Source organism: Melospiza melodia, chromosome 4 (assembly GCF_035770615.1).
Source record: "Melospiza melodia melodia isolate bMelMel2 chromosome 4, bMelMel2.pri, whole genome shotgun sequence".
Taxonomy (NCBI): domain Eukaryota; kingdom Metazoa; phylum Chordata; class Aves; order Passeriformes; family Passerellidae; genus Melospiza; species Melospiza melodia.
The window spans coordinates 20110691-20181079 of record NC_086197.1 but is presented as its reverse complement, the minus strand read 5'-3'; the positions used below and the strand labels follow the sequence as shown (position 1 = coordinate 20181079).

General features: G+C 45.4%; 4 protein-coding genes and 1 long non-coding RNA gene across 5 annotated transcripts in view; 2 read left to right on the top strand and 3 right to left on the bottom strand.

Annotated features, from left to right (window-relative positions):
* The window catches only part of FGF6 (fibroblast growth factor 6), a 7133-nt gene extending 7022 nt beyond the window's left edge, over positions 1-111 (top strand). Inside the window, exon 3 of the mRNA XM_063155833.1 lies at positions 1-111. This exon is cut by the window's left edge and continues 3477 nt beyond it. The gene's annotated coding sequence lies outside the window, so the exon portion shown is untranslated.
* The window catches only part of LOC134417203 (uncharacterized), a 25429-nt gene extending 18112 nt beyond the window's left edge, over positions 1-7317 (bottom strand). The window contains exons 1-2 of the long non-coding RNA XR_010027532.1: positions 7194-7317; positions 6372-6486 (exon numbers count right to left, since the gene is read on the bottom strand). This is a non-coding gene — a long non-coding RNA (uncharacterized LOC134417203). The remainder of the gene's footprint in view (positions 1-6371; positions 6487-7193) is intronic.
* A 2542-nt stretch (positions 7318-9859) lies between these two features.
* FGF23 (fibroblast growth factor 23) lies at positions 9860-13541 on the top strand. Its single transcript, XM_063155832.1, has 3 exons — positions 9860-10103; positions 12382-12485; positions 13104-13541. Exons 1-3 carry the CDS (start codon positions 9875-9877, stop codon positions 13539-13541), a joined length of 771 nt encoding a protein of 256 aa, XP_063011902.1. The 5' UTR covers positions 9860-9874.
* Positions 13542-19892: 6351 nt separating this feature from the next.
* TIGAR (TP53 induced glycolysis regulatory phosphatase) lies at positions 19893-29087 on the bottom strand. The gene is made up of 6 exons (XM_063154150.1): positions 28949-29087; positions 27591-27628; positions 25621-25742; positions 22940-23017; positions 21829-21939; positions 19893-21365 (listed from the first exon to the last, which is right to left on the bottom strand). Exons 1-6 carry the CDS (start codon positions 28978-28980, stop codon positions 20907-20909), a joined length of 840 nt encoding a protein of 279 aa, XP_063010220.1. The 5' UTR covers positions 28981-29087; the 3' UTR covers positions 19893-20906.
* Positions 29088-34846: 5759 nt separating this feature from the next.
* On the bottom strand, positions 34847-64883 carry CCND2 (cyclin D2). The gene is made up of 5 exons (XM_063154149.1): positions 64641-64883; positions 62976-63191; positions 60327-60486; positions 49185-49315; positions 34847-39655 (listed from the first exon to the last, which is right to left on the bottom strand). Exons 1-5 carry the CDS (start codon positions 64833-64835, stop codon positions 39500-39502), a joined length of 858 nt encoding a protein of 285 aa, XP_063010219.1. The 5' UTR covers positions 64836-64883; the 3' UTR covers positions 34847-39499.
* Positions 64884-70389: the final 5506 nt, after the last annotated feature.

Below are 70389 nucleotides of genomic sequence, written 5' to 3'. Positions count from 1 at the left end.
TAATATTTGTATACCTCACTATTTCAATTCCAAGATTTTATTTTGCACAGTAAAATGGTGCCAAAGTTCTCAGATTGCTTTTTTTTCACTAAAATATACCTCATGTTCTGACTCAATATGGACTCACAATTGAGACTGTAAATTTGCAAGAAACATAAAACTGTCCAATCAATTGTTTGTGAAATTGCTTCTATTTTTATATGTATGTGCTGCGCACAATAGTTTAATGTATTCATAAAATAAAATTTTATACATTTTTGGTAGTGTTTTGACTCTAAATCCCTCTTAACACTTGGTTTTTTCCTTGATTCAGAAATGCTGTGTTAACTCTTCCTCCAAATCTAGTTTTTATTCACCTCTAGAACCAGAGTATGCATTGGTACGCTTCAAATTTTTGTAGACCTTTGCGTAATTCAGATTTCTTGCCTGGGAAGTGCCCAGGTGTCCTGGGAGGCATGGGCATTTCCCATGCTGCCTTCCCACTCTGTGCTCTCAGTTTGGGGGATGAAAACTCTCCCAGGAATTTTGGGGACAAGAGATGGTGGATAAGCCTCACACCTCTATGAAGAATAGGAAACATTTTGTTAAGTTTACCTCATTTTCTGCTTCCTCACAGGTAATTTGAAACTTAATAATATCTCTGTTTCTATGGAGACATTTATAAGGGAAAGGACTGTTGGAAGGCTTGAATCCAACCTCTTAGATGAGTGCTGGACCAACTTCAAAGCTAGGGGAAGATGTATCAGGAAGAATCCCATCTACACATCTCCTGCAACAGCCCCTGCAACAGCTTCATGATTCATTAAGCTCTGGTTGAAACTCTGGATAGCAACTCAAAGGGAATCAAATAGAGAAATATCTCAAAAGGGTCACCAGAGCAGCCCATGCTTTGCTGACAGTCTAAGTCTAAAAGGGGCTGGCATCTTCTTTACAGTCTTGACACAAGATACATTAGTCCTGTGCATTGACAGAAAGCGTCTGTTAGCTCCAGCTGGAGCTAACTCTTACCAACACAAATGGCTGCAGAAATCATCTGAAGGATTCAGTACCATGAAGGGAAAGAAAAAAAAAAGGAAAAAGGAGGCTTTCTGGTAACTGGCACGTACAGGATAAGCTCAGCTGCAGGTGCACAAAGCTCAGGTCCATGAACTGTGTGGCTTCTGCTGAGAGCACGTTCAGAGCAAGGGGCAGTGCCAGCACCAGTGCTGGGATCCAGAACCCCCCCCCCCGTGCTGGGCTGAGCCCCCAGTGTGGGCAGCAGGGCAGGGGGGATTCTGCCCCTCTCTGCTGAGCCCCCCTGCAGGGCTGCATCCAGCCCTGGGCCCAGCACAGCAAGGACAGGGAGCTGCTGGAGCCAGGCCAGAGCAGGGACACCAAGGGGATCAGAGGATGGAGCAGCTCTGCTGGGAGGAAAGGCTGAGGGAATTGGTATTGTTCAGCCTGGAGAGGAGAAGGCTTTGGGGTGACCTCACTGTGGCCTTGCAGTGCCTGAAGGGAGCCCACAGAAAGATGGAGAGAGACTCTTGACAAGGGCCTGGAGTGACAGGACAAGAGGCAATGGCTTTCCACTGACAGAGAGCAGGTTTAGATTGGATATGAGGAAGAAATTGTTCCTTGTGATGGTGCTGTTGCCCTGGCACAGGTTGCCCAGAACAGCTGTGGCTGCTCCTGGATCCCTGGCAGTATCCAAGGCCAGGCTGGATGGGGCTCTGAGCAACTTGGGATAAGTATTGGCCATCTAATTAAAGACATGCTTGTAAAAGGAAATAAACAGCCCCACATCCCTTTTGCATTGGTCTTTTGGGGTGTTTTTTATTGTTTGTTTTACTTTTGGCATTTGCTGAAGCCACCTTGCTCTGCATCAATTTGAGCAATGGAGGAGACAATTAGGTCCCAGGTATTTAACTACAGGTGACTTTGTTCCTTCAAAAAATGGTCCAACTGCAAACTCTTGTGCTCCATGTTAGGAATCACAATGACTTGCAGAATCCGAAAGGTCATTTGGTTTCCTTGTCAGAACCCAAGATTAAAGGAGGAAGTAAGAATCTCTTCCAGCTGCTGGACAGCTGAGGAGGAGACTCAGGGTAAGAAAAACCACCGGGAATCTCTAGGTTTAATACATGTAATGCAAACTGGAATTGCAGTGAACTGCAGTGAGGAAGTCTCTGTCATTGGAGAAAAAAATTATAAGAACAAACAACCAAGTATGCAGCCACAAGCAGAGATTTCTTTTTTCTCTCCAGCCAAACTCTGCATCCTGCTCAGTCCAAAAGCATGTTTGTTTTGGAAGCCATACACTGCTGAAAAGTGTTTGGCCAAAATCCAAGGGGCCAATAAGTCCAGATGAGCTCAACGAGCTGTGTCCTTGGATCATGAGATCTGAACATATTATTCAATCCTGGACCTCACAAGCACATATAATTGTTCGCTATTTTTTGTCACAGGGTGTGGACCAAAATGCCTTGATTAGGACTAATTTTTTTCCCCTCACAATTAAGTGTTTACAACTCACAATTTTATTGTGTGCTTTCATGAACCATGGCTGACAGATCTGGAATAGCTTCTCCAAGGACAATGAAACTTACGTCAAACAAGAAATCATTAGGGATGATATCTAAAACAACACAGTTTATAATTATATTTGTTTCAGGGCATTCTTCCTTTCCTTTTTTTTTTAATGAAAAATGATCCATCCTGACTCATTCCTGGTGGCTGGAGCCTTGCTTTCTTCCTGGAGTTACTTTGCCTATGACCTGAGCCCAGGACTCACTGGTCCAACATAAATCTTCTAGCCTATTGAAGAAGCAAAAGAACAAAATTATGCAAAAACCCAAAGAAGGGAATTATGCTAATCAGCATAGGTGTCACTCAGTGACATCAGGAGAACTTTAACTACCTCAGTGATTCAGTGAGGGACAAACCAGTTTACATTTAACCCAGTGTCAAAACACATGTGGAATGGCTTCAAAGTCACAGAGAGTAGGTGTAGATTGGATATTGGGATGAAATTCTTCACTGTGAGGATGGTGAGGCCCTGGCACAGGGTGCCCATAGCAGCTGTGGCTGCCCCTGGATCCCTGGCAGTGTCCAAGACCAGGCTGCATGGGGGTCTGAGCAAGCTGGGATAGTGGAAGGTGTCCCTGCCCACGGCAGGGGGTTGGAATGAGATGGGCTGGGAGGTGCCTTCCAATCCAAACCACTTCATGATTCTGTGATGATGATGATTTTGCAAAGGCAGTAACTACAGAAATAGAAACTGTAGGAAAGTAAATATGTATGGGGTATGTCTGCATGTCACTTTCTGTAACTCTTGAGCAAATCTGCAGATGTGTTTGCACTTTTTAAAGAGAAACTTGCAGATTTCAAAATAAAAAGCTAATTTCCAATGGAATTTTTCCCTACACCCCTATAACAATCAACATGCTGGTCCACAGGCCCTTGTGCATGACATTTCTTATGTATGTTTGCATTCTGCACAACCTCAGTTCATGCTGAGATGGTCATCAGCTGGTCATGAAGGTGGTACCTTGAATTAATTTCCATTCTTCCACCAGAAGTGGAGACTGTGAGAGGAATGGAGCAAAGGGTCAAGAAGGGATACCAGTGTAAAAGAGACACAGCCTTGTTCAGGGTAGGCAGATGGGCTAACCAGCCTCTGGCGTGTAAGAAAGTTCCTTTGGCATAATGGAAAGGATAATAAAGAAGATTTTTTTAAAAAAGTATTAAGTTGTACTTTTAAGTTTTGAAAGAATTGTCAGCAAAGAAATCTCTCAGTTCTCTTTTGGAGAACTGAGCAGGTTGATGAGAGTCAGAACTTCAATAAAGATGATAGTCTGACTTATTTGAAAGAGAAAGCATTTCCCAACCAGCCCTGGCATGGCACCAGCTTGTGACAGCTGTGAAAATGGCCAAAGATCAAAAGGGCCCAGGTGCAGGATCAGTGTCCCAGCAGCTGATGAACCTTTGCACAATGTGACTCTCAAGTTCCTCCTCACCAGCAACGTGGCAGGCTGAGAAAGCAACAAGAAGAACTATTGTGTCTACACTGAAAAAAAATAAAATGTAGCTGCACATCTATCTGAAAAGATATTTTGTGAAGGAAAACCTGAATCAGGGGTAGAGTTCAAGACATATTTTTGCCAGATTTCTGTTCAGTCTCATAAATTCTCCTCAATGTGCTCCCTGTCATGGAAATAGCTCAGAAAACAGAACCCAGCTTCTGAGCAAAGATGAGCTAACAGAGTTTAGTTGAAAAAATGAAGCCACTGTTACTTTTCTTGCTCTGGCCGTTACAAACTTTGATCTCCATGTTTCTTTAAAGGACTCCAGAATCATAGACTGGTCTTCCAGTGGCTTAGGGAATCTTTCTATTTCCCTTTTATTAGAAACCCTGAGTACAAGGACAATGTTCAGTCATGACTGTCTTCATTTATTATTTCGGCTTTTGTGTTAAATAAATTACTCTTAAAACTTATAGAGAGCAAAGATTTCTCCAATGAGGTTTTCATTTTGAAGAGATCCCACATGAAAAGAAGTCCCAGAGCCAAAGAGCAACACCTGCAATTGCACTGATGCAGCTCTTCCCATATCAGTCACATGCTGTGTTATTACTGTCCCACAGTAAAAGTGCCCTTGGCTGATGATGTCTGCATATTTTGTCTTCTTGTTTCACTGCATTCCCCTCTCTCTCTTTTCATTTTCCATTCCTAATTTCTTTAACCTAAGCCTTTTTTATCTCTTCTTAAAGGAGACAGATCTGAGTGAAACATGTGAAGCCAAGAGGTTGGAATAAGTTTAAAATTAAGTTACAACAAAGTTTGTTATCGATCCTTGTCTTCTGCCTAACAAGGGGAAAATGTCCATTTAGTTTATTGGAAACTGACAATGAATGCAGTGGCAGATGTTGTTGAATTTTAGAAATACTTGGATCAGAAGGGACTCCTAGATGTTCCTAGTCCAAGCCTATTTCCAATGTTGGGAAACATGAAACTTTACATAAACCAATGAGTTTTCCCAAAATAAAACCATCAGTCTGCTTTTAGGCACCTTGCAGCATATTACCATAGGAGATGGATGGCTGAAGAGACTTTTTTTTGAGTGTGTGTATCTGTGTCCCCAGGATTTCTTTGCACCTGGAAGCAAGCACACCAGGAGAAAGGAGACACTTTCTCACACTGCCTGGGCAGACATGTCAGCAGGACTGGGTGTGCATAGGGCAGATTTCAGAATCCAGACAAACTTCAGGCCTTCCAAGTCTCAGCATCAAACCAGAACATTTTTCAGCCTTCCAGACCTGAGGGGAGCCCACAGGAAAGGTGGAGAGAGACCCTTGACAAGGGCCTGGAGTGACAGGACAAGGGGGAATGGCTTCACATTGACAGAGATCAGGGTTATATGGGATATCAGGAAGAAATTGTTCCCTGTGAAGGTGCTGAGGCCCTGGCACAGGTTGCCCAGAGAAGATGTGGCTGTGTCCAAGGCCAGGCTGGATGGGGCTCTGAGCAAGCTGGGATAGTAGCAGGTGTCCCTGCCCGTGGCAGAGGGTTGGAATTAAATTATCTTTAAGATCCCTTCCAAACAGGCCATTCTGTGATTCTATGATTGTTTTTGAAATTGAGGGTATCAGCAGCTCTAACCACAAATTGCACCCATTCTCTCTCCCACAACACCTAAGAAAACTCAGACCCCTTAAAATGACAGAAACACTCTCTGTTCAGAAAACAAAACCTTTTAGGGACTTCTTCTGCTTTGCCTGGGAGCTGTGCCAAGGATTTCAGCTGGAGGAGGAATGAGGCCCTTCATTTCAGTTCCTTGGAGCAGGCACACTGCAGAAACTGCTGGTACACGCTGCGGTCCCGAACCCAGTGGGCTGTGCTTACCTCATCTTGTTCACGTAGGTGAGCTGGGCCAGGATGTTTTCTTTAGTCGTGGGCAGTGTGACAAGAATGGGGACTCCAAATAAGGTCACTCAGGATGTGTTTAACAACATTGGGTGAAGTCTGTGGCAAAAGCAACTGCTCACACACACACACAGCATCCACGGTACATTCCCTCGGCTCAGTGCGTCAGTATTCCTAGAATAACTGCTGGAGAGGCACTCCACCCTTGTGCTTCCAGTGCTGGGGGTGTGATCATCTCAGAGCCACTTGTAACAGTGATTTTAAGGAAGCAGAGGCAGAGGGACAGGCCCCTGATTTCCATGACTTCTTTTGAAGAGATGCGGTGCAAAGGAAATTATTGAGAGCAGAGGTAGTTTTGAATCTATCAACCCAAACTCCTGTGTGAGCTGAGCAGCAGAGAGCAAGAGGCTTCCTGAGGCCAGCACAGGCACTCAGATGGCACGGAATGCTGCAAAAGGGCAAGCCACCCACCTGTTTACAGATAAGTCAATATGCTTTATTAGGCAAGAGTGCTACAGGTTCTCCTACGTGATGAAAAGAACTCCAGCACTGGGAAGGGACGTGTAGTTTCACTCGTAGGAGAATCCTGGAAGGCAAATCCACTAGATTGAGTAGAAAACCTATTTTTTTCTGATGGTCCACAAAGCCCTTCCAAAAGATAACTGCAAGTCCCTTATAGTAACTTCAATCTGTTGTAAAAACTTGCCTTTGCCTTGTGAGTCCTCTCTAGGACTGAAGGGAAAAGCAGTAAAAGAAAGCAGTAATGACATTTAGCTGCTGAGGGTTTTACAGAGTTGAGGTGGTAAGTTTGGACTGCAAAATGACCTAAAGCTGAAACTCAAAGCAGTCAAAATGGGAGAAGGCACAGAGCTCCTGTAACCCTCAGTTCCTTCTGTGTCATTTGCAGTTAAATGATGATACCAGGGAGGTCTGAGTGTCACCCGTGTTCCAGCTGAGGCACCTGGCCCAGGTGAGTGCCCAGAATGCTGAGCTGCCTCTGGAGCAAGGAGCAGGCAGCAGGAGCAGGCCTGGGACAAAGACATGGCAGGGAGGGGGGGAGTGAGACTCACTAAGGGCTGGAGCATCAATCACAGAATCACAGAATGATCTGGGGGTTGAAAGGGACCACAAAAATCATCTTGTTTCAACCTCCTGCTATGAGCCTGGACATTTCCCCCTAGACCAGGTTGTTCAATGATTATCTTGAATAAATTTCATCCTGAAAGCTGGGGTCTGTCTTACCCATATTCTCCTTTCATCTTTTGCTCTGGAGTGAGGATTTCCTCATTTTACCTTGGTTCCTGACATTGACAATAGGTGGTAGCTCCTCCAGGCTGTCTCCCAGCTCCCTTTCCAGGATACATCTAAGGAGCATCCTGCACCACTGTGGCACCTGACACTGGCAGTGTAGCACCCCTGCAGTGGGAAGTGGAAAATACGGCAATGTGAAATGGTTGTGATCTTTAAATTCAGTCCCATTTTTTTCCATTTATTTCTCCCTACAACAAGCAATTTCTGTTAATTATCAGCAATTTTTTTAGCTGAGAACTGAGAAAAGCCATCTCAATTCATCAAACACCATAGAGCAATATAAAAATATGAAAAAATCTATACCAGCTTCTGTGGTAAAAGTTGCAGAAATATTGTTATTGCTGATGCATCAGCAAAACATGCAAGACAAGAAAGTTTGTCATCACTTCTATTATAAGAGACTTGGCTGAAGGAGTAAAGCAGCTTTCATACACCTGGCTACCCCATCAACAGCTGAATGAGTAGAGGATAAGAGAAATAGCCACAGAAGGAATAATGGATCAGCCTGAAATAAAAAAGACATGGACTGTAAAAAAAACCCAAAAACCCACAACAAACCATATGTAGTGGGTTTTTGTAGGTTTAAAGCAACAAAGTCTATGAAAAAGCAGAATTTTTATTATCATTTTCACAAGCAGGCACTTAATAAATTCACTTTAGCTCAGCAGATTAAACAGAACTTAGTAAAGTCTGGAGTTCTCTTGACACTGTGGGAAAATTTAGAAAATGCCAAACAATTTAACTTTGTAAAAGTAATCTTTGCTTGTCTGATTATTACAAAAACATAAACAGATGCTCACAATTGGCATGCGCTTAAATGAGGTTGAATGAATTTTTCAAATATCTGAGAGTGTTTTCAGTGCCACCAAGGCACTGGAGAAAGATCAGATCAGTGCATGCTGGCAAGCACAGCAAAATGTCATGGTGAATATGAACATCAAACCAGAAAAACTGCAGTCACAAAAGAATGAAAGAATATTCCAAGAGGGTACAGTGCCTCTGTGAGACACTTCTGCAACTGAGGTATCAATATCCACATTTCCATAGGAGTCCAATCAAGGGGGCAAAGAAAAAAAAAACAGAACAACCAACTAACCAACCAAAAAACCCAAACATTTGTTCTAAGATCAGAGAGAAAAATATGGGTGGATAATTTCAATGGTAAATAGAGATATTTCTTTTTAAAAAATATAAGAAAAATTAACTGTCCTTCTAAGCTACCTTTTCATTTAAAGATTTCAGATGTTATAACCAGTAAAACATCTGAGGCCTGGACTGTCTTTCAGTGCAGCCAGATTTGTCAGCCTGCTCAGTTTAAGATCTGACCCTTATGCACTTTGGCTAAAAAATGCTGTCATTTACACAGGTGAATATACTCTGACGCAAGTCTCTGGATTTACACAGAATTTGTGGCAGCAGAATTTGGCAGGGTTTTACTCATTTTAAACAATAAAAAAACCAAAATCAGATCCACTTTTACAGTGGGTTACAGCTGTATCAGTCCATTAATGTTATCAATCCACTATATGCTGATGGTATAGCTCCAGAGCTTGTTAATGAAACTAAAAATTTTTCATGCTGTGTGCAGCTAGAGAATGAAACGGAAGCTAACACTGCTACAGCTAAAATCCTCCTGGTTTCATTAGGGAAATATTCATTTATTGTTTGGCACTTTTGTCAAGTTTATATTAAATTTTGAAAGGAACCTTAACACAGTCCAGTTTTGGAATCTGTCACTCCTATCATTGACTCACCCATATACAGCATCCCATTAGTACAGCATTTTCATGTAATAAATGGAACCATCTTTTTTGATATCAGAAAATTTGTTTGTAAAGACCCACAACACTGGCAGGACACCTGAGAAGCAGGTCTTGTATCTTGGAACATTTTTTACAAACTACCAGCCAAATGTGCAATGCAGGAGCAAACATCCAGCTTTTAAGTGTTTTACACATTATTTTCAGCTGGTTTTGACCAACTTTAGATTATTTGTGTGACTCAGAAGGAAATAGGAGAAAGAAAAGGGACAGTTTATTTGAAGTAGGCTCTGCTCATATCAAGTTCCCTTCACTTGAACTGAGTGACACAAATATCAGCCCAACAGGCTTGGTGTGGATCTTAGACCATAATGAAGGGGGAACCAGGCTCAGGACAACTTAATACTAACTTTTAGTACATTTGCAACAAAATTTTATCTGTATTTGATGTTTCCTCTAAATCAGAATGCAGCTTGGAAACGGTGAGGGGAGGTGGGAGTCTGAATAAACACATCTGGCAAAAAAGAAAGATAATTCAGGTCCGAAGGGTCATTCCCTTCAGTTCAAGTGCAGTGGATTGCCCTTCCTGGATCCAACAGTAGAGGCGTGGGAAGCTTTCAGATGTCACAGGGTTGTAGATAACATTTGAACATATGATTAGCTTTTGTGAGCTGTCTTTAGAAACCTTACATTTTTCCCCCACACACCTTAGCCAGAGATCCTTCCCTTGAGGTTTCGGGACACTTAAAATGTTGCTTTGCCAAAAATCAAGGATGTGGAGAAGGTTTTCCTGTGTGATGTCATGTTGCTGCCCTTTATAAGCCTCTGCAGAGAAGAAGGGATCCTGTCTGAGGATTCACACTCCAGGCACGAGGGGAGGTGAGGAGCAGACGCTGACCCACCATGGAGCGGCGAGCCATTCCCCAGGGCATTCCCTGCAGCTCCCTGCTCCTGCTGCTCTGCAGCCTGAAGGCTTCCCTTGCCTTTCCCAACTCCTCTCCACTGCTGAGTCCCAGCTGGGGCAGTGGAGACCGCCTGATGCACCTCTACACCGACACCGAGAGGAGCAGCTTCCACCTCCAAATCAACGCCGATGGCTACGTCGACGGCGCTCCTCACCAAACCATCTACAGTAAGTGGCTTCCTTCAGACCTCCATGGGAGCAGGGGAGGGACAAGGAGAATTTTTACTTCCTCACCACCTACAGAAATTTCCCTCTTCTCATTAGGCAGGCAGAGGAGCACAGCCATGGGATGGAAAATACACATAATCATAATTCTCCTTTTGTTTAACAAATAAAATCGTTCCAAAGAAATCTAGTGGATAGGGAATTTCATTCCTAGCCTAGGACAACTAAAGTCCTATGGTTCCTGTAATATCCTGCAAGGAAAAACCACCTGAATTATCCTTCACTTCATGATTTTACCCCCAGTTTCTGGAGGAAGCTCCTATTAGAGGTTGGTAATGATATCCCCCAAATAGCTGCTTCCCAGTGATGGTGCTACCAAAGGAACTGCACTGAGGGAACTCACCAGAGCAGGGCTGGAAAACTGATGGCATCCATAAAATCTGTATTTTGGGGTGGAAGGCTGAGAGCTACTAACAGTTAAGTTTCAGTGTGCACAGAACATGGGCATGCAAAGATCAGTGAAAACGGGGGAAACTATGGAAGACCAGACTGGCATAAAAGAAGTGTTGAGCCTTTGGGGTTCATGAGAAGAAGGTTCTTTCATGAGAAGAAACTATACCCTAGTATCACTAAAAGGTTCTCAAATTGTGTCTTCAGTGTTTATTTAATGATATATTTTATTATTCTATTTCAACACAGAATAGTTTATTCTTCTTCCTTTGCTAAACACTTGGCCCAAACTCTTTAGTAGACAAATGTGGGAGGGCTTTAAGACTTAAGGGTTCTTTTACAGCATTTCAAAAATACTTCTCTCTTAGCAGCATTCAAATCACAAGTAGCTATGCATCATAAAATCAGGTTGTTGTTGTTGTTGTTGTTGTTGTTGTTATTATTATTATTATTATTATTATTATTATTACATCTATTTTATACATTCAGATAATCTAAGCCTAGGTAATGAAGCTTTCACATAACTAAATAAGGATGGTTTTTAAAGTTATAATTTAATTAATGAGGAAAAAGGATCACATTCTGCTATTTTTTAAGGAATTGATAATGAAACACAGAAATGCTGTCACTGTCTTATTATTCTTCCTACATATTAAAAGATTTTATGAAACTCATTTTAGATATGTTGGTCAAGAACTAGTGTGGGATTTTAGAGAACAACAGACAGCAAAATATCACATTTTCCCATATATGCCATGAAACAAGCATAGCAGGATTGGAATGGTGGAGCAGGAAAGATGGAAATCAGACAACAGACGGGATACCAAGAGGGAGGGTGACTGATTTGCTGCCACCAGACAATGGGAAGTGCCAAGTTCTGCACCAGGATGGCATGGCCTGGGTGTGCACAGATCTCCTGGGTGGGACAAGGCAACAGGCACTTGTCAGATGCAAGGAGCAGATCAACCAAAGTTGTTATTCCCACTTTACCTGGTACCAGTGACATTGCTCTTAGAACACTACAGCAACCCCAGGTCATGGTGGATGAGTAGAAGGTGGAGTTGGTCGGCCACAGGGTTTCCAGTGGGCCTTGATCATGATCTGTTGTAGTTTTAGTCCAGCAAAAAGGATGTTAAGGGCAAAGTAATGACAAAATCACAGACTGGTTGAGGTTGGAAGGCACCACAGGGGGTCACCTGGTCCCACCTACCGCTCCAGCAGGGCCATCCCACAGCACAGGGCACAGGATTGTGTCCAGATGGTTCTGGAATATCCCCAGTGAGGAGACTCAGCACCCTCTCTGGACAATCTGTTCAGTGCTCAGTCACTGCCCCGGACAGAAGTTCTGCCTCCTGTCCAGGTGGAACTTCCACCTGAGTATCAGCTCCTGCCCATTCCACTAATGTCACTGCTGGGCACCACTGAAAAAATACCACAGGGCAGTGACAAAGATGAGTGGGACAAGCTCCCCCTGGATGTGGGCAATGGCAGAACTGAGGGCAATGTCCTCAGACCACAATTTGAGACTTCAGAGGGAAATAAAAATGTCTTTGGGAGGTTAGTGCCACATTGGAACAGGACACCCAGAGAGGTGCCCTCCATCTCGGGAGTTTTCCAAAGCCACAGCAAACCTGATTTAGGGTGGGCAACAGTCCCATGGGCATGCAAAGATCAGTTAAAAAGGGAGAAACTATGGAAGACCAGACTGGCATAAAAGAAAGGTCATGTGGGAGATTGGTTTGAACTTCCAGAGGTCACTTCCATCCAGAGCATCCATGGATCTGTAAATGCATTGTTGAAATGGATTTGGTGTTTTTGTTGTTCTGAACAGGTGCCCTAATGATCAGGTCTGAGGGTGCTGGCTCAGTAATAATCACAGGTGTGAAGAGTGGATGTTACCTGTGCATGGACACAAAAGGAAACATATTTGGCTCGGTGAGTGACCTTTCCTAAGCCTTGGGGCTGAATGGCCAGTGCATTCTGCTGCTGTGATGCCCATTTCCCCAGCCAGGGCAAGCCTGGGTAGCTGCAGGTGGAGGGGGAAGTGTTAGAGAAGATCTGACAAAGGTCAAACTTTGCTCTCTCCTTTGATTGTATTAAGTTGTAGAGCTGACAAAAATCATCTGAGATCCTGTCTGGGTAAATGAGGACAAAAAAAACCCAAAAAAACAAAACCACAAAACCAACCAACCAACTAAACAAAAAACCACCATCATCAACAACAAAACCCCAAAAAAACACCCAAAAAACCACCATCACCAACAAAAAAAACCACCATCACCAACTTTCCCATATTACAGAAATTAGATCCAGTGAGGGACCAATCTGTAGCACAAAGCCATGGTTGGGGACCCTCTGGAAGAAAACAGGGTTTTTCATTAAAATTCCTTTGCTGAAAGCGTGGACATGCAACTCTGATCTGCATTTGGGTCAGACACAGACCTGGGAGATTAGAAAAACACCTGCTGCAAGATCTCACCCTTCTTTCCCTCTTTAACCAGTGTTTGCAATTCACCAGATTCTGCTCACAGGTGTCCTATTTCTTCCCCTCAGCATTACTTCAGCCAAGAGGACTGTGTGTTCAACCACAGGACACTGGAAAACGGGTACGATGTGTACCAGTCCCCCAAACACCACTTCTTGGTGAGCTTGGGCAGAGTTAAACAAGCCTTCTCTCCTGGTATGAATCCACCACCATACTCCCAGTTTTTGTCCAGGAAGAATGAGATCCCTCTGTTCCGATTCAACACCCCCGAGCCCCACAGACACACCAGGAGCGCAGACGTTGATCCTGTAGATCCTCACCAGATCCTGGTCCCACAGAGGAAGACCCCAGTGTTTGGCTCCCTGCAGCAGCAGCCAGCAGACTTTCCCCACATGCCCAGAGAGCCCATGAGGATCAACCAGAACGACGTGGTGAACCCCGATGATCCCCACGCTATGATGGAGGCCAGGAGGTTCCCAAGCCCCCGCTTCTACATCACGAGATAACCGCGGCCCCCACGCTCGCCAGAGGCAAAAGGAACTGTCTGTCACACTCAGTCTGAATGCCAAAGTGGCTCTTAGAAACCTGGGAGACATTGGGAAAAGTTCCTTAGCTTCAAATCTTGTTTTCTCAGTAAACTGCTGTCTGTAAGTACAAGTCAGATTTTTCCAGCTTGGGGTCTACTGGAAAAAAGATCCATTTTTGAAAACAATCACACAAACCAAACCTCTTGGGGTCTGAATCACCTTAAGTTTGCATCAATGATGAAAACAAACAAAAAAAGGAATCCCTTGTATGAAATGGGAAATTGTTGTTATGTTACTGATGCAGAGACCTGAGGTATCCAAGATTCCAGCAGAAACAGGGAATCTCTGACTAGCACCATCCTGCCCAAGCACAGCAGACAAACTGCCAGGTGGTGTGTTATTTTATTATTTAAAAAATTACCATGTCATGCATCCAATATCTGAAGGGGCTACCAGGAAGCTGGAGAGGGGCTCTTCATCAGAAATTGCAGGGACAGGACAAGGGAGAATGGCTTCACACTGACAGGAGTAGGTTTAGATTGGATATGAGGAAGAAATTGTTCCCTGTGAGAGTGGGGAGGCCCTGGCACAGGTTGCCCAGAGCAGCTGTGGCTGCCCCATCCCTGGAAGTGTCCAAGGCCAGGCTGGATGGGGCTCTGAGCAACCTGGAATAGTAGCAGGTGTCCCTGTACATGGCAAGGGGGTGGAATGGATGAACCTTAAGGTCCCTCCCAACCTGTGATTCTTTGTTTTTAGCCTTTAAGTTGGAGCTTCATTCTCTCTTCACCCATATGAGTCAAAAAAAGGTATTCTGCTGTTATAGGAGCAGCAAACATGGAAAATTGGAGGAACTGACAGGACAACAGGAGAGGATTAAAGGCCCCTGTGCAAAAAGAGCAATTTCTGACTGAATCTAAACTGAGGTTTTGAAAAAAAGAGGGGAGTCTCACTCTCTCTCAAGTGGTTCTCCATCATAGTTCTACATTTACTAAATTCTAGAATCCCAATATGGAAATGAAGATTATTAATTTTGCATATTTCCAACTCAGAGAGAAGTACCAGGATTAATAATAATCAGTAGTGTGTTACACAAGACAGTTTGTTTATATAATACTGAACTCTACAGGGGAAAAATAAAAAAAAATATGTTTTATAAGGATCAAAGGATTAATACTTAGACTATAATGAAGACTCTCATCTAATGAATGAAAATTAGGTTTGTATTTAGAAAAGGAATGTCCAGTTAGCATCCATGTTTGTATTCAGTTCTGAGCAGGTATCAGATGCTTTACACTTGCAGGAGTGCAATTACTATTAATCAGGAGATCTCTAATGGTGACAAAACCTTTTCCCTAGTTTGGTTTATGCTTTGGGTGAGTTCACTTTGAAAAAGCTATTCTTGATAAACTCTGCAGAAGTCAGGTGCAAGGCACTGATGAGCAGCACAAAATCCAGTGTGGCAGAGATTTGAGAGTTTTATTTTGTAGGGATTTTTTGCATGTCAAAACACAGATTCTTCTGCTCTGTTTATTTAGAGTATTTATCAGCCTGACAACAATTTGAAGTGATACACTGCTCCTCAATATGCTCATAACAACATACAAAAAAAATTAGGTTGGATGCTGTTTTTTCTTTCTCATGAAGTAGTTCACTGAAGCCGCTGGCGTTACATCAGTGCAACAAAAATTAAAATAAGAACCCCTTGTGCTTCTTACTTCCATTTATTTTTTTTCTGGATTTAGCACAGCAGCAGGACTGCTGACAGCTTTTAAAATAATCTCTTTTTTTCCCCCCATATTTGTATATATACACAATATCTTTTTATCTACCACATCCAACTCATTATATTGGAAAAGTCATAGGTCCCTGATTCTGCTCTTAGAATAGTTTTCCTAGATGGAGAGATTCCTAATTAGTATAAATACTTAGGAGCACAGGACAAGCCAAAGGACTAGTCCGAGAGTTCCATCTCCTGGAATTTGTTTTTCTAAAATTATTGGGGTTTTCAATTAATTTCTGAAGGAAAAGAGTGATTCTAAGGAATTAAGGAAATTGCAGGCAGGCAGACAGTTGTGCTTTTTCTTGCTTATTCAAAATACAGCAAGACTTTTTAACTTGCTGTCTATACAATGGAGAGGTGTGATTTTATTTATGTTCTATTTTGATCTTTTTACTTGATTCCCATACCATTATTCTTGGCTTTTGCTCCTTGAGAGCTGTGGACTTCAAGTATCCCAGCAAAGTTTGCATTATGCAATAATTGTTGGAAGTTCCTCTCTAGGACTGAGGCAACTGCCCTACAACAACTGAAACCATTAAAAGCTCTGTCCACATTAAATTTTGATGGGAAATACTGGTGGGGTTAAATCTATAGACCTAAATTCCTACACTAGAACAAAGTAAGAAGGCTTGCTCATTCTATCAATACCCGGGAGGAAAGTAAGCTAAGACTGAATGCAGGGTGGATTTCCATCAAAAAATCATAAATGTAACTATAGGCAACTGTATCAAATCTTAAAAGAATTTATTCTTCAATGGAGATGCTGGCAATCACCAGCCAGTAAGAAAGCATTACTTATTTATGTCACAGTATTTATTTATTTATTTGAGTGGGTCTTAAATCCTGCAGAATATTTATAAGTATTTATAATAATGTATTACAGAGACTATTTCCTTTTTAAAAAGTACCAATAAACTTTTCCATTATCTCCAAATGGTGGATTCTGCATTGTCTGTTCAAGCTCCCTGTTCCAGAAGTAATTGAGTGGTAGTAACAAATAAATAAATGGTAGTAGCAGTGTCTGAAAATTTGTGTGCTGCTGTCCCCTGTGACTTCCAGCTTTACAGGTTTCAGCTTCCTAAGTGTTTCATGCACCCCAAATATAAAAGTTCTGTGAAAGATGATGAGAAAAACAGTGTCCTAGTAGGTCTAGACTGACCATGAAGGGATTTTAACCTCTAAAGGGAAATGTCTTATACAAGCAATGGGAAACCACAGGTCTGTCAGTTCAGTCCTGCTGGGAATTATTTGTGATCAAAGATATTGGGATAAAAGACACTTGGCAAATTAAAAGCCTCTGCAGGAGGGCTCCGAGCAGGGCCCAGGCTCTGCTCCAGGGCCCAGCAATGGCACCAGAGGAACGGGCAGGGACTGAGCCCAGGAGGTTCCACCTGGGCAGGAGGAAGAACTTCTGTCCTGGGCAGTGACTGAGCGCTGAACAGATTGAACAGAGAGGGTGTGGAGTCTCCTCGCTGGGGATATTCCAGAACCATGTGGACACAATCCTGTGCCCTGTGCTCTGGGATGGCCCTGCTGGAGCAGGGAGGTGGCACCATAGGAGCCACTCTCAGGGTCCAGCCCGACCCCTTCTGTGAAGATTCAAGCAGTTGTAAGATTGGAAGTGCATAATTTGCTCCTCTGCACACTATTCTGCCCCACATAGTTATTGATGGTGCCTTCTCACTAATATTTCACATTCCTGTATTTTTATTCAAAGTCATTGCAAAAAAAATTGCCCCTTAAGGGCCTTAAAAAGCAACTTTACTCCAGGTCATGCTTGACCTTGGACATTACTACTTCTATGCCCACTAATTCCTTGCATACCTTCTTCACCATGTTTTTTCTCCTGAGCAACATTTATCCATACCAGCTGAGCTGATGGTTTCCATTGTGGCATTAAGCCTTCAATTAAGATTCACCTAGATCATATTTAATTTGTCCCTTGCCTATACATTAGTTACTTCATGAAAGAACTACCCATTTAGTAGAGTGTGAACTACTTACGGTAAAAACTCATTTAATTAGATTCCAGGTTTCAGTTACCCCTCTTGTCTGCAATTACTTTCTCCTTCAGAATTTGTTGCATTAACCATTATTTAAATTTCTTTGGAGAAGTAGAATTAAGTTGTGTGATTCTTGAGACTGTCCCATGTAGGGCCAGGAGCTGGACTCAGTGATTCTTGTGGATGCCTTTCAACTCAGGATATTTCACCATTCTAAAACTAATTTTGTGATTCCTGCCCTCTGAAATCAAAACTCCTTTCTTCACCTCAGCTTTTAAATTCAGTGAATTCACTTTTCAGTGGCCAGCTGTTCCAAAACACATTCAGGACTTATTACAGTCAAGTGTGCTGCACTACCCTGCTCCCATTCAGCTCTGGCTGGATGACCCAACTGGGCATCAGAAGGAAAGAGTTTTGCCTGGAGCATTCCTTTGGTGACCAGGACCAGACTGCTCAAGATTCCTGGGTTTTATCCCAGTATTCTCCTGTTCCTTATGCTCAGTGCCCTCGGAGCCCTCCTGCCAGGCTCTGCCACACAGGGTCCCTGCACCCCAGGAACCCCAGAGCTGCTTGCAGGTGACAGCAGAGCTGTCTGTCACATGAGACCCTCCTGCATGGCACTGGAGTCACCACACACACACACACACACAGATGCCCCACAGTGGCTCTGCCATATCCATGGACACCAGAGAAGCAGCTCACAGATCACTGTGCAGTTCATTTGTGCCACACAGCTGCCAATTGCCTGGGAATACCAAAATCTAAAAACCTCCAGCTCACAGCCAAAGCCCTCAAAAGCAGGACACATCTGGGGGAAATCTGACATATTTTAAGTCCAGGCATGTGGGTTGTGGATCTGAGGCAGCCAAAAGCTTGGATATAGAATGCATCTATTTAAATTATGTTCTAATTTTTTTTTAAAGGAAAAAACCTCCTTTTGCAAAGGCAGGGATATGTCTGCACTAGTCTTCAACAGAGAACTGTGGGAATAGAGAACATACCTTTGCTTTAGAGGAAGGAAACTGTGGTACTACCAGAGCTCTCTGCCTGACAGCTGCTCAAGGAGAGGCAGACCTGTGAGGAGAAGCCAGCATCCATTGCCACTACTGAGTAGTCCCTCAAATAATTTATGTTCTGTTCCTATTCCTAACAGACCCATCTATTGCTGCAGCTCTCCTTTCCCATGATCCCAATAAACTGTACAGATTTACTGTACATGTGCACAAGAGTTACTTGACCAAAAAAAGATTTAGTCTCAGTGTTGATGTAAAAGCTTAAAAAGAGGAATACTATACACAGACCTAAGGAAAATAGCTTTTAGAATTAGCTTCAGAAGCTTCCAAAATAAGTGACTTTTTAATGCAGAGAGAACCTGACATGTGACATAACAAAGAAGAAATAACAAATGCAACTATTTTAGGGCAGGCCATAAGCCTACCTAGGCTGGCATCCTGCCTCCAGCAAAGTCAGCAACAGATACTGAGGGAAAAAGCACATCTGGGCAACTGTAGGACACTCTTGACTGTTTGTACTCCCCTGGCAGATGTGTTTGCAGCATTTTAGTGTGTTTTACAAAGTCTGAATTGGGAGATTCTGATGCATTTTCATGGAAAAATGTGACTTCATTAAGAGAGGAACTGTTCAGAAAACCTGAGTGGTTTCAGCCTTTGGTATTTTTCCTTGGTGCCAGTTAGGCACCATAGTACCATCTACTTGCCCTGTGAGACTTATCAGAGGAAAGAATTTGGTAACAGCAAGTTAAAAGAAAACAATCACACAGGTTCCTGGATTTAAATTTTAATGACCTCTAAATACAAAAAAAGAAAGTAAAGTGTATTATAGAGGAAGAGCCAAAAATCCCTCTGGGAATAGTGTGACCAAGCAGTGGCAAAGCACTTAACAAAGCAGATGTTCTCCTAAATTATGGGATCATCAACCAGAACAAAATATTAATTACCTGCTTGAGAGAAAGAAAGATAAAGGCAAGAAAGATAAAGAAACCTTTTAAAGTGAGAAGCACCCCAATCCCTAGTGTGTTTTGAATATTTGATGAAATGACAGACTTAGGGAGAAAAATGTGTCACGTCTCCACTCATCCTCTCGCATTTTCAACTCCATTAAGAATTGATGAATGGTTCCAAGAAGAATTGATGGAATGACTGGCAAAATCCAGGATGTGGCAGTTCCAGGGGAGTTTCAGCAGTTTAAAGCACTGGCAGGAGAATTCCCTGCCAGTGGCATGCCTGAAATAAACTGGCACTACCAGGGACAGGCAAATTCAGAATGAACTCCTGCCCCATTCTCCCACCATTAACTCTGTTAGAAGTCATAATTAAAGCTTTGCTATCTTCATTGGCTGTGACCACCAATTTAGTTATGAGGAGCCTTCCAGGAAGATGCATTTCACAAAGAGCTTGAGGAGTCCATGCAAAAGTCATATTCTCGTTTTAGCCAGGAAGGAAAAAGAGTTATGTGATCTGAGCAAAGTTTCACAGGGCAATAATAAGAAAGATTTTTACCTCAAAAGAAATACAGATGAAATGGGAGTTCTATTCAAGAGCCTTTAATTTATTTTTTTAAACAGGCCAAAAATATGCAAATGAAGAAAAAATACGTGAATCTTATAAATAACATAAACCAGATAAGCTCACACTGTAACACCACAAACACCCCAGTGGGGAAAGAATGCAGTATTAACACCAACAGTCACCAAACAATCAAACTTGCCTCATTCTAGGAAAAAATATTCATAAAGTCAAGTGCATGACTGCAGCTGACAGAAGGATTCCAGTCAAGTACAACTCACTCCAGAGAGAAAGTCCCTTTTCCAGAAAAGAGACCACCACTATGTGCACACAAGGTTCCTCATCCTGCTCACAGCTAAAAATAAATACTCTGTGTTTGTGTACGGTGCTCTTCAACAGAGACCTCGAGAACCTGAACAGTTTCTTAGGAAGAACTCCTGGCGAGGTAGGTTTATCATCATTCCCACATTACAAATGGAAAGGAGATTTGCCCAGAGTCCCACAGATATTCAGTGTCAGAGTCACATCCCTTGGCTCTGCACCAAGCCTGTCCCACTGGGCAATGCTCCTTCCTAGGTTCTACTATTGCATTCAAAAATTTATTTTAAGACAACAAGTACATTTCATATTACAATATAGCATTTTGTAATAAAACAAGAATACAGTATAGCTCAGCTTTGAGTTACCACTCCTCTCCTCTCCCCACCCCTTTCACTTGGAGGTAACCAAAATAATTATGGAGTAATGCAACGGAGTTGTTTGAAATATGTGCTGTAGGAGCAGATATGCAAGTGACTGCAAGTATTATGCTTCTGAGAACAGGGAATATTTGTTTTATTTTGCTACTGCCAACTTATTCTGGGCACTAGGACCATGCAAATTGTAGTTTTTAGGATGGCAAGCAGTTGCATGTCTCCCTTTTTGCAGTTTAGTGTCAGCAATTCCAGTCAATCCCAGTAATTACTACAGATACTTTTCCCAAGTTTAGCAAAATTGATCTAAGTGATCTAATCCCACTTTCCCCCCACAGAGACCCTTAAAACACTTTTGAAGCTACACATTCAGCTCCCACATCCACTAAGTGAGAGTCTTGGTTAAGACAGACACACGTGATATTGGGCTTCAACAAATTCCCATTTTCAAGTTTTATAATGAAATGACTGACTCCAGTATTGGGACTGACAGAAGACAGCTGGGACTTGGTTAAATTTGCTGGTAAGGTACAGTTGAGATCTGAAACCATGTAGCCAATCCAGTTCCTCATGTAGGCTCCATGACTCACCACCAAAATATTGGCATCTAATACCGTGGAAGATCCGCTGCCCGCAGAGCTCAGCTCCCCCTCACTGCAGTGGTTTGTCCAAGGGAAAACAAACTGCTCTCCAGATGTTCCTGAGCTCCTGCCTGGGGCACCGGGCTTGCCATGCTCCTTCTGCTCCAACTCAACAGCCAGCTGGCAGAGGAATTCAAAAAAATCCCTCGCACGCTCTCTCACCTGCAGGGAAAGGCCGGAAGGAAACGTTGTGAAGAACGAAGAGATCGTTGTGAAGCAAGCACAGATTTGGCTTTCAGAAATCTGACACAAAACGACTTCAGGTAAAACACAAAGATTTCTCACAGACAAGGCTCAGAAGCCAATGTAAGTTACTGACTGCTGTGCAAACTCCTCTGCCCTCCAGAGAACAATTGCTCTCATCCTCCTGTGAGCCAGAGCTTCATGAGGAGTCAGTTTCAAAACCAATATTTTAGTTATAAAGAGATTCCCCACTTGGCAGCCACTGTTATCAGACCAAGCAGTATTTTTTAGCTTAGAGAATATCTCTGGTTGGGCTGAGCTCTCAGTGGGAAGCTCCCAATACCTGCAATTGCACTGCTAAAAAAGCCCAGAAAGCAGGACAAGAATAGATAAATAAATAAATAAATAAATAAATAAATAAATAAATAAATAAATACCATACTTCATCCAGTGTTTCTCCTCCAGAAGGTGTGAATGAAGGACATTGCTCTCCAGCATCCTTTGCCATAGCCTTGAGGTCAGCCAAAGGCTTTCCTTCTGCAACACCGTATTTCTGTGAGGGAAAAACGGGGTTTGGCAGGATGTGTCAGGTCACCTGTAACCCCTTCCAGAGGCTGCAAACAGCTCTTCCCTTTGTGAAGCTTCAGCTTTGTTTTCTTGGATTCCCAAGGCATAGTTACCTTTTACATTTTATCCCAATTTTGGGTGAGGAAATATCTTTATAGGTACCCTTTTAAACAGCAGATAGATAGATATAGATATAGATGATATATAGATATAGCTAGATACAGATATAGATATATAGACATATAGATGCTCAGTAGACAAATACACTAAGAGCAGCATCTCATTTAAAGCATGGACATCCAACACATGACTCTCAGCCTGATCTTTGTATGGAGATTTTTTTTCTTCCACTGACACTCATCCCCAGCATGCAAAATTCAAGTGTCTTTGTGACTGAGGTCCCCGTGCAAATGCTTCTGTACAAAGCCCTTCACATGAGGATAAACTCAATTTTCCTTTTGCTTGCAAAAAGGCTACAGGAAGTTATTTTGCACTTGTTAGAAACCAGTATTTTCTCTAAAGAGCTGCAACCCTCTCTAAAGACCTTCCTCCTCACAACAGAGGAAGGATCCATCTTCAATTCAGAATTTTTGAAAAAGACATAAAAAAAGGAAACAAAACCGCCCAAGTACCCTTGCAATTAAAAGTAAATAATAAGGCCTTGCTGATTTCAAGTGAAGGACTGGAATTTCTGAGAGAAAAAAAATTCAAACAGGAAATGCTACAATCACATGCTGCTCCTTAAATACTAAACTTTACCATTAAAGCATCATAGTTAAAACATTCATAACTTAATTTTGGCTCTGCTTTGCCCTTCTGCAAACAATTTATTGTCCCTGAGGTGAATTGTTCAGTTTCCAGTGATTAAAAAGACATCAAGTAGTGCTCTCCACTGCTAAATCTACCATTCAATAAGGCAAGACACCCATGAGGAGGAAGCTACATTTTCAAATAGTTCAAAATTTGATAATAATTTTGGCACTTACTCTCTCTCGCAGTCTTGCATCGTACTTGATTTCCAAATCTTTGCAAAACCTGTTTTTTCCTAGAATGGCAGCAGCAGTCTAAAAAGTGAATATACAGTCACATCAACTGGACAGAACACAGACACACCACCTTACACCACCAGAGCCAAGGTGAATCCCATCAGCAGCATCCAACAACCCAAACCAACAAAACAGAAAGTTTTTCAGCTACCAGTCTGGCACATTGCATAGATGGCCCAGGCCAGGCCATAAAAATAGAAAAGCTGCAATCTTCTGGCAGTTCCTTCCCAATTCAAAGTCCAGAACAACTGAAGAAACAGCACCCATGAGCAGGGTTTACTGGGATAAGAGCCACATCTTCTGTTGAACAGAACACAGAGCAACCATGTGGACATTCTTTACATGGAGTACTCACAGCTGGGCCAGACTCACAGCCGTGCTCCCTGAAACTGCTCATTAATCCAACTGAACCAACATCTGACACTGTCTGGCTGCCACAGCCAATCCTGAGGGCTGGAAGGGACCTCTGGAGATCACCCTGCCCAGGCAGGGTCACCTGGAGCAGGTGACACAGGAATGTGTCCTGGTCATGTGTCCTTGGAATGTCTCCAGGGAGGGAGATTCCAGGCCCTCCCTGGGCAGGTTGTTCCAGGGCTCTGCCACCCTCAATGTACAGAAATTCTTCCTCATGTTGGAAGGTGGAACTTTTTGTGTTTTGGTTTGTGTCCATCGCTCCTCATCCTGTCCCTGGACACCACTGGAAAGAGCCTGGCACCATCCTCTGACACTCCTTGGAGATATTTCTATGCATTAATGAGATCCCCTCTCAGTCCTCTCCAGACTAACCAGGCCCAGCTCCCTCAGTCTCCCCTCATAAGAGAGATGTTCCAGACCCCTCATCCTCTCTGTGGCCTCCACTGGGTCCTCTCCTTGTCTTTCTTGGGAACCAGAGGACAGCTGCTCCTGGTTCTTACATGCACCCAAGTGTGAAGGCTGCACTGGCTTCACAGGCAGTTTGAGCTGTGCAAACATCCACACCAAATCAATCTGACACTTAAAGAATTCATTTTGAAAACAACCCTTGGATTCTGACACAAAGTAAGCAGCTTTCTTGTGCTACTGACACATTTAACATATTGCTTAGGACAAATTTGGTCTTGGAACTTTAACCTTCTCTCAAAGAATAAGGCAGAAATAAAGACAGGGTTGAATCCACTTCCTTGTGTATATGCACAGTAGAGTTATTTGTATGATCATATGCAGGAATTTCCTCTTTTGCAACAGAACTTGTACATTCCTCCCATACTCGAACTGTGAAGTGACAGTGTAGTAACAGGCCCTTCACAGAAGTGCAGCTGCCAAGAAAGCTGCACATGGACCACTTGGAAACCTCAGCTTTACACATCTTTGGGAAAGCTTTCCCAACATCTGGACAACTTGTCAAACAAGTGGCAAAACACACTTCCTGTATGCAAAAGAAAATTCAGGTCTTTCCCATTAGCAGAGTGCAGTTCTGAAAGGGCTCTTCATGGAAAAGGCTGTGTCTAATAAAAGAAAAAATATCCCAAACCAATTCCCATAAAGCAGGCACACAGCACAGACAGCTTTATGAAAGTTAGAAAGCACTCTTAGTGTTTTAAAATATCATCACTGCCATTCACACACACAAAGGCAGCTATTCTGCATATTTAAAATATCCAGCTATTGCACTCTCCCCTCCTTGTCTCTTCTGTTTTCTGCTTAGGTTGTGCTGCTACAGCAGTTTCTGGAATTGTGCTGCAAAACTGATGAGCAATGTTGTTGGTGTATGTTTTGAGGGGAAAAAAAGGGAGATTTATCCTACATTAGGTTGATCTGGTTTACAACACAGCTTCACAGACTTCTAGCAGGACAAGACAGTAAAAAGCAAACAAACAAGAATGACTTAGAAGTTTCAACCCCCTACATGTAGCTTGAAAACACAGAATCAGCAACAGAAGAGAGAATTAAAGATAGGGCCTCCACAGGAGACATCACCTTCCTAGAACAGTTGACCTCTAACTTAAAAAGTTTTGCTTCTGTAATTTTGAGTATTTCATAATTCTGCACACAAAGTCACATGTAATCTCATATAGTAACTTTTCCTCTTTATTTAATCTGTATTGTAGATTTACTGCATCAAGGCAAGAGGTGTGAGATGCCTGACAAAGTCCAACATCTCTGCCCATTTAATGATCCTTGTACTGATTTCACAGCAAAACTCGACCTTGCCTACATTGGTCTGCACTCCTCAAAAGAACACAGCACACAGCCACAGTGCCTGGGACACCACAACAATGTCACAGCCAGTCTGGTTTGCTTCTTAGAGAAAAACTCAGTCCTGTCTGTGGTGATGGGGACCACCAAGTCCCCAATACTCCTTCAGCAAGAACAATGCCTATATATAAAACAACAGCAAATCATGGAACCATGGACTGGTTTGGGATAGAAGACAGCTTAGATATCACCCAGTTCCAACCCCCCGCCACAGGCAGGGACACCTTCCACTATCCCAGGCTGCTCATAGCCCCATCCAACCTGGCCTTGGACACTTCCAGGGATCCAGGGGCAGCTTTTGGCTCTGTCACTGCATTATTTTTGCATCACCAACAGCAAATAAATGCCAGATTTGGGAGCCAGCTGTTGCCTCAAGAAGCACTTACCTGCTTTGCTCGAAGGAGGTCACTTGAAAAGACGTGGGTAAACTTCACATTACTGAGAAATAAACCAGCAGCTTCTGCTTGCCTGAAACCAGTTGCAGAGAGTGGCTCATCCACTCCTTGACCTACAACAAAATAAAACCCCACAACATTAAAACATGAAAATTTTAGACCATTTAGCAGCTGACCAGGCATGTCAGCAAAAAAGAAACTGCCCAGCCATAAGAAAATCTTTCTTCTTCAGCAAAGCCAATCATTAGGAAAAGTCACTGCTCTTCTGGTCTTCCATAAACTCAGTCACACATATTTAATGATAAAAAGGAGTAAAGCCTAGGAAGACAGGAGGATCATTATCAATGATAATTATGTTAATCTATACCTTTGACAAATTTAAACATAAAACAGAGACCTACATTTAAAAAATGTGACCATTTTTAGAAGGGTCACTAGTTCCTGCAAGAGGTATCTCACAGCTGAAGCTCCATAAGCAGATTTGTTAAATGTAAATAAGAAAGAGGACAATACTGCTGAGAGAATGAGATGCAAACACAATCCATTGTGCTCTCTTCCTCTCCATCTCACACACTGACAGTAATGCTCATACAAGCTGGAGCAAACCCAGCTGCAAAGCAGCAAACCTCCCAAAAATTGTTTCCAGCCAGGAAGTCTGCGAGAATAACTGGCCACAGAGCTCTAGGACAGTGCTGAGAGAAGAAGCACTTTGGAAATCCAGCCTGAGTTGGACAGGTGTGCTCCTGTCACAGCTCAGAGTCTGCAGGAGAACCCAGAACTGTGGTGGGGGGACAAACGTGTAACAGATTGCTACATCCACACCTTTTACCCATTCTAGCTCTGCAGGAAGCCAGAGCAGAGTGTGAAATTCCCATCAGATTCAGAACAAAGAACACAAACTCCTTTCACCCAGAAAATGCACAATCCAACAGCAAAAAACAGGACACCAGAAGTCCAGAAGTTGAGTTCTGAGCACCTCATCTGTAATTCAGACATGTGAGACGTGTGACCCCAGTGTGCTGGTAAAGGCTTACACCTCTCAATTCAGAAGAGGCTTGCTCAAAACCAGAAGCTATGTTCTCTCCACACTGGAGAGGAGTCCTATACACATCATTTTACCCAAGGAGCTAGGAAATCAAAAGACATCATCAATATTTTTAAGCAATTAAAGCAAGGGAATATTCTTTACTCATTTTATTATGATCACAAATCCATGTTGCAAGAACGGTCAATGGCAATGCCAGAGGGAGGAAAATCTGGAAGCACAATTCTCCTTCACAACATGAAGTATTGTAGAAAGCTCATTTATGCAGAGTAAACCCCAGCCGTGATTTTCCTACAGCAGACATCCAGGCAGCTCAGTGTGCTCAGTTCCGGGCGTGCAAGCCAGCAGCCACAAAGGTGAAATCTAGTTTTAAAATGTGTCTACTCAAGACTGCCTTCGTAGAAAGAGCTGGGATTGAGCAATTCAAGCATTTAAACAACCTCTACTTTTCATTCTCCCTTGCCCTACTGCAGGTTTTTTCTGCAAGTAACAGATTCCCTTCTTGAGGCAACAGCCCCCTTCACATCAGGATTTTTATCCATCCTCCTGCAGCTCCTTTTCCCAGAAGCCCTTTTCCCAAACTTTCCATTACTGGGATTTAACACAGTGCTATGGAGTCCTTAGTAAAAGGTGCTGCTATCATTTTATTTGATCACATGCAACATATTTTTTCCCTGTGTGGAAAAAGGAACTCTTCTAACACTCCTGTTAAAACACAATGTGCATCAGCATCTGTTGATGTTCTGTGGAGGGTGACTTAAAATCTTCTGTAACATTATGAAAGCCATGTCCTGGCTTACACAAAAAGTCTCTAAAGGTTTACAGTATTATGGCTTAATGACATCTGAGCAGTTGGTGACAGGATTTCACCATGATTCTCCATCTCTAACCAGGTAACAGAATAACTCTTACTAACCTTGCAGTATCTTGTCTTTGTTGTATCTTGTTTCTCCACTGAAAGAGAATGTAAACAACAACAACAAAAAATTAACTTGTCATAATTTAAGTGGATTTTCAAAAACATTGTTGTATTAAATACCAACAAGAGACAGCACCACCTGAATGTAAAAAAAAAAAAGATACAATGCAGCACAAACCATTTTCAAAACAATGCATACAAATATTTTATAATTAAAAAAAATATTTTCAGATCGATTCCAATCAAGCTTTTAATGAGACAAAGCCATCTGATATAAAAGTAAGAGAAGTGATTTCTTAAATTAATGCAGCACAATTTATCGGTAATAACTACACCTCCATGCTGGAGAGAACAAAGCTGCAGGAAGACTCTGGAGCCTTCTTTTGACAAGCATGTGCTGCAGCTGGTTCTCTGAACTTTACAGGAAGCAGTTCCAGAGATTATCAAGGGTAGCAGCACAGCTGCACACCTGGAAGAAACAGAGCCTAGGAAGCCAAAGCAGAAGAAATCACAGACTCATGGAATAAACTGAGTTGGAAAATATGTAAAAGATCACCCAGTGCCAAACCCCTGCCATGGGCAGGGACACCTCCCACTATCCCAGGTTGCTCAGAGCCCCAACCAGGCTGGCCTTGAACACTGCCAGGGATGGGGCAGCCACACCTCTCTGTGCAACCTATGCCAGGGCCTCAGCACCCTCTCAGGGAACTTTTTGTACCTGACAGCCAATCTAAGCCTCCTCTCTGTCAGTGTGAACCCATTCCCCCCTTGTTCTGTCACTCCAGGCCTTTGTCAAGAGTCTCTCTCCATCTTTGAGGTCACCCCAAAGCCTTCTCTTCTCCAGGCTGAACAATCCCAATTTCCTCAGCCTTTCCTCCCAGCAGAGCTGCTCCATCCCTCTGCTCCCCTTGGTGTCCCTGCTCTGGCCTGGCTCCAGCAGCTCCCTGTCCTTGCTGTGCTGGGCCCAGGGCTGGATGCAGCCCTGCAGGGGGGCTCAGCAGAGAGGGGCACAGGGGCAGAATTCCTCCTGCCCTGCTGTCCCTGGTGCTTATGGTAAAGGAGAAAAAAAGCTCAGCCTTGCTACAAATTAAGGAGTTTTCTCCTGACAGCTGCAGGGAGCTGGAGCTACTTGGTTCAGTCAGTCACAAACCTCTGCCAACAGAGCGGGAGAAAAAAGTCACCTTAGGAATTCCAGCCGAGTCACAACCACTTTAACCTTTCACGGGAGGAAGGTTCACCACCCTTGCCCCGCCTGAGAGCTTTTGCTCAGCTCCCCCCTCCCGCTGCCCGTGACCGAGGAGGGGACGCGGCCGCCGGGGCACGGCCAGCGCCGGGGGTGCGCGGGCGGTACTCACTGCCGCACGACCGTCAGCCCGAAGCGAACCATGGCGCACGGCAGCGCAGGTGAGCCCAGGTGAGCCCAGATGCGCCCAGATGCGCCCAGATGTGCCCAGATGTGCGCAGGTGGATCCCAGGTGCGCGCACGTCCCACCGCCCGCACTGCGGCGCCGCGCGCCGCGCCGTGACGTCATGCCCCCGCCCCGCGTGCCGCTCTGACGTCACCGGAGGCGGCTCCCGGCAGAAAAGGAGGATCCGGGAAGGATTTATGGCTCCGCGACGGTCGGGGACAGCTGGCACTGCTCCCCCTCCACAGGCGACAGCACGAGAGGGAACGGCCTCACCGGAGGCTCGGCTTGCGTATCGGGAAGAAATTCTTCTCCCAGAGGGATCAGCAGCATCACACAGGCTGGAAGTCACCGGCCCCGGTGGCATTTGCGCGCCCGTGGATGTGGCGCCTCCGGACAGGGTTCAGTGGTGGGCGTGGCAGGGCGAGGTTTACACCTGGACTGCCGCGCCCGAAATGGTTCCGCATTCTCACTCCGCAATTGCAGTCAGGAGGCTTTCGCCTTAAAAGTCCGGGTTTGGCAGCGTCTTATGACGCTGGTGTTGAGGAAGGTTCCTGGTCTGAGCATCCCGGAGCCGCTTGGAGTGGCACTCGCGGCGTCTGAGCCGGGACTGAAGCCCCTTCCCAGCTGCATCCCCCGCACTCCCAGTCGGACCGGGTTTCCTTACTGGCTCAGTTCCAGGTTTCCCTGACCAGAGTCTCGGATGTCCAGTTCCGTAACATCCTTCAGTCACGGTGCAGTTCCTAAATGACAAAACAACAGCCCGAGCTGGTGGCCTTGCAGGAGGGACGCAGCACAAGAGAACCCCTGGGCTTTTACACCCTCACAGATTAAGGGTAGGAAAGTCTGAGTTTTCATCTCCTGCCGTGACTCTGAGTGTCCATCCCCTGTCCGGTGCCACAGGGCTGGCATTTCCCAGCCTCTTGTCTCAGCTGGGCTGCGCCAGATCTCAGCCTGCAGCTCCACTGCAGCTGCACCCCGAGCTCCCTGCACCGAGTGTGTTCCTCCACACAGGGACCAGGGATGGACCCAGTTTGCCCCTTTGGAGAACACAGAATGGTTGGTGATGTTCACTGTGGTTACATCAGCTCAGTTAACACTGATTGGCAGCAGCACTTTGCTCAGGGTAATATCAACACATTGATATTTAGATATAGATGGATAAAAGGCATTACTCACAAGTCAGTCAGAAGCCTGGGCAGCCAAATCACACCCTGGATTAACCATCAGCAAAGGTGAGCTGGTTCCAAGGAATAGTTTAAAGCAGCAGTTTCCAAGGCAGAGCAGTGTGAGATGTCAGCACCCACATCCAGCTGGGACCACACTGGTCTTGTCCTGCAGAACCCACAGAATCACAGAATGGCCTGGCTTGGAAGGGGCCTTAAAGATCGTCCAGTTCCAGCTCCCTGACATGGGCAGGGACACCTTCCACTGTCCCAGGTTGCTCCAAGCCATGTCCAACCTGGCCTTGGACACTTCCAGGGACCTAGGGGCAGCCACAGCTTCTCTGGGCAGCCTAGAAATTCCTACTGGTAAAATGGACAAAGTAACACAAGAAGTAACTTGAACTTGTCACCCTGATTTTTTAAGATTTTCTAAGCGTTCTGATATTTACATTCTTGTAGCAAACTTTTTCACACACTTTCTATAAATAACTTATTGTTTTGCATTCTTTTATGGAGGAGGAGAAATTTGATAGACTATTGGTTTGTTGGGTGTCATTGGAGAGGTGGCACTTTCACCCTCCAATCCACTGTCACTTTTAGAAAACTATAAATGTTGGAGTCAGAAAATAAACTTCCCTTTTTTCTGCACCTTGAAAGCAGTGGTGTGTGCGCTCGTATTGTTTTGTGTCCTGTCGCGACAGGAACTCATCCTTTTCCCCTCAGAAAGCTGAAGTTTTATGGCTTACATACAGTGTGATTAACCAAAATATTAGTTGGTCAGCTGAGTGTATTTCCTTCAGGATTTTTCAACCTGATTGAATAAATGATATCTAAAAACCCAAGAAATTCTTCTGGGTTGCCAGGAGGTCTGACCTCAGTTTGAAAGTGGTTTGTGCTTTAAGACCAAATAAATTCTAAATGAAGACTGAAACATAATTTGTTTCAATAGCTGTTTAAAGCAGATGCAAAAGTTAAATATTTAATGCAAGAGCTGTGTCTGTTTAGTTTCCTTTTTATCTTCTTTTTGCAGCGTGGCATTAACCTCACATTTCTGCAGTGCCTCTCCACAGATTTCGGAACTGACATTTTCACATTTTCACACCAGTGATAGTCTCACCTGTAAATGAGCCAGTGCCAACTGGATCAGCTCTGACCTATTTCTGTTGTATCACCATTAAAAACAACCATGTTTTGCTGTGGTGATAAAACTCCAGCTGTGTCTCACACGTGGTTTAGAGGATCAAATCTCAAACATGAGCCTACACTGTTAACATCTCTTTCTAAGTGCACAATGAAAGTACAGGTCCTTTTGGAAAAGCGACAGCCCTTCAGGCAAAATTAGTGACAAACTTTGTCTGAAGTCACCCACTTTAGGTGACACACAAGCCACTTTGGCTTTGAGAGCAAACAGCTTGGAAAGCCTGTACCTTCTGACTTAGAGCCTCATGGCTTAGCTGCTAGGTTAGGTTTCCCTTTTCAATTGTCATTTGGGATCTGATCTTGCTCCTTGTGCTTACAAATACACCCAGCAGAAACCTTTGCTGAATTTCTTCAGTTCTGTGTTGCTGCACTTCTCTGCCTGCACAATGCTCCTCTGAAGGATGTCCTGGCCTGAAATCCTAGCAAATCCTACCCAGAGATTGTGCTGCGGGCAGGCCTCAAATTGGCTCTGCTGGAGAACACAGTTCCTAGAATTTCATTCGTGGCAGAGTGACTTCGGGGATGTTTTTAATTGTTTTTAAGCTGGCTCTCAGTGCGGTGTACGGGCTGCGAGTAGGGAGCCGGGGCAGCCCCTGGGCCGACCACCTTCCCCTCTGCTGGAGCTATGGCAGCCCCGGGACGTTCCTTTGTCCCCGCGGGATTCCCGGGATTGTCCCGGGGCCCTGAGGGCCGTGCGCGGGGCGCGGGCGCCCCCTGGCGGCTCCCCCCCGCGCTCTGCAGCGGCCGCCGCGGCCCTTCCCATTGCACAGGCCTCGCCACTCCCGGATCGCGGATCCCATCCTTACCCGGGCGCTGTCAGCGCACACCAAAAAGATCAATACTTCGTTGTGTCTAAGAAGCAGATCCAAAGTAACCAGAATAAAAAAGTTTCTCTGAGAAGCAAACAAGTTGAATTTACAATCATGGAATCATAGAATATCCTGACTTGGAAGGGACTCACAGGGATCATCCAGTCCCGCTCCTGGCCCTGCACAGACCCCCCAGCAATCCCACCCTGTGCATCCCTGAGAGCGCTGTCCAAACACTCCTGGAGCTCTGGCAGCCTTGGGGCTGTGACCATTCCTGGGGAGCCTGTTCAGTGCCCCAGCACCCTCTGGGGAAGAACCTTTCCCTGATACCCACCCTGATCCTCCTCCCCTGACACAGCTCCAGCCGTTCCTGGGTCCTGTCCCTGGTCACACGGAGCAGAGATCAGGGCCTGCACCTCCTCTTCCTCTCATGAGGAGGCTGCAGATTGTGATGAGTTCTCCCCTTAGAGACAACGTGAGGAAACTGGAAAACTTGAGATAAATTTTTGTTTGAGTGTGCTGGATGACAATGCTGATTTCATCCCTCATCCTCCAGCTGGTTATGTCCCACTCACAGCTTTGCTCAAGTTCTGAAAACCCTCAGAAAGTTCAATCTACTGCTCTTCAGGGATGCTTGCGAGTCCTCTGTGAGATGAACCAGAGCTTTTGCTCTAAGAAGTGTTCCTGAGTAACCTGAGGAGCCAAACATAGCCAGTCTGCTGACCTTTCCCTCTCTCCTTCACTGCTCTGGCCTAATTCTTCTTGCAGTTTCTGCATGTTGCATTTTGGAAGAGCTCAAATAACAACCCAGTTTATTTTTAGAGAAAACTCAATGGCAAGACCAAGCTAGCACCACATCATTTCCACAGAATGACAGGCATTTAAGGACACAGACATTTCCCTTTTTACTTTTCTTCTTTGCATTCAGCTCCTTTCTCTCTCTCTCTCTCTCTCTCTCTCTCTAGCAGGTTGCAGCAAAACTCGGTGTTTTTTCTTACCTCAGTGTAAATACCTCAGCTTTACTCACCTTAATTTGTAATCCTAACAGGTCTTGATTGAATGCCACTGCTGCTGAGGGATGCCCTTTGTCACAGTGCCCCTGGAGCCCAGCAGAGCACTGACCTGATGTTCTCCCTGGCCTGAGAGTCCCACAAGTTTCAGTGTTGTCTCCTGGCTACATCAGCAGGAACATCAGCAGCCCAGATGGAATGCAAATCACCTTTGAGAACCCTTTTAAATAGAACAACAATCACAGAAGCACAGGATGGGTCAGGTTGGAAAGGACCACAGTGGAGCATCTGGTACAGTGTCCCTGCTCCAGCAGGGCCATCCCAGAGCACAGGATTGTGTCCAGACAGCTCTGGAATATCCCCAGTGAGGGAGACTCCACATCCTCTCTGAACAATCTGTTCAGGGCTCGGTCACTGCACAGTTCCAGTTCTTCACAGGCTCCAAGCTGAGCCTAGTAAATACCAGAAATTGCTGGTCATGTTGTTCAGTGGTGGTCAGAGAAAACCCTGGACTTGTGATGGTTTAAAATCTCTACCTCTTAGTGTAGATAAGCTGGGAAATGCGAGGCTCACAAGACATTTGGCAGGGAAGTCTTCAGAGACTTTCCCTAAAACCACAGGTCCCAAGATTGTGTGAGTATGGCTAGAAAGATCTCTGTCTCCTGACTCTTAGCTTCCTGATTTAGTCCCTCTTTCCTATTAATTTTTAATTCATTCATATTCATTCCATAATTCATAATAAATTTATATTTCCAATAATGATATTTTCTATTTGTTTCTGTTTATTTTTGCTTGTGTGTTGCTTCATTTTTGAAACATTTGTTTTTTTGAGATTTTTTTTTTTTTCCTTCTTCCTGTTCATTTTATCTTGAAGTTTGTCATTTGGAGTCTTTTCCTTTCATTTATCTTTGGGTTTGGCAGTATAATTCACTTCATGATGATGTTTCCCCAGTATGTCTGCCCAAATGCCTCTTCTTCATTCTTCAGGGTCTCTTTGCTGTCCCCAGGGGTGGAAAAAGGGCTGGAAATACAGGAGAAAACTGCTACTGGATGCCAGTGGAGGAGAGGTTAGGCCAAACACATCCCACAGGAGCTTGGTAACTTCACAGCAGGCATCCACAAGCAGATGTGGGAGACGGGAGAAGTTGAGCATCCTGCCCCCCTGGCCACAGACTGAGAAAGCAGACTCTGGACAATGGACTCATTTCTTCCCACTGGCCTCACCACAAATCCCACTCCTTTTACTCACGGTTTCCCCAGGTTTACAGAAAGAAAAACAATCTGATTTTTTCAGTAGCATTCCAGTGCAACAAACAATTGAGTGAAGATTTAAACCGTATTTCAATTCACTGCAAAAATGTGCACTCTGTGTGGCTTTTTAGCAGCTCAATTTGATTCCCACAAATTTTTTGATCCTGTAATTTACCAATTTTTAGGACTTTGTTCTTCTTGAATCTCAGGACCCGAATTTGCCTATCCAGTGGGAATGCAGCTACATTTTAGAGGCAGGCTCGTTCTGTGACCGCAGCCTTCATTTTATATGCCTGCTAGCACCATCTACCCAGATCAGAGGCTTTAGAATTACATCCCACCAAGGAAACACCACCATGCAGTGAGTGACACAACCAAATTCCCTAAAGGAATAAAAGCAAGGCAAGTAAATTTAGGTCAAGGTGAGTTTATTGTCCATACAGCATACCTAATCCCGCCAAAACACTTTTCTTAGAACCATCTTTAAACTAGTCAAAACAATAGGTTATTAATAAAAATGACAACACTGAACAAAGACCTTTTAAAAGGCAATCAAGACTACACCGTATCAGAGTCTTATCCATCAAAAACAACCTCATGTACTTTCTAAATACTTTTGTTTACACTGATGTCTACTACCACACTTTCTAGCATCCCCTGACCACATAAACATCCACACCTCTTAAAGAGCACATTTGTGAGAGAATAACGTTGACTTGATATGGCATCACACTCAATAAAGCAAAAAAAAAAAAAAAAAAAAAAAAAACCAAAAAAAACCTAAAACAAAACCCAAAAAAGTTTGAGAACAGAAACTGTGCAACCAAGAGTGATTTCTGAGGTACATGAGAACATGGTAATAAACATAGTGGAAAAAATCCAGTGGCCAGGTAGTTTGCTGAGTAATTAAGAGCTGCCCAATTACTCAAGCATAAATCATAGACATTGAATTAGTTGGACATGGGATTAATTGGTATTTTTCTCTTTCACAAGCATGTTAGCATGTTGGAAATACAAATAAATACATTATGAGGTGCTTCTACACTACAGTAACAGGAAGGAGGAGAAGACCATCAAAGTACCATCAATAGGAAGCTGAGAGAGAAACGCTTTTAGCAACTGCACCAATCCTTTGGCACTTGGGAAGGCAGAATCAGCAACACATCTTCTATTCTTTTTTAATCAATCAGTTGGGAGGTTTACAATTTCTACAGTCCAGGACGGGGAAATCTCACACCTCATTTGCAGTAACAACACACTTCCTTTAACATCTGTTAAAAGAGAGTACTAGGCAGTCATTTTATTCTGAAAGCTACTGTGAAAGCACTCAAGTTGTAGGGTTTGCAGCTTTCAAACATACAGTAAGTACGCTGTAACCAGAGGGCTGGCACTTGCTGAGCATGTCACTGCAGCCAAGGTCACTCCTCACCCTGGTGGGGACACACACAGACCCACCAGGACCCTGCGGAGACTGGGAATGCTGAATGGTGCTGCCCCTTCCAGCATAGCTCACCCCCACCCTGCTGCAGAGCAGCCGACCACGGAGGTGGCCCTCAGCCCCTGTCCCTTCAGTTCTGCAGAGGGGTGACACTGTGGGATCACCCCAGTGATCCACAGCAGAGATCATCCCTGTGATCCACAGCAGGGATCATCCCCGTGATCCACAGCAGGAATCACCCCTGTGTTCCACAGCAGGGATCATCCCCATGATCCACAGCAGGAATCACCCCTGTGTTCCACAGCAGGGACCATCCCTGTGTTCCACAACAGGGATCATCCCCATGATCCACAGCAGGAATCACCCCTGTGTTCCACAGCAGGGATCACTCCTGTGTTCCACAGCAGGGATCATCCCTGTGTTCCACAGCAGGAATCACCCCAGTGATCCACAGCAAGGATCACCCCTGTGTTCCACAGCAGGGATCATCCCTGTGTTCCACAGCAGGAATCACCCCTGTGTTCCATGGCAGGGATCACCCCTGTGATCCACAGCAGGGATCATCCCCATGATCCACGGCAGGGATCACCCCTGTGTTCCACGTCAGGAATCACCCCTGTGTTCCACGGCAGGAATCACCCCTGTGTTCCACGGCAGGGATCATCCCTGTGATCCACAGCAGGAATCACCAGTGATCCTCTGCAGGGATCATTCCTGTGATCCCATGGCTGCTGTGGGACTGGGGTGTGAAGGAGGCTGGATGAAGAGCAGGGGCAGGCACACTAAACACAGGTCCTGCCTACACCTGGCCTATGGCACGGAGCAAATCACGCCAACATGAGGGACACGGTGCCAGTGCTTGGAGAGGTCATCCCACCATTAGGATCCTCTGGCACAGCTCCCCATGAAGCCACAGGGCAGGGCTGCCAAGGAATGATCTGATCTGACCTGACCTGACCTGACCTGACCTGACCTGATCTGATCTGATCTGCGTGTGGCTCCACAGTCTTGCTTCAATAACATCAGCTACGTTTTTCCTCCAGAACAGAGACACCGCCGCAGACTTCCGGGTGCTCCCAATGCAGAACGTCGAGGCGGGAGGTGAGGCCAAGGCTGTGCCCAGCAGCAGCTTTGGGGAGAACAGACCTGCTCACCAGTGGAGAGTCAATGCATTTTTTCCACTATGAAAAAGATACCAGAGACCAAAAAGGAGCCAGTGCCCCGCCTCGGCTGCTTGCAACCTCTCCCGGGCGGGCCCCGGGGCAACCAAACTGTCACTGTGTGAGGTATTGTGAAAATGGGAACCATTTCTTGTCCAGCAAACCTGAGGTAAGTATACCATCTTTGCAGGATGTGATCAGGAAGGAAGGAGATTAAAAAAAAAAAAAGGAAGAAGAAAGGAGGAAAAAATAAAATAAAATAAAAAAAATAATCATGAACACGCTATTAGGGGAAAAAAAACCTGTACAGGGCATTTCCAGTAAATCAAAGAACTCATCATATCTCCACTTAACCATCTACTTCAGGATTTGAAATTTAAGCAGTAAAATAATATATTATAAAAATGTTTATAAAATAGCAGCACACTCAGTGAAACAATACAGCTAAGTACTGTTAATGTGAATAAGAATGAAACAAATCATAGCTTCTTAGCAGCGCAAAAAAAAAAAAAACCAAAACCAAAAAACCCCCCAAAACCAAAAAAAACAACAAAACCTTAGAACCTTACTCCATTTTCTACCCTCATCTAGCCAAATAGGCTGAGTCCATACATATAATATTCTTCGAAGTAGCATGTTCTTTCTGGATTTTTGTGTTAAAAATGTGAACATTAACATTTCAACCAACAGCTTCATATTGGATATCTGCAAACTGTTAATACAATTGTGCAAAAAAAAAAAAAAAAACCAAAAAAAAAAAAACAAAACAAAACAAAAAAAAATAGAACCAAAAAAACCAAAAGTTGCTCCAACTCCTTTGCCATCTAAATGCCTCTTCGTTACAGATGGAGCAGGAAAATAAATTCAAGTACACTGAATACACCATTGTAATAAAACTCCAAGTTGCGCACCTCGATGTTTACCACCATGGCTGTTGCACCAGCAATTTTCTTTCCTTGTCCATAGATAAACATGCAGGTGGTATTAAGATCCTTCTGTGACACTGAACAATACAGATGGTCAGGCTTTTATCAGGAATGTCATGACAGGAATGTCATCTGAAGCGGGTGTTGGTATTTCCAGCAACACCACAGCTAACCAAGTACACCAGATACTGGAAAATATTGACTATAAAAAGCTATACAAAGCCTTGCTTTTGTGACTTCTTTTTTTTTTTCGTTTTTTTTTTTTTTTTCTCTTTTTTTTTTGTTTTTGTTTTTGTTTTTCTTTCCTCGGCAAAATTGTCATAAACCATCTCATTTAATCCCTTAGGAACAATTTTCAAAGTGCTTTTCGAATGAAATGGTTTACAAAAACGCTCACTGTGGATCAATAAAATTAATGAAATGCTGAAAAAGTGTGCGGGGGGAGTGGGGGGAAAGAGATGAGGAAGCAAAGCCTCATCTTCTTTAACACAGTGAGGGGCTATTACAAGGGAAGATGGACAGAGCATCATTTAAATGTCTTTGTGGCCAAGCTAAGAAGCTGCCAGACGTTATCATGGACGTGAAGCATTAGCACTGTAAAGGAATATAATGCTTTTCCTAGATGATCCACCACATCTTGCAATCCAAAGGTTGGAGGTGGCCTGCCCAGCCAACAGGTCGGGATTAATGCATGCATTCCCCCCACTGACCGTGAACACTTGGGAACTTTGGCTCGGCCCACGGCTGGGTAAAAGGAATTGCCCTCATGCCAAAGATGCTGCTGTGTTTAAAATGAACCATTTCGGAAGGAAAAGTAGATAAAAAGTCAAGAGGGGCAGAGGGGAAGTTGGGAAAAAAAAAAAAAGAAAAATAAATCAACTGAAAAAAAAAAGCCCAAAAGACACCTGCTCTTCTGGCTGGTAAAATAAAGCATCTTCTTTCTTAGGTAGCAGCTACCACAGACAGCAAGAGTAAACAAAACTAACATACAGAGATCCAACAAACACTTCTGACTAATAACAGAGGTGACAGATCAGCAAATCTCTTCTGCATTCAAAATGGTTCAATTGCTTCAGGGATCTTTTCCCACTTTGCCCTAAACCCCTTATTCTATTGCTTTGCAATCTAGTCAAGCCATAAAATCGCACACACAATTCCTTTCTTAAATCTAAAAAAGGGGTGTATGCACTAGTTCATAATACACAGACAAGTATACTCTACTTTGTTCCCACAAATGCAGGCTTACATTGATCTAGCTACTTTGTATGCTTTTATAAGCATTTAATATCACTGATACATAATCAAATAGCAATTACCAAATATATCGTGGGATTCCCTTCTGTAGAACATCACAGGCACCAAACGCTTTTTTTTTTTTCATTATTCAGTTTTTGTACTTTTTTTTTTTGTTTTTCTTTATACCTAAAAGAGCTTTAAATATGTTCTATGTGGGAGCAGATTAAAAAAAAACTTCACTCTAAAAATAATAACAAAAATAAAGGGTCTGGGGGAGCAAGCGTGACTTGGTGTGCCGATGTCCTCACAGGTTGATGTCTCTCACATCTGTGGGAGTGCTGGCCTGGTCCAGTTCATCCACTGTCTTGGAGGGGTTGCTCTGCTGCTGCTGCTGCCGGACTTGCTGCAGGCTGTTCACGAGCACCGCCTCGATCTGTTCCTGACAAGCTTTAAGGCAGTCCTAGAATAAAGAAAGCAAATTGTTCTATTAGTAAAGATAAATGTGGTTATTTTTTCATTACTGAGCTAGTAGAAGTTGGAAGAGCATCAGTCAGGTGTTTCTAAGAAGTGGCTGCTCTGACACAAATCAACCTTGAATTACCAGAGTTAATCACTGTGTACAAACCCCCTGGGTCAACCACTATTCATGCTGTATTTATTAGCCTCTAAATCTTAATATTTTACTGGTCTTTGATTGTAGAACCATTTAGGTTGGAAAAGACCTCTGAGATCATCCAGTCCAACTTTTGAGCAAATACCACCTTGACGACAGAGCACTGAGTGCCATGTCCCATAATTTTCTGAACATAAAACCAGTTCCCAGAGACCACTGCATTAAAAACTACAGAACATTCAGGGAAACAGCAGGGTACAGTACAGCAACATAAATATGGGAGTCCATTAGGAGTCCCACAATAAACATGAAATATAAATACAGAAATAAATGTGAAGGATTCACCCCATTTAAACCTGACACAATGAAGAAGACGACTATTAAAGTACTTACAGGATGTTCCACACTTTTGATAATACACTGGAAGACCAAATAATGTGGTCATTTAACCAGAAAAAAAATTGTGAGAAAACCTTGACAAACCCTGAGTTATAGGAGAAACTTAAAAATAGAACCCAAGCTGTGACTGCATGAACACAATGCCAGCCACGTTCATTGTGCTGGCACTGGGAGTATCAATCCAACACTGTGCAGGGGGACACGTGGTGCTTCAAGAAATGGCATTTTCTAAAGGCAGCCCTGAGGAGTCCTTCTGGAAAAAGCACTAATACTGTAAACTTCCTGTGGCACAGCCTGCCTAAGGGCTGGGTGTCTCCAAAAGTCTTCAGGGAATAGAGGAACACAAGGTTTGGTAGGAGGATTTTCGCAGCACAGTGCTTTAACCAGAGCCCTCAGAGCATCTGGCTGGGGCGGTGAGACTGAGCATCACCATTCCCACTGTCAGGCAGGGGAGCTGAAGAACAGAATGCAGTACTGACCTCCATAGGGCTTCACAGGCACTTGTCATCCTACTTGGGAATACAACTGCAACACTGAGGAGCTGGGCCCTGACCAACACACCCCTTTTTCTACACAGTACCTGGTTATTGGGGAGAGTTTAAAATATTCATACATGGAGGACTGATTTGTCATCCCAGCTGGACTGGGCAAACACATCCAGTGAAGAGGATCTGCTCCGCTGGCCACGCTGACGTTTGTGATGGGCACAATTAGCTCCAGTGGATAATGAACACCCATTTTTCTTGGCTACCAGCCAGCAGCTGCTAGCTGCAAAATCCTGTCCTCGGATAAAGAAAATCCCCCATTATCAGCTAGGGAGGGCTTTAGGTGCATTGTAAGCATTCACCTGTGTGTAAGAGGGCAACGACAACAAATCACTGTGTGGGTCAAGGCATTTTCAAGTGTGGGGGCACCAGTTTGGAAACTCTTGTAACAGACAACACTCGTAATGTGCTTTTTTGGGTTGTAAGAACCTATTCTTTTAAAGCAGTTTCAAAATACTGTGTCCTTCTGAAAACAAGCCAGATTTTTTTAAGCAGCTTCAGTCTGAAAAGCTTAATGAGGCAATTTCCTTGCAGGCAGGCTTGGGGAAGGAAGGGTGGTGACATGCGGAACATGTGGCTCGAGCATTTGGAGTCAGCTTTGTCTGTTCCTAAACACCCTCATGTATGGTCATTTACACCATCACTGTACAAACTTCTGATGGGTAGTGTGATGATTCATTTCAGGTATGAAGAGGCTGAAATCTCCAGGTAACCCTATAGAGAAATGGGTCATTTTTGGTGTCTTTATTTTGTACATAAAATCTATAAAGTGGCCTCGACTGGAATTTTCACATGGATTTTGTTTCATATGGGAATCCACAAGCCACTGTGTATTATTTCTCTGGTCTACACATTTTGAGCTTAAAACCACTGAATTGTTTAAAACAAAGAAAGCTACATTAAAAATGACCAGCACACTGCATTCAGCATGAAATAGTTTTCCAAAAAAGTGTTGCTATTTGCATACTAAAGCTCCTTGGATGTTAAATCTCTCAGGTAAAAGGAAAAAAACCCTAATTAACAGTATCTTATCAGCCCAGCTGTCACAGCAGGATTCGGCCAAGTAAGTGGCTTTATTGTATAAATGATGGCATTGCTGGAACTTTCTGTCAATCCAAAGTTAAGGCACATGATATAAAAAACCTACTAAAAACCCATCAGGACAAACAACCTGGCCTTCCCATGACACATATTTTTAACCCCTCCAAGATTCATGGGGATTTGCTGCATATGTATATATTTTACTGGTGGATTTTCATTTTTCAAGTTCTAGATGGCTCTGACAACAGAGAATTAAATTTTCAGAACATATGGAAGAAAAAACCCATTAATTACATTATTTTCAACAAATCTTCCTTGAAAGAACACTGTAATGCACTGCAGTATGACCCCAGATTTTGCAATACAAGGACTAGGCTATTCCTTCAAAATACTGCAGGGTTTGCCTTTGTTGTTTTTATAAAAAACTTTTTAAAGTGTTTGTCACATGGATTAACTTCCCCATTCTTCTATATGGTCTAGTAGTTTTAATGATTAAAATAGTTCTGGTACTTTCCATTCCATAGTTTTATTTATACTTCAGCATGTAAAGAACTAAAAAGGCAATTAACTTTGGGGTTTCTTTTTTTTTTTCATTCTGAAACTCTTTCATCCCCAGGTGATTTTACTAGCACATTTGAAAAGTATTTGAAGGAGAAGAAAAGCTCTCCTGTGTCTGGTGAGGGGCAGCCTCATGGCTGTGATGGAAATGGTGGCAGTGAAAATCACTGGAAGGAGGAATCAGCAGCTCTATGGCATGAGCTACTTATTCAAGTCAATAATCATTAAAGATTTCAATTTCCATTCATGAAAATCTTGAAAGAAAGCACAAGCCCTAGGGAAGATTCTGCAGAATATTACACATAATTCACTTTCTTGAACTTTTCAACACTTCTGTGGTATATGTATGTCCTATACTGGCCCCCAGCTTTCAGCTTTAAACTGGCATTTATGGTTCATTGGCAAGCTATGAGGGAAGGCTTCCCACTCAACCCAACTCAACCAACAGGCTCTTGTTTTGCACTGCTCAAAATCCCAAAGCTGGGAATACTAAAAAAGCCTTCTGGCATTTTGTGTTAAAGGGTGGTTAGTTTTCCACATATTTATTAATTACTTCACAAATAAGTGTTAAGGCCCTCAATCTCTTCTTCTTTCTTAAAACTAACTGCAAAAAGAAAATCACAAAAGGACATTTTTACGTGCAGGATCTGGTTTGATAAATGTAAAGGATGCTGGAGATACCCAAAATGACAGTACTGTTCATTGGTCATGTACACATTGCTTGGATAATCTAAGAAAGCAGCAATCAGACATGCATTAAAGAGTTGGATTTACATAAATTCCAGCGTGGAACATGTCATCTGTACTCCTACACACAAAAGCTGGCTGGATTCCTCCACTGGTTCACATTTAAGCCCCAATTCAGACCTCTCCAAAGCACATGCTTCATTGTTGACATAAACAGGGATTCCTTCCCAAAGTGGGGCCTTTGTGTGCTGAGCGCTGGCCTTTACCTCACTGACCTTCTCCAAAGCAAGAGCCTGGAAAGCTGCTGTGAGAATATCTTATCCATTTACTGTATTTCCAGTGATCTCACATCTCATGGATACAGTTAAAAAACAGAACTATTTTCCCTCCTGAATGTATGTTTTTGCTACTGTAACAAAGAGCATCAATTACAGGTAAGTGTCTATGTTTCTTTTTCCAACTGGAAGTAAAGAAAATAGTAATTTGCTGTTCCAGTGGACACCTCATGTGGACAAACAAGGACATCTCATTCAAAAAACAAAACAAACAAAAAAACCCACAAGAAACTAATTAATGCCAGAGCTTCTCCACTTATTGTTGCCACATTATTGCAATAATGTAATAAATAAGGTGACTAACATTAAGAATCTGAAATATAGGGCATTTTTCTCTGCAATTTTTTGGTCTTTTCAGCAGTTTCAAGAGCGTCCTTTCTAGATTCAGTTCCACTGTTTGCTTCACCACTCAGTTTGCTGGCTTCCTGTTGTTGCTGTGGGTATTTCTCATTGCAAACAGGAGAGAACAATGCTTTCAGAACAGGGAGAAGAGAGAGTAAAGACAACATTGGGCTTTACCAGCAGGGTGATGTAGGGGCAGATGCCATGATACTCCTTGCTCAGTGTGACTTGGGATTTCTGGCAATCTCTACCACGTAATACTTTGAAGACATGAAGAGGTGAAAAGGTGTGGGATTTATGCTGTTATAACAAACACTCTGAGTGTTTAGTGAAAAAGGGGTTTTCAAAAAGCTGGGAGGACCTGCCTGCATTAGACAGAGCTGCAGGAGCTGAGCAGGGATTGATTCCCTGCCGGAGTGGCTGATCCATGGGAGCCGTTCCTCGGGGGCCTGGCTCCCCTCGGCCGCGGCTGCCAAGGGACCCGACGGAACTCCGCCATGAGCCCGCGGTGTCACTGCATCACCCCATTGTTGCTACACACGCACAGCACTCACTGGGGAACAAAAAGCTGAATGAAACGGAGCAGCTGCCAACTCAGGCAAAGACAACTTAGGAAACTATCTCATTCTTCCTTTCTCTGGGAGGCTATTTCGCCTGTTGTTTCCTTGCATACAAAATGCGGTCTGCAACAAATAAGGCAGGATAAGATACAGCGAGTCCTGTTTCTTGCTTCCAAAACCACAGGCCCTAGACACTACAAAAGAGAGGATAAATGGTGTATGTGCTCTAGGGACAACGTTCAAATGCAATCCATTCAAGATAGATTTCCATGATTTTTTTACTGCAGCTCTGAATTCTTGAGCGTGGTGGTTCTTCACTTCCGTTTCTGTGCAGAAATCTGCAGATCTTTATGAGGGGATGTCTCTGATCTTGGGAATAAAAAAAAAAATCCTGGCACTGACATATGTGGCACGTGTAAGTGGAGATATTTTAAATGCCATTTATTATGGATCCAGTCTTCAAAACAGCCCCACTCCACATTTTTAAGGGCTCACGGCCAGCTGCTTCGACAAGCCGTTAAAAAATGCTTGGTTCCTTCCTTTTTTTCCTACTTCAGGCCCTTAAATATGCTTTAGATTTTCCAAACCACTCAATATACACAAGTTACCATCTGGGAACAGACTTTTAGAGATGACTTCTGCCCACATACAGGCATTGGCTCTGCCTGAAAACCTCTCCCTGGCTGCTGATGCTGGAGAGACCAACTCCGTGTGTCATCCAGATGCAACCTGGATGGCTGCTCTTCCAGGAGGTGAGGGAATAAACTTACCCAAGAAAGGTCTCAAGCAAAGCACAATATTGATTGCAAGGTCTTGAAATGTGCCCTACCCATTCTGCTATCCTTCCTCACATCCCGTAATTGTGCACAGCGGGGATGCTCGTATCCTCCTCCAAAGCATCTGGCTCCACCAGGGACAGGATACTGCTCACACTGGAGTGCTGGTCTGGGATGCTATGGGAATTCCTGACTTCCTGAGTTGTTTATTTTTCCTTTGCAATGACCCACCAAGAGATGCACAGGGAGCTCTGAGGCTTCCTGTCAGTAGGTCTGTTAACTCTTTGCTCACCAGCCTCTCCTCTGCAAGCAACCACAAAGGAAATGCTCCCAGCTCCTGGCAAGAGAACAGACTGGAACATGCAATCCCCATCCTTCAAAGCTGTGTGAAGTTAGAGACAGAAGCACAGAACAGTTTGGGTTCAAACAGACCTTAAAAGTGATCTTGTTCCAGCCCCCCGCCATGGGCAGGGACACCTTGCTCTAGACCAGGTTGCTCAGAGTCTCATCCAACCGGGCTTTGAACACTTCCAAGGATGCGCAGGACACAGCTTCTCTGGGAAACCTGTGCCAGGGCCTCAACACCCTCTCTAATTCTAATCTAATTCTAGTTCTAGTTCTAGTTCTAATTCTAATTCCAATTCCAATTCTAATTCCTTCCTAATATCCTATCTAAACCTGCTCCCTTTCTGTTTAAATCCATTCCCCCTTGTCCTGTTACTGCAGTTCCTGATGAGAAGTCCCTCTCCAGCTTTCCTGTAGCCCATTCAGATGCTGGAAGGTGCTCTGAGGTCTCCATACAACTTTCTCTTTTCCAAGCTGAACAACCCCAGCTCTGCCATCCTGTATCCACAGGGGAGCTGCTCCAGTTCCTTTTATCAATTCTGTGGCCTGCTCTGAACTTGCTCCAACAGTTCCATATGTTGGAGGCACCAGGACTGCATGCAATATTTTGGGTGGAGCCTCACAAGAAGAGAGGAGAGGGGGAGAAACCTCTACCTCAGCGGTGTGGGATTAGCTCTTAGTGGCTCTCAGGGGCAGCAGCAATCAGAGAAGGAAGCTCAGATGCACCACACAGAGCTACTTTCACTACCCTTTAGGCTGCAGAGCTTCTCCAAGAGCAGCTCCCTGCTCTTTATTCCGGTTGGTGGAAGGAGTAATGAAACCAGGGTTTGCCTGGCCCTGCTGTCACACTTTCTCCAGCCTGTGATTCAACCCTCACCTAACAGCCCAGGGCAGCTATTTACCAGAAATAACTGTTGTCCCTAAAATAACAGTCCAGGATGCCCTGAGCCCCATCTCAAGTCTAGGGCACTGCTCTGGATTCATGCAAGGATATCCAACACCAATGTGTTTTTGAAAGAAACACTCGTGCTGGTTGTCTGCTTACCCAACAGCTAGGCTCTAAACTACATGCTGTTTATTAATAACGTATTTTTGGTATAATTCTTAGTGAAACATCCATTAAAAACATTAATTTTAGTTAATTAATGCCAAACTCCAGTTTCAGTCACACTAATGTAAAGCTAAAATAAACCATGGATTTCAGCCTCCTGGTTAATGCTGCCATTTCCCAGCAAATAAACTGCACTCTTAAATTATCACTATAAAACAGTGAAAGTTCAGAAAAGCTCACTGCACTTTAGTTGCATCAGGGTTTCATTACCATTCTTCCTTTTCATCTGCTTGCAGCTTTGAAGCTGAGATTTTTCATGCTTCACCTAAGACAGTGACATTTTTTGAAAAGCCAGTGGGAAAGTCCTATCATCTGTTTCCATGCTAAGCAATCACACGCTCCAGTACAAAAATGAAGCAGAAGCCCTGGCACCCTCTGGCTGGGAAGGACTCTGATGGTTCCTGTGGGCTACCACGAGGCACAGGGGGCCAGAAGGATTTCCTCTGCAGAACTGTTCATTTCTGTGACTTCCCCACTTTTCTCCCACATGACGGTCCTAAAGACCAGGAACTCTCATTTCTCCTTCTTCCCTAAGCCCCCACTGGAAAACAAAATCATTCACACAGTGACAATGAATTAATTGTGCCACTGCAGGAACAGCTCTCAGGCACCAGAAATTCGGAAGTGAGAGAACTGAAGCTCTTCATTCACCTTTAATTAAGTCCCAGTGTAAAATGTATTACAATAGTCTTTACTCCTCTTTACTAACACAGCCTTGGGCCAACTCTTTACACAATCCAGACAGTAGTTTTTTTCCAACAATACATTTTACACATGAGGCTGGTATTACTACCTATTGCTAAGCCTGCCCCATGCTTCTCTGAGACCCCATTTTCAGTTGCTTTTCTCTCTCTCAAGCTTTAGCATGTGGGATGAAATTTTCCAGTCCTGGCCCCTTTTGTAGTTTTTCAAAGCAAAACTCACAGAGAAAATACCTAGCAAAATATTTCTCCCAAACTGAAACAGCAGGCTAATGAAAAATACACTATTTTGCCCAAACTAAGATATTTTGGCAACCTTTGCTTAGGCTGAGGCTTCAAAGCTTGCAGGGAGTTAAGGCTACCTCTGCCTCACAAAGGAAGAAAACACCTTGAAAAAAATAACAGCACCTCTAATTTCTGCAAAGGCTTATATTTTTTAGCAATTAAATAATCCAGAAGCTCATTTTGTCATGAGTTAGTTCTGATTTGGGGGATGAGTGAGACTCTCCTCTATAGTTTGTGCTGCTTGGGCTGACACCAGGAGCAAAGAGAAGGAAGCTGGTCTCTACCCAATGCTAAGAGACTCTTGAAAAGAAGACAGGAACAGTAAAATGTTAGGAGTTCTTTGTTATTTGGGGAGAGTATTAATTTTTTCTTCTGAAGGAATGTAGGCACAGTCAGATCTGGGAATATTTTCACCAAGATGGCAAAAAGCACAGTTTTGACCAAAAAATCCTGCTAAACTTAAAAGAGAAGGTATGAAGGTGTTTTCATTGAAAAATTAAAGCCCCATCCTCTAACCACTTAAGCAGTATTAAGATGTTTTTGTAGGTATTTTCGTTCAGACTTAAACAATCTGGATAGAAAAGCACATTAGATAACATCTTTCCAAATTGCAAGATGCAGCAAAAGGGCCTTACAGGGCTTGCACACAATTCTCTCAGGCACAGAAGGTGTCCCTCCTCTCAGAGGCACCAAGGGGATCAGAGGGATGGAGCAGCTCTGCTGGGAGGAAAGGCTGAGGGAATTGGGATTGTTCAGCCTGGAGAAGAGAAGGCTTTGTGGTGACCTCACTGTGGCCTTGCAGTGCCTGAAGGGAGCCCACAGGAAAATGGAGAGAGACTCTGGACAAGGGCCTGCAGTGACAGGATAAGGGGGAATGGCTTCACAGTGACAGAGAGAAGGTTTAGATTGGGTATTGGGAAGAAATTCTTCCCTGTGAGGATGGCGAGGCCCTGGCACAGGGTGCCCAGAGCAGCTGTGGCTGCCCCTGGATCCCTGGCAGTGTCCAAGGCCAGGCTGGATGGGGCTCTGACCAACCTGGGATAGTGGAAGGTGTCCCTGCCTGTGGACAAATAAATTAATTAAATAGGAAACCCCAGAATTTGAAAATTAGGATCAATATGATTGTAAGAAAAAAAAAATCAAAATTCTCCCCTTTAAATTCTCCCCTTTTTAATCAAATCACAAACCCAAATCTCCATTTAACAGTGCTATCACAGATGTAATAATGCCACATATTTACTCTGTGAATCAAAAACAATAAATTAGCACATGCTACAGACAGCTTGAATTGTGCCTGTCTCACATCCTGCCTTGAAATTAGCTCATTATTCACTTCTTCCAAGCCAAGAATTTTTAGGCGATACCTGAAGAAGGGCCAAAAGAGCCATTTCAAGGTTGCAAGCACAGGACCAACAGCAGCACAACACCTCCTGGTTTGCTTTATGCCCCAGGGAATGCTGCCTGCTCACCCCATCACCCAGGGCTCCTGAGGAGGCTCAGCCTGCTGCACCATCAGTCTGGGCAGGCAAAGCCTGAATAAAAACTGAATTCCAGGAAATCAATAAGCTTTGGAGACTCAACCTCCCTGCAGAAGCAACCCCCTCCTTTGCTCCACTCAGTCTTCAGGATCAGGCCCAGTTCTCCAGTTCACCCTGGGAAGTGAAAGGAGAAGAGGAATGTGGAACACTCACCACATCTGTGTTTGTGATCTTGGCCAGGAGGTCCGTGAGGCTGTCCCCATCATCGAGCTGAAGGCCACAGATGGCTGCTCCCACACTTCCAGTTGCTATCATTGATGGTGGGTACATGGCAAAGTTAAAATCTGCAAGAACAGATCTGGGAATTAGTCCAAGCTCAGACCAGAAAAGCTGCAAAACATCAGAGGCAAGCAACATAAAAAAACCACACCCAAGAATAAAACCCGGGGAAGTAGAAGAAAGGGAAAAGTGCCACTCTTTTTGGTCCCATGGAGCTCATTAGTCACACTGCTCATCACAAGCAGTCAAAGGAGGGGGAACAGACCTGCAAATTAAAATGGAAATGTGGTTCAGTCTTTTATTCTCACTGATGCATAAAGTAAACCTGGACAATTTTTAATAGTCTTTCCTTAGTTTTAAAGAAAAGGAAAGAGAAGAAGGAGGCTTTCTGTAATTTATGTCAGAAATTTGGGTCCTGGTCACATTAGACCTCTCTGTATAACTAGAAAACTAACTGGAATAAGGTACCACAAAGGACCAAAATGAGATTTTTAGTCACGTCAATTTTTAAAGAGTTAATTAATTCCAGCATTTAAAGACCTGTCCGGGAAAGAGATTTTAATTAACGGTTCATCTTTACTACCTTAGCAATTAGGAAGTGAGAACACTTACAGCCCATAGCTATGAAATCAAAGAACAAAGATTGCATTTGTCATTACTACTATTTCTTAATAAACAAGCTGAAAATACACTTCAGAACTTCCCCTCACACATCTGTTAAATCAAAAGAGAAATTAAAATAAAATCCTGTGATCTTTATAAGACAATTTTATGGTTTATGATACTGCCACAGACACTGGTTTATCAGTACTAGTTTATCTTGCTAAATGCCAGCTCTCCCACATCTTGATATATTCCTAAAATAAAACTTGATTTGCAAGTTCTTTGGTTTAACAATAACTCATTGACAAACCTTTCTCTACCAATTTTCAGTATTAGCAAACATTTCTCTACCAGTTTTCAGCTGGGGGAATTGGAGCAGAAGGAAGAGTAAACCAACGTAATACATAAAAAGAAATAAATTACAAGCAATACACTCCATCAATAGAAACAGGTTACAGAAAACTTGTCCTGCTGCAGATCCCAAATCCCCTCTGTTCACAAATTCTGTAACCCTGCCGATGTCTGTGTAACCACTGAGGTTTTAGACACATGGAGAGCTGTTCTCAGCCTCCCAAACTCAGAGCTGGCACATACTTCAATAGCTGTGGAGACAGCATGTTCTTCTCCAGGCTGGAATACATCCCTGGGATTGAAGCAGTCCAGTAAGAATGGCACTTGGGACATAGCATTCCCCCAGATGGACCAGAACGGGGCTGTTAGAAGTGGGGAGACAAAAGGAGGAGATGAAACCCTGACATGGATTTCTCTGTCTCACAAAGCCACCAGGAGGTTCCCACCTGCAAGCTCAACACTGGATGCTGCTTCCTACCAGACATCACACTCTGACAGACACTTTTGAAGGGCAAATTCCCACTGGCTGAAGTAAGGGATATGGAATGCCATTATTATAAAAATAATAATTTATGCACTATTGTAATAGTAAGAACCCACTGTACAAAGGAAAGCTGACTCTTGGAAATTAAACTATAGTGCCCTGCATTAACAAGTGAGACAACAGGAGAACCTTGACTCCCAAATTCTCAGTGCAGGACACAGCCCTGAGTATGCTGATCTCAGCACATGGTGGGGGAACAGGAATTACACTTCCAGGATTACACTTTCTGCCAGTCACCAGTGGTGTCCCCCAGGGCTCAGGGTTGGGCCAGTTCTCTTTGATAAATGACCTGGATAGGGGATCGAGTGCACCCTCAGTCAGTTTTCAGGTGACACCAAGTTGGGCAGGAGTGTTGATTTCCTTGAGGACAGGAAGGCTCTGCAGAGGGATCTTGATGAGCCCAGGCCAGAGAGATGAGGTTCAACAAGGCCAAGTGCTGGGTCCTGGCCCTAAGCCACAGGAACCTCCAGCAGCTCCAGGCTGGGGAAGAGCCCAGCAGGAAAGGGCCTGGCCCTGCCGGCCCACAGTGCGTGCCCGGGTGTGCGAGAAGGCCAATGGCTGCTGGGCCGGGCCAGCAATGGTGTGGCCAGCAGGAGCAGGGCAGTGACTGTGCCCCTGCCACATGTGGGCACTGGGGAGGCCTCACCCCAAGGGCTGTGTCCAGTGCTGGGCCTGGCACTGCAGGATGGACACTGAGGGGCCGGAGCGTGTCCAGAGGGGGGAACGGAGCTGGGCAAGGGGCTGGAGCACAGGTCTGATGAGGAGCGGCTGAGGGAGCTGGGGGCGTTTAACCTGGAGGAAAAGGAGGCTCAGGGGAGCTCTATTGCTCTTCACACCTCCCTGACAGGAGGGTGCGGCCAGCTGGCAGCCAGGCTCTGCTCCCAGGGAACAAGGGACAGGACCAGATGAAGCAGCCTCAAGTGCCAGGAGAGGTTTAGATTGGATATTAGGAAAAATCTCTTCAGGATGATCAGGCATTGGACCGGCTGCCCAAGGAAGCGGTGGAGTAACCATCCCTGGAAATGTTCAAAACACATGCAGATGTGGCACTTGGAGTCATGGTTTAGTCGTGAACACAGCAGTGCTGGGTTAGGGTTGGAGTCCATGGTCTTAGAGGTCTTTTCCAAGCTTAATAATTCTATGATCAAAACCATATTCATGTTTCTTCACATGGATTTATACAAACACACATAAGGGATAACCACACCCCTAAGTTGGGAAGCAACTTCCATGTTTGATCTTGGACATACCAAACCATCTCTATCTCTCACTTATGCATAGGAACTACAGGTAGCAACTGATTTTCCATAGTTTTCCTCTCCTTGTCCTGAGTTTCAGGCAGGATGTATTAAAAACATGGTGCAGGGAGGTGCCGTGTCCAGGCAGAATGGGCTGAGCAAAGGCCACAGCTCCACCTGCCCTCTGAAATTCCTTGCCTCGCATCACGACCTCCACGTTATTCGAACACTGGTGTTCTCGTGGCTAGTTTTAGATCCACTCCCAGAAACTGTCTTCCTAGGAAGCTGAATAAAGAGGCACAGTGTCCCTGCCAACTAGCACTGCTGTAGGTCTGCTTCCACGTGGGGTCACATGCGAACATTTCTATGCCCAATAACCTTGTTAGCTCCCTTAATGTCATTCATAATGCAAATGAGACAGCGAGCGAATGGCCAGAGGCCCAGAGTGACTAAAGCTCAGCATCCAGAAAGTCTTACATTGCCTCTAGCTCTAAACTAACTTCCCTCCATAACAAGCACCATAAACTTGGCTATCAAAGCTACACATGCCCAGTCTTTGTTGTACAACAGGCAGCGATTTGTATCACTGGCTTCTATTTTTAGCATATTAATTAACTACTGCAACTGGTGAGGCAAGTGTCTCCAACTGGAGAGTGTGGCACCATTGTCTGAAGTCATCACCTCATCTCGAGCTATTGAAAATCATGGCAGTGACCCTCCTGCTGATATGAATTTAACCTGACATGCCCACAAAGGAATGGGGGGTGGTGCACCAATTTTGTGCACATGGTTCTCCACATCACCCTGGACCCTATTAGTGTGGAAAGAGCTCATTGAAAGAAAAGAAGCCACATTGTGCTGGGCCACCTAGAGGGTTGAATAGAAAAGGCTGAGGAAAAGAGCAGGCAGCGCAATAAAGGCCATAATTAACATATTTCCATATTCAAGCAAAGCAATAACTACGTGAAATGTTTGTCAAGGTGCAATGAAAGCATAAATATTAAGTACCGTATCTGAGGGGATGCAGAACCACCCCCCCAGTCTCTTAGATTCCATTAAGAAATTCAAAACAAGCTTTTTACGTGTTATTTTCAATTATAAACCTCTATCTCTGCTTCTACTATGACAACAAGACAAGCCTCACCATCCTCACTCTGTTTTCACCCAGGTAAAACTGTCCTCCCTCCAAATTAGGTCAAAAATTTGCCCTGAGATTAAAGAAAAATTAATTAAAAAAAAAAAAAAAAGTGGGGCACACAGAGAGAGAACCTAAAAATGTGAGCTGAAACATATGCATTTACTGCAAATTCTTGTAGGGGATGATGAAACCTGAACTACAGGGGAAATTTTATACAAAGCCCTTCTTACTGGGCACATGGAATTTTATAAAAAGCACTTCTCCCTGGACATCTGAAGCAAGGCTATGGGCTAAATCCTTCTGTGTGCAAACTTGACTAACACGCACCCAGAGCCTGCATCTAAAGCATGGCTCTGACTCTAACTCTGTTGTGATTTATAGGTTTATAGTTGGACTCGATGATCTCAGTAGTCTTTTCCAACCTAATTGATTCTGTGATTATGCCATTCCATGGGAAAAGTACAAAGGAGTCTCATTATAAGTTAGAGAAGCAGTGCCACAGCGCGTGTCCATGAGAATCTGAGCACATGAACACCTCAAGGGAAGATACTGTGCTGTTAGAAAGCAAAACTTGTTTTACTTTCTATTCCCAGGCAATATACACAAGAAACCATCCCATCCCCATTTTAATATCACCTATTTCCCAAACAACCTCAAAAACAAGTGACCAGCCCTGCACAACCCCACTGACTTCAGCACTGGAAATTAAAAAGGCAGTGCAAGGAACAGCACCCTTTGGAACACAGCCACCTGTGGACCAGCCAGCCAGAGTCACCAAGCAAATTCAGGGTACCCTGAATCTGCCCCCCACTTTCAGCCTGGAGCTGACACAGCCAGGGCACGAGGAGGTTTTTCTGCCAGTGGAGCACACGTAATCCACGCTGAGGTTCCAGGGCTGCGAGCACCGCGGCTGAGCTGTTTTGCTGGCTCTCTCCCAATCCAGTGGTCTTCACTGCCTTCAAGCCAGGAAAATGCAAGGCTGACAGTCAGTCCAAAGCAGAAGGGAACTGGAGGAAGGAACCCAGAGAGGTCCTGCAAGGGGAAGCCTTAACTTGCAGCCAACAAATAAAACCGTCGGAAGGAGAAGAGCACTGACAAATACACAGGCTGAACATGCTCAGTGTGTCAAAGTCAGATGGGGGAACTCTACCTACTTAAAATGACCCATTTCATTGATCTGGCTGCTGGTTGGGCTTTTTTTCAGCAGCCAATATTCATCTCTGTAATTTGATAGATATTTATTTACAGATTTGGAAACTGCTGTCATAAGGAAGGTAATTCTTCCCATGGTGGGGGGAAAAAAGGGAGGAAAAAAAGTTATGTTACCTCCATCAGAAAAGCAAGTACTGATACATTAAAATCATGTAGATAATAGTCACAGCCAGCCTCAGACTTCACCCAGCCAATGCCTGTACTATGAAGACAAGCATGGATCTATATTTAACCATCTAAGTTTAAAAGAAAAGTCTAAGATAAACAATGGAAGTAGTGAATTTAATTCTTGTCTGCTTTGATCCAAATGTAATTCCAGGGCCAGTGTGGTGCTATTTTTTTTTTCTAACACATTTGCTTGTATCTGCAGTGACCATATTTTTCTCTTCCTCTTGCATTTCTCCAAGACACTGCAAATTTTCCTCACGTTAACTATTTTTACTTTTAAAGGCAAAACCAGATGACTTCAACCCTTCAAAGCAAACACAAAACTTTCAAGTAAACCAGGATGCAGAAGTGCTTCCCATCCTTTGAGTAGGTGGGAGGGCAGACATCTAATTCTGTTCTTCCCTTAAAGCAAGCAGCATTTGGCCTTCATACAAATGGGTCTGAAGTATCCTAAAAGTTAATGCTTTATCACATCACAAGAGAGGTAAAGGCAGGGAAACACACTGAACAACCTACGCAAAGCAGAGGAGCACTCACAACAATATGCTCATTAGTTGATGGTAAATGCTATTTCTGAACAACTGTTTGCACTGGTTTTTATCTGCACTTATTTTACAGCTTCCTAACCAAGGATCAGGATGATGTTAGTGTTTGAACCACCAAAAGGTCAGATCTGCACCTGGTAGAAAGGAGGGCAGCTCTCCTGGCAGCTGCAGAGTGATGCCAGCTTGTATCAGCACATGCTCTCTTTATTTCTTTCCACCTCCTCTTGCCAGGCTTGACTGGTCACGAAACATTCCCGAGGGCCTGACCACTTGCTGATGGCACTTCCTTGGTTCTTGTGGCTCCACTGGCTGGAAAGCTCAAGATACTGATATGAGCTGGAACAAGCAAGAGCTTCTTCTTTTGTCTAGCAATAAATTAGTGCAAATTATTCTTTCTTCTGCTATGCAAGAATATCCTGCAAGCACTGCCACTTTGCAAGATGTATTTTTATTTCTTAAGACATTTACATAATGAAGGCTCTACAGGCTTCATTCTTCCCCTCTGCAAAGAACAGGTCCCAAATAAAACTTGTATCACACTTTCCAGGCTCCAGTAACTTATACTGGATGAAAAGGGGATGCAGAGCAGAATTGCCCAGCAGGAATGCTGAGAAGCAAACAGGCCTCATTCTGTGTGGTCACCCCATAGACCTCTACCAGGACTGCAGACCTCATCTTGCAGTCTTCGCTCAGACAACACTCCCACTGACTTCCACAGAACTTCTGTCTGAAGAAGGATGCAGGATTTGGCCCAGAAGTTAAAAAAAGCCTTCTCAGCTTTCAAGTGTAGATGATTAATGTCCCAGAAACAGTGGGCAGAGGTTTGGCACACTGTATGAAACTGACTTAAAGCTGACATTTTGCCGCTCTTTCTCAGCCTCTGTGCTGACACAAGCCCGAGGCCTGAGACGCTGGATCCACCATGGGCACATCCCACCTGCCACAGGACTCAGCTGAGGCATAGAAATGACCTTGCAAAGGACTGAGTCCAGGCTTTTACACAAGCTGCCTTCTATCTCTGCAAGTCTGCAAAGGCATCTGCTTCCAAGTTTTGGTTGCCACTCAGCTAAAATCCTGGGAAGCTCCTCACAGAGATGAGTGTCTCCATTACAGCTCCTCTTTCTGAAAGCCTGTCATGCACAGGCCACCCTCCCTCAAAAACCATTCCCTTACAGGCTCTCACATAAAAAGAGGTACCCTGCACCAAAACTGTGGCATGTACAGGCTCTGAGGAGAATGCAACACAAGGAAGCAGTTGTGCATCTGAGATTCTGAAGAGGATACAAGAGAAGAAATGATGAGCACACCCAAGGGTAAGGAAATAATGCCCAGTTCTCTCTCCAGCAGCAGCGTGGCAGGCTCTGCACACACCTCTGCAACCACTGCCTTCTCCCACTCCTTCCAGCAGTGATTCCCTGGCTTGGAGCTCAGCACAGGCGACTGGCCAACCCCTGAGAGAACACTTCCAAGCTGTGCAGCACTGTGCAAAGAGACAGAGGAACAAAGGATGCAGAGCAGTAAAGAGATGGAGGTGTGGGCAGGGTGGAAAAGCAACACAATCCCAGTAAGCAAAACAAGGATGATCTCCATTGGGCTCACAGCTGAACAGGAACATCCCATGCTGAAGAATCCCAGAATCATTAGGGCTGGAAGGGACCTCTGGAGATCACCCAGTCCACACCCCTGCCAAGGCGGGGTCCCCTGGAGCAGGTGACACAGGAGCACATCCAGGTGGGTTTGGAATCTCTCAAGAGAGGGAGAGAGATTCCAAACCCACCCTGGCAGCTGCCACCCTCAATGTATGGAAATTCTTCCTCACACTGAGGTGGAACTTTTGTTTTAGTTTATGGCCACTGCTCCTCATCCTGTCGCTAAAAAAGAGCCTGGCACCATCCTCTGACAACCTCTTTGAGATATTTATAAACATTAATGCAATCCCCTCTCAGCCTTCTCTTCTCCAGACTAACCAAGCCCAGCTCCCTCAGTCCTCCCTCATAAGAGAGAAGCCATAAGCACCACTTAGAGGCCCCAAATGCATCCTCTTGGTGCCTTGAAAATCCAGAAGCGATCTGAAGATTTTGGCTTGCACAGGGAGCCACCAGTGGGATGAGAAAACAATGACATGGTGACAGATCAGGCCATGCCAGTGCATAGTGCCCATCTATGCACTCTTACTGCACAGTGAACAAGGCAGCTGGAGGAAAATGCCACTTCCATGCCCTCCTAATGGAAGAGAAGACTCCTGAAACCTTTGTGAGTGCAGAGCAATGAAAGAGAGAACTTTATTCAGGAGGACACACAAACTTCTGTCCTGCTCAGCAGCCGTATGCTCCGATGGGACCAAGGGCAAAGAGGGAAACATTCCAGTTCCAGTCATGCTCATGTGAATCATTAATCACTGCAAGGACTGGGGAGAGGCTGTGGGTTTATATCCATGCAGCTTGGTTCAGGAACTGGGCTCAAAATAAAGGCACAGAAACAGAGAGAGTACCAAAGTGACCAAACATGACTGAAAGGAATATGCAGAAGAATGGAATATCACCTCCTTTTGGGGAATGTTCAGATGGAAAGGAGAACAGTGATGAGTATCACTGTGATCCTACACATCTAGTAACTGTTCATGGCTGCTTCCCTCTTCATTTGCTGACACTAAGTGCTGCAGGACTGAGATCAAAGCCAGCTCTGTACACGCAGGGAACACCTGGGAATTTCTGGTAAAATGTTGTTGCTGGGAAATTAAATGGAGCAGTTGCTGAAGAAGATCTAAGGCTGGGGGAGAAAAGTTCAAAATATGCCAGATTTTGTATGATACTTTAAAGTAAAGCTGAGAAAGCTGTGCTGAGATGAATCAGGAAATAGAAAGAGATTCACTGCTGTGCTCCAGACCAGAGCTGTTAGCCAGGCAGCCAGGTCAGCTCTGGGAATAGTAAAGAGTCAAACTCAGCCTAAAAACACACATGGGGAGCAAGGGAAGAGGGAGCCACATGTCAGAGGAGGTCCTATTGCTGAAAGGAGGCAAATGGGGAAATGAAACACCAGGCTTAGCCTGAGCTGGCAGAGAGCAGCAGCTCTGAGGGAAAAAAAGAAGAAACAGAGTGGCTGATGAGAGCTCTGCGACAAACAGGACAAGGAAAGGAAATGACAACTGAATCTGGAAGGGAAGTCTGACAAGAAGGGGCTTTTCTTCAAAGAGTGGCAGTGAAAGGGAAATTTTGTAGTAAGAACAACATTTCCACAATAGAAATTGAGGTAGCAGTTCCCAGGTAATGTGGGAATGTGGTACTGAGTGCCTGGGTAAGATCTCTGCTTTCAAAATGAAAAAGTGTTGTGGGTCCTCCTCAAAACTACACAGTGGTCTGTGGACAATGGCATGAGAAGAAAAGAAAATCTCCAGCCAGCACCACAGTGCCCTCACTTTTGGGAAGCCCTGTACTCAAAAATTATGTCTTCCACTTTTAAGGGAAGAAACTGTAATTTGTTGTCTCTTTAAACTCTACACAAAGGACCTCATTTCATGCATTGGAGACATACAACATGAGAGGCAGATCACATGGGGGACACACACGAGGGAACTGCATGACTGGGCTGAAGGCTGGAGAGGGGGCACTGCTCTGGATCTCAGTAAAAGGACTTCTAGAGCATGGAGCTAACCACCAAATAATTCATGGAGTGGAAAGAAGCCATGGACTTTGGAGACTCTTTCAGGGACCACAGTCTTGCAATGGTTTGGTTATATGGAAAACTTTAAGGGCAAAGGATTAATGGACCAGAATTTGAGATGTTAAATCATAATGAAATTCCAGGGCTCTCAAGAAAATGATGTGCTGGATAAAAAAGCAAACAAACCAAAACACTACAGGAGGAAGTGAAAGCAACAAAAGAGTGGGAAGATTGTCTGGTTTGGAAGGCAACATGGAGCTGTATTGGAGTTTGATAGCAGAAGGCATGAAGATCCAGGGAAATGTCCACGGGAAAGACCATCTTTTACATATCACACAAGGCAGAACAGTGAATGCATCCTAAGTAAGGGGAGAAGGCAAAGAAATCACCAAGAGTGATCCTGCAGAATTTGAGCAATATTTCTATTGAGTCCTGTGGTCTTTGGTCTGAAAAGGATCATGGAGCAGTGGGAAAAGAAGGGAAGGTCTGAGCATCATGGCAACCAAAAAGTCAATTACCGCAACACAGTCCACATACAAATCTCTAAAACAGATGAACTGAGGTAGGAAGAATTGGCCAAGATTGTAAAAGCAGTCACTACACCTTATATACAAGAAGCAGGCATTCAAACCCAAAAGTTGCACCCCGTTTTCCCTTCCCCTCTGCAAATGCACAGGCAGAACAGTTCCTATCACAAAGGACTAGGTACATCAAACTGGTGAATTCAGACACTGAGCCATCCACTACTTGATAATGACTCTGGAAAACATTGCATGCTGTTTATCTAGTTCAGGTCCAGGTTCTAAAATGTAGTCTTACCATTAACCCTTCAGATGAAAATTCAGAGTACACTAATTTTGTAAAAGTAACTGAGGGAAGAAAAACCCAAACAACAAAATAACACACAAACAAAAACCAGTGTTTTGCAGACAGATCAAAATTAAAAAGCCTCTCTTCCACAGAGGCAATTATTCTCACAGAAACCTTTAGAAACGTGTTCAGCCTTGTGACAAAAAGGGAGTGCAATGCTTCCCTACAAAGCATGGTAGTTTCACTGCTTTCTTGGGGTGAAGACAGGAAAGAATCCCAATTTTTTTAAAAAAAGTAATTACCTTTTAAACTGTCATTCCCTGTGCTTCAGGGATGTGGCAGTACCACATAAATGGTAAAATACACAATTTTGCCTTTCATCTGGACAGAGTCCAGTTAATGAAAAGTTTATGAACACATTCATGCAATGCATTAGCTCAAGACATTTTGGGCAAATGTGCCATAACAGCTTCTGTATTTGGAGCTCTCCTTACAAAGGATCTGTGGCTCTCTAAAAGAAGCAGTGAATGGGCAAAATAAAACCCAGGATGCTCTAATCCAGCTTTACAAGACTTCACTGCAAAAGCACCACACATGTCAGCTGCACTATGGGTCACTACTACAAGAATTTTGCCCAATGCACAGTTTTGGGGCCTGATTCACAACACCCTTTGCAAACAGTCCCATGGGATTTAGCTCCTCTTCCCACATCATGTAAGGATGGAGGGGATGAAGCACCATCAGGAACCAATCTGCCCTTCCAACCACACCATGAGCAGCAGCAGCAGCCAGAGCAGCTGAGCCTACCTGTGGCACAAAGGGCGATGAAGGTTTGTGCATGCTTCCGGATCAAAAGCAACTTGTCTTTAGGGAGAGGCACCTTCCTTAGGATGTGTTCAATGAAATCGTGTGGGGTGACGGCTGCAAGGTTCCACTTCAACTTCCCCAGCACCACCAGCTCCCATTCCTGCAGAGGGTGGACAGGGAGAGCACAAGAGAAGAAAAGCCATAAGCAAGCCTGCGAAAAACCTCTGCTTATTTCTTATTATAACTTTATCACTGCTAAATTTGTTTTGCTCAAACCCTTTTTTCCATATGCCTCTACTGCTTTGAAGTTGTTGACTTTATATTCTTTTTTTTTTTTGAACACCAGGAATGTCAGGCTCTACTGAAAATAATGAGACCTGGCAGCTCCTGCCAAGGTTTTTATTTGTTTGTTTGTTTGGTTTTTTTTGTTGTTTTTTTTTTTTTATGCAGTGCTGAATGCCCACCCAGAAAGTTTAGACTGCAATTAGATATTGCCAAGGTCACTGTGGTCCTTTCCTAGTAACTTCTTTTAAATGGCTATAGTCCTTACTTTATAGCCATTTAAAGCCCTAGGGACAGCCATGCACAAAAATAACCTAGATATACATTCCTTTTCTCAAAACTGGGAAAGTTGGCTTGATGGCATTGCCTCCCAAAACTGTACTCCAAAGGTCCTGCAGATAAATCTGATGGTGCTTAAACTACTCCAAGAGAGGCTCTGCAGAAAGGAAACACACACAACACAGCCAAGAAGTAGCCTGTGTAAATTATCTGCCAGTAAATCATGTAGGAGCCATTCCCAGATTCTTTGCACGCCCAAAACTCCCACTGCAATCAAAGGAAAGCTTGGGCGTGTACGTAACTACCGGCCATTCCCTGAAATGGGATTCCATGTGCAAACAGCACCCAGATCCAGCCATGGGGTGCATGACCTGCATGTTTCAACATTTAAACTGAGTTCTGAACACCTCACAGTGCCCCACAGAGTGAGCAAAGCTCAGGCCTCCAGCTCACATTTGTCTCATCCGTCAACTATTAGCTATTAACTAAATTCCACGCACTGATTCCTGAGTCCTGATGATGCCTGATGGAGCCCAGCGTGGTGGGGAGCCCCAGCTGAGCTGACAGAGCTGGCAAGTCAGGAACAAAAAAAAGTCCTTTAATTTTGCAGCCGCGGAGACGTCAACCAGCGTTGCTGAGAAACCATAAACATGGACCCCACAATGCCATTTCTGCAGTCCTTTCCCTGAATAGATGCCCACTTTAACAGCAAGTTACTTTCCTACGGACATTCCTGCTGGATTATGACAGAGCCCTCCATGTTCTGAGAAATCTCACAGATATGCAAAAGGCTGCAGAAACCAGACGGGATTTTTGAATTTCTCAAGAAAACCTGAAAAATGTTGGAACGTAACCATGATTGTGTGAACTCAAGGCCAGCTCTTCCCAGCATTACTGATGTGACAGGTTTTGAGAGAGAACAGTCAACCCAGAGGACCAAATACAAGGAAGCACTTTAAACACATGCTTAAATCCACGTGGCACAAGAAGGCTAGGGATGTTGCTCTGCATAATTGCACGTGGGGACCATGGCACTTCCCCTGCCCATCTGTGCCACCAAGGGGACTGACACCTCGTGGCCCTGACAGCCAGGCAGGATTTGAGGGCAAGGCTCTTTAACTCTGTGGAAGCACGAGCTATCAACCCCAGCCCCACCCCAGGGGGAATTCCCAGTGATTCATAGGAAAAATTCTTTAACAACTCAGATGGCCATTTCTCTGACCTAGCATCCATATCACCAAGAGGCCCTGGTGCACATCCAGTGCTCCACATCATGATGTATACGTCACTTATTTCCTTCAGTAATTATTAAATTGTTTCACTTCCTTTGCATCTGAACTGAGAGGAGCAGCAGACTTTAGGTGATTTGACTGAGCTTTATCACACAGGATGGCTCAGGCTGGAAGGGACCACAGTGGTGCATCTGGTGCCACCTCCCTGCTCCAGCAGGGCCATCCCAGAGCACAGGACACAAGACTTTGGCCAGACAATTCTGGAATATCCCCAGTGAGGAGACTCCACACCCTCTCTGGACAATCTGTTCAGGGCTCGGTCACTGCCCAGGGAAGAAGTTCTTCCTCGTGTTTAGCTGGAACTCCCTGGGCATCAGGGGGTGCCGCCGCCTCTCGGGCACGGCCGAGCATCCCGGGCCCCCCTCGAGCATCCCGGGCCCCCCGGCCCGGCCCCGGCCCCGCACCACCGCGTGTCTGCCGCCAGGTGGCGCCGCCGCGCCGCCCGCCCGCGCACGTGCGCCCGGCGAGGTCCCCCGTGGGGACACCGTGGGGACACGGCGGGGACACAACCGGGACACGGCAGGGACGGACCCACCCCCGGCACCGCCAGCCCCAGAACCCCCGGCAGCGGCCGGAGCGCCGCACGGCACTGCCAGGCGGCTTCGGAGGACAGCGATGTCCCCGCGGGTGTCCCCCGCCCTCAGCGCTGGCCCCCCGAGAGTTTGTGGCCGCTCAGAAAGGCGGGAAAAGCGTGGGTTTTTCTAAAAGGCAGGGTCTGGGTGGCGAAGTGCTGGGTGCTGTGCCAGAGGGAGAAAGGTGCTGTGCCGGAGAGGAGGGAGGAATTGGGGCTGCTTACCAGCAGCTCTTGGGGTTTGATGGAATTGTCCGTGTATATGCACAGCTTCTCGGCTGTGAGGGGGATTGTCTCTTTCAGCTTGGAGGCCAGGAACATGCACACCGCCCCCAGCAGCTGCAGATGGCACTTCCGAGTGGGCACCACAGCTAAGAATCTGTCCAAGTAATTCATGGCCAGAGGGAAAACTTCTTCTTCGCACTTCTGCTCTTCGCAGACCTGCAAGTGAGGAGCGTGGGGAAGGAACGATGGGGCAGTCCAGGGGGAAACGGGAGTGGGAAGCAAGAAAGAGACAAGAAGGAAAAAATAAATAAATGAGTGAACCCACCAAACAGACCACTACTTCCCTTGCTTTTGCTCCTATTTTTGTTTCCCGGGGAGCTAAATTTTGGGGGAGGGGGAGATCTGTGGAGAGGCTGGGAAGGCTGTCAATCGGCTTTCACATTCCTTTAGTTCATTCAGTAAGAAATGAATTCAAGACACTGTGTGGGAGAGCCGAAAAGCCCCATCCAGCAGCAAGAGAGCAGCCTCAGACTTTTTTTTTTTTCCTTTGCGACCCAATTTTTCTTTTTTATTTCGTCATATTTTCAAAAAATCGATAAAAAATATCAAAACTTCCCCGGCGGTCCCGGTTTTGGGGCTGGTGGCATCCCGGGACGATCCCCTATCGTTTCCGACAATTGTAAAAATTCCCCCGCCGGGTGTCCCCCAGCCCTGCGCCCCCAATCCCGCGTTGTGGGGGAAGGACGGGAGACATAGCGAGGGCGAGGTGGGGTGGAGAGAGCCCGAGCCGCCTGGATCCTTTTAGCAGGCAGCAAGGAGCAAAATTCTTTTAAAAATTTACAAAAAATCGGAGCCGCGGAGAAAAAGCACAAATCGCACATGAAAACTAAGCGGGGAGTCTGGGCTTTCCAGCCCACGGAGTTTAACTCCGAAAAGGTCCCCCCCAAAGGAGATCCGAAGGGGCAAAGGATGGCTGGTGGGGCCAGCGCAAGGCAGCGAGTCTGCGGGGCTGCGGGCCCGCTGCCGCTGCGGCTGAAGCCTCGGGGCGAACGGGGGGCTCAGCGCCGGCCCCACGGCCCCGACACACCGGGGGTCCCGTTCCGCGGGGCCGGGGGGCACCCCCGAGCCCCCTGGGAAGCAGCGGGGGCAGCCGCGCTCGGCGCCTGCGAGCAGAGTCCGCATGCAGCGCAACATGGCGAGAAGAAGGCACGTCCTCCCCACTGCATACGTGGGCACGGAACCCTCGCCGGGCAGAACGCGGGGCACACGGGGCAGCCCCCGACCCTCGCCCTGCCCCGCGTGCTGCTCCTTTTTCCCAGGAATGCCTCAATCACAAGCGCTCCCGGAGGCGGATTTTCTTTGCTTTTAATTGCAAATGACTTTTCCAACTCTCCCCCCCCCACCACCACCACGCCGCGTTTCCTCCCCTCCTGCACCCCGCTCCCGGAGCCCCCCGGAAGGGGCGACCTCCCCCGCGGGCTGTCGGTGTCCCCCGCGCCCCTTTCCGCACCGGCTGGGCTCCGGACGGGGACAAGGAGCAGAGGGGATCGACAAGAAGAAGGCACCCGGTGACCAGAAGAGCGAGGGGCTGCAAGGGGAGAGGGGCCGGGGTGCTGCCCGCGGCCGCTCTGCCTCCCCCCCTCCGAGGGGCCGGGGTGTACGAACCTCCAGCATCCAAGTGGCCACCATCCTCCTCATGAAGGGCTGGATGTCCTTCTGGACGCACTTGAAGTAGGAGCATTGAGGCAGATACCTTTCCTCTATGGTTAGTAAGTTGTGCAAAACGCGGTCGTCGTAGAGCAAGTTCGGGTCAGGCAGAGCTCTCCTCATGGGATCCACCTCGCAGCACAGCAGCTCCATGTTTCCAAAGAGATCTCCCTCTTTCTCTGATGGGAAAGGTTTTTTCCTTTTTTTTTTTCTTTTTTTTTTTTTTTTTTTGGAGGGGGGGAAGGGGGTGGGGATAGGAGAGGGGTAAAGGAGGAGGGGTAGGTGGGTGGGAGGAAGACGGCAGGGCTTTCCAGCTCGCTCCTGCCTCCCTTGAAACTTGTCTCTGCCTCTCTTGATTTCTAGCCTAAAGTTGAAGCGAAGTGACGCAACTCGCCAGGGCAGGCAGTTCTCTCTCTTGTTATTATGGAGAACAGCAGCTGGTCAGACGTAACATCAAACGCTCTTTTTTTTTTTTTTTTTTTTTTCCCTCTCTATAAGCTAACAAGGAACCAGGAGGCCCTCGTATAGGGACACACAGACACAAATGACAGCTTCTTTTTTGCTTCCTTCCAGCAACCAAATTAAACCCGTTCCACACTTGCCTTCTGAGGGAGCCCGTCCCGATCAATTTCCCTCTCCTTCTCTTATTGCAAGGAACTGTGGGCGCCCCTCGGTACCCACCCAGACGATGGGGGCGAAGTATTAAATGCCCTGGCATAGCAGGGTGCCAGATCCATGTCTCGCTCTCCCTGCTCCGGCACCTCCTTAAACCTGCAGCCGGAGGGGGACGGAGCTCCCCGCTAACAGCAAACCCCCCAAAAAGCCCTTGAGGGGTGGGGGTTCCGCGGCGTCTTCGGGGCGAAATCTCACAACAACCCCGCTACTTCCTCCGGCACACATTCGTGGTTCGAGCAGGCGAACCGTCTTAGCGTTGCATGGCCACACTGATATAACTTTCTAGGAAACGCAGCGGAGGGAGGGAGGGAGGGAGGAGGGAGGGAGGGAGGAGGGAGAAAGGTTGGCTGGGGAGGAGGGGGGAGGTGAGAGCAGTTATGTCCCACACAGGGTGACTTCCACCCGGCTCGCACTTCGCCGGTAGTCGCTCCCCGCCTGCAAAATGTGACAACTCTGCGAAGTCTCTGCCGGCTGCGGCAGAGCGGAGGCTCCCGAAGGGGAAGGCGCTACCGGGGCGGGCGCGGAGCGGCCGCAGCCCCGCGGGGAGCGGGGTCCCCGCAGCGGCCGCCCCTCAGCCCCCCGGCGGCGGCCGGCGCGGAGGGTGGGCCGGGGGCGGCGGGCACAAAAATTCCGCCTTAAAACTGCGAGCGGGGACTTTGGGGCGCCGCTTCCCCTCCCGCTATTTGCATAGCCAATAGCTCTGGGGCTCTCGCCGCTGCGCGCTGATTGTTACCGGGCAGATTATATTTTAAGGGCGCATGATGCCCGGGCATCGAGAGCACTCCGGGAGGGATGGGGCGAGAGGGAGCCCTCTCACCTGACCGCACCACCGGAGCCGGCAGCCGCACGGGGTCCCGCCGGTACCGGGGCACGGCGGGCGAGCGGCCGTCCTTGCCCGTGGGTGGGCACCGGCGCCCCCTCCCACGGCAGCGCTCTCCCTTGTGCATCAGAGCGGATGGGAGGGGTGGGAACAGCTGTGCCGACTCTGCCGGAGTCCCGCGGCAAGGCTGCCCCGGCAAAAGTTGGCTGGGACTCGGCCCCGCAGCGAACCCGCCCGTCGGAGCAAAGGGCTACTCGGGCAGCAAAAAGCCCAAAAGCGGGAGTGTCGCCCGCCCCCATCCCCCTGTAGCGGGGGATAGCCGAGAGCAGGTTCTCCCCACAAACTCATCCCCGCGCACCCCTCGTCCCGTTCGCGCAGCCCCCGGGCGCAGAGACTGTCTCTCCCTCCCGAGACGTGGGGAGCCGCCGGGCATCGTGTGTGGCCCCGGCGGCCGAGCCGCGGGGCACCGGGACCCGGGCAGAGCCGTGCCAGGCAAGGCTCGCGTTTGAGGGGCGGCGAGGACGGGGCACCCCCGGCACACGGCGAGGGCGGCGAGCGGGACCCGCTGCGGCGCGCTCCGCAATGAAAGGCTCTTTAACTTCCACCATTCATTTCCCCTTCCTGGCTGCTCCTGCGAACAGGGAGCGTGTTGTGTCAGCGCACGTTTTCCTTCTCCAAACTTAAATTCATAAGCGCTCCCGTCTGGCTTTGTAGCCCGACAATGCAGCGATTGTGATTTATGTGGGTTTCGGGGGGGAGGACAACGGGTGTCCCGATTGTCCGGCAGCGACTTTCCGAAGTGGGGTGATGTCTGGGGCACGGCGGGGAAGGGATGCGGGGGCCCCGCGCCCCACGATGGGGCGGCAGCCGGGAGAGCAGCCGAGGGCACCGCGGGCGGGCCACGCTGCTGGCGTGTGGTGGGGATGTCCCGTTAGGGAAAAAAACCCCTCCCTAAATCAATAATGAATGGAAGCGTGCCAGCTCTGCACGCGGAGGTGCCACTGATCTGTAGCAACGTCGTGCAAAAAAAAAAAAAAAGAACCCTACCAAAACAACCAAAACACTTCCTCCCGGTGCGACGGCTTGTATGCGCTCGGTGCCCGTTTCCAGCGGGAGAACACCATTCCTGGGAAGCTCGGCCGGCAGGCAGGGAGCCAGGGGCCCGCGGCCGCGGAAGCCAGAGTGCCCGCGCTGCCCCTTCGCCTTGTCCCCGTGCCCACGGGCGCTGCCGCATGCGTTTGGAGGCAGCAGATGTTTTAACAGCCTCCGTGTAGAGATTACCGAGTGCCATATGTTAAATACCACCCTTCCTCCGGAAAAAAACAAAACAAAAAAAAAAAAAAACCCACCAAAAACAAAAAACCAAAACAAAAACAAAACCACCAAAAAAAAAAAAAAAAAAAAAAAACAAAAAAAACAGCCCCCCAAAAAGGGCAAAAAAATAATAACAAAAAATAATGCAACAGTACAGCAGCAAAACCCACCCTTTTCGCACTCCCTCCCCTTCTTTTGCTGATCTGCCTGGCCCATTTAAAAGCATAAATGATTGAATCAAACGTCGCGGGGATGTGCGCCCAGCCCGTCGGGGGAGCCGCGCTCCGGGACTGCCGCTCCTCCTTGCCATCCCTGCAGCCCCGAGGGAAGGGGGCTGCGCTGCTCCCAACCCCACCGCAGCCGCCGGGTGGCAACACCGCCGGCATCATTTGCGTCTTGGGACACTTCTGCGGGGCACCGAGTCCGGTGTCACCGCTCCTCATCAGCAACCCGACGCGCGGTTATCGTGTAATCGATAATATGCAATGATATTTTATTGGCCTCTGTTGGAGAGTGCTGCAGAGCTCTTGGGGTTTTTAAATTAATCCTAAATTCGTCATCACTCCTATTTATTTTATTTGTTTTCCTCAGAGAACCATCAGGAAGATGCTTCAGGGGACAGGATGGGCTCAGGCTTTGCAGAGCAATAGACACGGTGTGAGTGCGCCCGGCGGCCGCGGGGTTTTTGTTTGTTTAAATGGAGTAAGTATTCCTTTGCAGTGCTTGAAACCTGAAGGCTGGAGTGTGAAACATGAGAATCTGAAAGTGAAACCGACTGGAAGCCAAAAAAGAAACAGATGAACGTGTTTCTCCTGTCCAAGCTGAGGAAAGCCCCGAAAGCAAACAAACACCATGAATAAGAAAATGCGCAATAGATTTGAAATAAAGTTATTCCAGCTTCAGTCACTGGAAGGAGTCTAGTTTGGTGATTTGGGTTTGTTTGGGTTTCTTTGTTAATTTATCTGGGTTTTAGCCATTCAAAGGTAAATCTCATAATTCCATGCTGTGCATTCAACAGGAAAAACATGATAAAAATTATCTTTTATTTCCTCTGGTTTTTGATGAAAGACTGGGAAAGAATGTGAATAGCACAGGATCTTCTGGGTATCATCCACGTATTTTCAAGGAGTTTTAAATTATACAGGGTAGTTTTCAATTCTAAATAACTGTGTGCTGGCAACTTTATGATTAACAGCTGCATTAGACAACACAAGGTATTGAGCAGGTGAAGCATACCCTGTAATAAAACTATTCTCACCTTTAAAGGATGATTTTATGCGGGCTCAATAGTTAACAGCATTAACTAATGAATTCCGTGTGATTGGTTAGTATATTTTTAATTAATTGCTCCTTTCTGTTTTGTGCAAAGTTTCTTCTTTAACATTTCTCATTCCCCAGTTTAAACTTTTTCAGGGCAGTAATTAGAAACTGTGTTTGTGCAAAGAGTGCACAGCTCCAGTCAGATTCCTTTATTAGGCGAGATGGGAAAGTCTGAAAAAAAGCTACAAGGATGGTCATGTACCTGGGATTGATGTTTTATGCTGGAAAACTCGATAAATTCATCACATTTAGCCCAAAGAATTCCCAGGCTGACATTAGTGCCTTATCCTTCGCAGCCGCCGCGCTCCTCTCCGGGGGGGCAGGGTGATAAGGCTGCGCTCGTTTGCTCGGACAGGGAAGAGGGAACAGGTGCCTCCCACGCGCCAGGAAGTCCATGGAAAGTGACATTTTTTACCCTGGCATGCAGAACTGTACAGAGACGCTGCTATTCTTTTCTTGGGTTTGGGTTTTTTGTTTTTCTGCTTTTGGTGTAGATGTTTGAAAGAGCAAGCAAGGTTCTGCTAAATTACAGGTATGAACTGCTGATATCTATTTCATCATTAATAATATGATAGAATCACAAGGTGACAATCCCCCCCCCCCTTTTTTGTCTTCTCATTGCCTATGAATCAGCTTCCTTTTCTGCTTAAAATGGCTTTGCTGTTAACCTCTTGCATTCCCTACCTGCTGGCATGTTTGTATCAATCCTTACTTCAAGAATGGCTTCAGCATTAAATGTGCAAGTTTTTTTTTCTTTTCAGACTGTTGAGATTTATCAATAAAAGATTTACTGTCCCCAAAACTGCAGGTGATCTCCAATTTTTAGAGCATCTTGCTGTGACATTCCTTCCTTCCTTCCTTCCTTCCTTCCTTCCTTCCTTCCTTCCTTCCTTCCTTCCTTCCTTCCTTCCTTCCTTCCTTCCTTCCTTCCTTCCTTCCTTCCTTCCTTCCTTCCTTCCTTCCTTCCTTCCTTCCTTCCTTCCTTCCTTCCTTCCTTCCTTCCTTCCTTCCTTCCTTCCTTCCTTCCTTCCTTCCTTCCTTCCTTCCTTCCTTCCTTCCTTCCTTCCTTCCTTCCTTCCTTCCTTCCTTCCTTCCTTCCTTCCTTCCTTCCTTCCTTCCTTCCTTCCTTCCTTCCTTCCTTCCTTCCTTCCTTCCTTCCTTCCTTCCTTCCTTCCTTCCTTCCTTCCTTCCTTCCTTCCTTCCTTCCTTCCTTCCTTCCTTCCTTCCTTCCTCCCTCCCTCCCTCCCTCCCTCCCTCCCTCCCTCCCTCCCTCCCTCCCTCCCTCCCTCTTTTCTCTGTCTTTTCTCTGTGGTCTCTCAGGTGATTCTGCTCTTACTGAAACAAATGTGGAGCTTCAATTCCATTTTATTTGCTTTCTGTCTACACTGAGGAAAATATTTTATATTTCATACACATGTGTAGCATGCCCAGGTCAATGCAAACAAGGAATAGGAAAGCAAGGTGTTAAGAGAAAATTGCTCATTTTATGGAGATTTAGGAAGGGCATATTTTATTTGTTTTAACAGTGCTGTGGATTGCTAAATAATCACAGTATTTACTCCCAGGAGAGCAGCTGAA

Excerpts from the sequence above, each read along its gene's own strand:
- FGF23 (XM_063155832.1), top strand. The coding sequence starts at position 9,875 with ATGGAGCGGCGAGCCATTCCCCAGGGCATTCCCTGCAGCTCCCTGCTC. Across the intron at positions 10,104-12,381 it reads TCCTCACCAAACCATCTACA|GTGCCCTAATGATCAGGTCT; the intron begins GTAAGTGGCTTC and ends TGTTCTGAACAG. Across the intron at positions 12,486-13,103 it reads AAGGAAACATATTTGGCTCG|CATTACTTCAGCCAAGAGGA; the intron begins GTGAGTGACCTT and ends TCTTCCCCTCAG.
- TIGAR (XM_063154150.1), bottom strand. The coding sequence starts at position 28,980 with ATGGTTCGCTTCGGGCTGACGGTCGTGCGGCA. Across the intron at positions 27,629-28,948 it reads GGGCTGACGGTCGTGCGGCA|TGGAGAAACAAGATACAACA; the intron begins GTGAGTACCGCC and ends ATTCTCTTTCAG. Across the intron at positions 25,743-27,590 it reads CAAAGACAAGATACTGCAAG|GTCAAGGAGTGGATGAGCCA; the intron begins GTTAGTAAGAGT and ends ATTTTGTTGTAG.
- CCND2 (XM_063154149.1), bottom strand. The coding sequence starts at position 64,835 with ATGGAGCTGCTGTGCTGCGAGGTGGATCCCATGAGGAGAGCTCTGCCT. Across the intron at positions 63,192-64,640 it reads TGGCCACTTGGATGCTGGAG|GTCTGCGAAGAGCAGAAGTG; the intron begins GTTCGTACACCC and ends CCTCACTTGCAG. Across the intron at positions 49,316-60,326 it reads CATCGCCCTTTGTGCCACAG|ATTTTAACTTTGCCATGTAC; the intron begins GTAGGCTCAGCT and ends CTGTTCTTGCAG.